At 46.8% G+C, this 71,448-nt stretch overlaps 1 protein-coding gene across 7 annotated transcripts; it reads left to right on the top strand.

Annotated features, from left to right (window-relative positions):
* Nucleotides 1–4,578: 4,578 nt before the first annotated feature.
* PMP22 (peripheral myelin protein 22) lies at nucleotides 4,579–33,015 on the top strand. Of its 7 annotated transcripts, none has more exons than XM_086358756.1 (5): nucleotides 4,579–4,750; nucleotides 8,932–9,048; nucleotides 10,258–10,357; nucleotides 24,646–24,786; nucleotides 31,699–33,015. In XM_086358756.1, exons 2-5 carry the CDS (start codon nucleotides 8,971–8,973, stop codon nucleotides 31,860–31,862), a joined length of 483 nt encoding a protein of 160 aa, XP_086214882.1. In that variant the 5' UTR covers nucleotides 4,579–4,750; nucleotides 8,932–8,970; the 3' UTR covers nucleotides 31,863–33,015. The 7 variants fall into 7 exon arrangements, with proteins under 7 accessions (XP_086214882.1, XP_086214880.1, XP_086214881.1 ...); XM_086358754.1 differs by lacking the exon at nucleotides 4,579–4,750 and adding an exon at nucleotides 6,432–7,001; XM_086358755.1 differs by lacking the exon at nucleotides 4,579–4,750 and adding an exon at nucleotides 7,244–8,669.
* Nucleotides 33,016–71,448: the final 38,433 nt, after the last annotated feature.

Consider the following 71,448-nt stretch of genomic DNA (forward strand, 5'->3'; position numbering starts at 1 on the left):
CAACAAACAGCTGCTTTTTTTTTTTTTTGCATATCCATATTTCTAGAATTTTCCTTTCTGGATCAAAACTGTAAGGTAATTGCCCCACGAGGTCCGGGATTTATCACTGAAGTCCCCCGGAGAGGTATTTCCTAGTCTTAAACAATGAAGAGTAAAAATACTTAAAGCTTTGCCCAGTCTTGCCTTGAACCTCTCCAAAGGTTTTGACCTTGATCTGTGAACTTCCTAGACTTTCCCTGAGGTTTCCCACTGGTTAAGTGGTTCAGGGGGTCACGAGGGAGAAAACATCTGTTCTCAAGTTCAACTGAAGTGCAGCCTCGTTCCTCCAGCTCAAAAGTGCTCAGGGAACAAAAGGAAGCATCAATGAGGCAGCTTGGGGAACACTCCCCCGGGTCCCTTGCTGAGATGCTTTGTGTGTGCCCGTCGTTTTGTTTTGCTTTGCTGGTAATGAATGCTTCGCTGCCTGGTGTGGTCCCACCTGCCTGAATCAAGCATTCCCTTGGCTTAGAGTGGACCTTCCCATCCACCTCTCTCAAAAACAACCGGCCTCTGCCAGCCAGCCCAGGTTGCCTTCTTGGCCTTGTCTTGCCGGGCCTGCAGGACTTGAAAAGTCCGTCCACGCCTCTCCAATTCCCTCACCTCAAGACTGTTACTTCCTCCATCCAAGGGAGCCTCTCTCCACCAGGAGAAGAAAAACGTTCCTTAGCAATAAGAGTTTTTAGAAAAGTTTCAGAGTCCTCAGTCCCAAGTGCAAAGCCACATGGGACCCTCTCTTTCTTAGGTTACTTCGGAATCCCCTCTCTCGCCTGCTCGTGAGATGCCAGAGAAGACCGCCTTGCCCCTCCACTTGCATCTATGGAATTCGGCCTTTCTCAGCAACAATGTGTTTGGGAACAAAGAGTTCTTTGTACTTCGTATCGTGCCAATGGCTCCGCACGACCATTCTGTGCTTTCTCTCTCCCATAAGTGTGGCAGCTAAAGATGCGATGTATCCCATGATAAACTGTCAATCTGTGTAACTGAGGGAATGGCCCTGTGCCAACCTGAGTTTGTGTGTCATAGGCTGCTTTTTACCTGCGTCTTCGTTGCTCATTGAGAATATCTTCTAGGGGCTTGGAGATGACATAACTTCAGACACATCCAGCTATAGCAGAATCTGCACACGGAAGTCAACACTGGCTTCATTCCTCCTCTTCCCCTTCTCCTCCTCTTCTTTCTCTCCTCCCTTCCTCTCTTCCTTCATCCCGCTCTTCAGCTCACTCTCTTAATAATAAACTGCTCAGAGAGTCTAAATGGGTCTGGATGGGGCAGTAACCAGCCTTCCGAGGCCCTTTCAGACCAGCTGTGTCCGAGCCCCGCCAGAAACTCCCACACGGGCTGCTGGCTGTAAGGAAACAGGAAAGGCCACCCTGCTGGAGTAAACACTCCCCAGATATTGACTGAGTGCTTGGTGGGGCTGATGTGCCAACGACATTCATCCCCTGGACAAATGCCCGATTGAGACTCATGTCTGTTTTTCCTTTGGGGAATTCTGCATAATGGAAAAACATCACAGGTTTGGAAACCAGAGGAGCTGGTTGCAAGTCCCAGCAGGTACTCGCTGGTGCACGGAGGAAAGACCCTCAATTTTCCAAGCCTCAGTTTCTAGCTAGAAAATAGTCCTGATTCCCTTCAAGTAAGATACTATATGAAATGGCATTTTGGCCACTCTAAGTGCAGAAGACAAGGGTTGCCTCTCACTTCCATGCATCTGATTCTCCTCCCTGTAGAGAGCAGTGATGGTCTCATGAAATCAAACTACCAGCCGTGCACTGGGTCCACCTTGTGCCAGCTGCACAGGTGAGTGATGCTGACAGCTTGGAGGCAGGATGAGTCAGGGCACGGGGAATGGGGGCCGCACAGGATGGGGCAATGGGTAGAGGTTGTAGGATGTTCTCCCTTTTTTTTTTTAATGAGAAAATAAACTGGGATGCATAAACAGATAAAATGTGTCAGTATCTTTGGTGAAAAAAGGGAATTAGATCACATAACATCTATGGAAGCACCATGAAAAAGTTTAGATGTACTATGAATCCAGACAGCTATGTGTGTTTGTCGCTCAGTGGTGTTTGACTTCTTTATTTTTTTGTGACTGCATGGACTGTAACCCACCAGGTTCCTCTGTCCATAAGATTCTCCATGGGAATCCTGGAGTGGGTTGTCATTCCCTTCTCCAGGGGATCTTTCCAACCCAGGGATCAAACCTGGGTCTCCTGTGTTATAGGCAGATTCTTTACTGTGTGAGCCACCAGGAAGGCCCCAGACACCAATAAGAGGCTCCAAAAAGCAGTGGGTACCAAGAGTGGATTCTGCAGCCAGGTACCCAGATTGAATCTGTCCTCAGCCGTTTCCTCATGGGGCATCTTGAGAAAGTCACTCCATGTCTTACTGTGCCTTGATTTCCCCCACACCCCATCTTGCCCCAGTCTCCTTCCTCTGAATTCTTAGGCCCTGAAGAAGGAATCTCCAGGCTGAGTCCTGGCCTGAGTGGCAGCAGCCTCTGCAATGCAGTCTTCAGAGTCAGATCCTGGGGGCATCCAGGAAGGGGGGGGGGTGTCTGGGTGGGGGGGCGGTTTGCTGAGACACCGTGCTCATCGGTCCCCATCACCACCGTGTCAGCAGAGGACTGTGGGAAACTCCTCTCTCTCTCTGTCTCTGTCTCTCTCTCTCACACACACATACACACACACCAGGTATACATACAAGCCCCTCTTATGCCTGCCAAGACTCTGACCACAGCTGTGTAACACTGCAGCCTGCACTGGGACTTACCTCAATTTGGGGCCCCCTGACACCATATGATGCGAAGAACCGACTCATTGGAAAAGACCCTGATGCTGGGAAAGACTGAAGGCAGGAGGAGAAGGAGGCTACAGAGGATGAGATGGTTGGATGGCATCATTGACTCTATGGACACGAGTTTGAGCAAACTCTGGGAGATGGTGAAGGACAGGGAAGCCTGCTGTGCTGCAGTCCATGGGATCACAAAGAGGCAGACATGACTGAGCAACTGAACTGAACTGACGCCATGTGACGATCTGACTGGATGCTGGAACATCCCGGTGAATGTTAGAAATGACCTACACCTGAGCCCCCTCCCAGACCACCGCGTCCATGTGTGGCTCTGGGTCTGGGCAAGGACGTTCCCAATCAAGGACTGATTCTGAGGAGCAGCCAAAGTTGAAATCTGAGATATGAAAACAGACTAAATTGTTTCCCTGTGACTGGGGAGATGCTGCCTGGGGGCAGAACTCCCTCCTGACTGTGGAGTCCAGCAGAACAGAACACAAAGTGTCTGTGGCAGAAGGGGACCTCCCTGCATGCATGGGTGCTCCAGATGGGGGACCCTTCACAGAAGAGGGAGAGAAACTGCCAGAATTTCAGGAAATTCATTCACTGAAACCAAGCCCCCTTGCCCGGAAGCTTCCACCTAGAGAACTTGGTAGAGATGGAGGACATTTTCTTTTTTTTTTTAATTAATTTTTATTGGAGTACAGTTGTATTTCAATGTTGTGTCAGTTTTTGCTGTACAATGAAGTGAATCAGCTATACATATACATATATCCCCTCATTTTTGGATTTGCTGCCCATTTAGGTCACCACAGGGCATTGAGGAGAATTCCCTGTGCTCTACAGTAGGTTCTCATTAGTCATCTATCTTAAACATAGTGGCAATCTGTTATACATGTCAATTCCAGTCTCCCAGTTCTCCCACCCCTTGGAGAATGTTTTCTGAGGGTTTGAAGGTGTCCAAGCTGCAAAGAGTCTGAGAAACACCCTCCTTTTTTGTGTGTGCCTCTCCGCAGCTTTTCCATCGTCCTGCCCGACAGGTTAGAATGTTCTCAACAGAGGCTTGTTTATTTGAATTATCTCATGAAGGTCAACATTTAATCCTGACTCGATTAAAACCCCATGGAAGACAGAGCTGTAGGAACCCATTTCCAGGAGCTGCGTTTCAATGCCTGCCTGTGTGACAGAGCGGAGAGAGGTCTAGACAGTCATGGCAGGTGTCGGGGGCCCTGATTTAGTTCCCTGCTGAGATCCTGTGAAGAGATGACCTGTGCAATGTTTGAGCGCCTTAAAATGATGTCGTTGATAAAGGATGAAACCTACCTGCACACACATTATACACATAGTGTACTGCATTGGCCTCAAAGTCCGTTTGAGCTTTTGTATACGCTGTAAAAGAAAAACCTGAATGAACCTTTTGGCCAACCCTATGTTTCATCTTCGCAGACTTCACTGGGGGTGGGGGGGGGCACTGAGGACTGGGTGATCTCTTTGCTCTGACACAGGCTGGCACTGGTGGTGAGAATGGCCTCGGCATCCCAGCTTTCAGGCACACCTGAAGCTCCTCTCCCTCCAGTCCAGGCTCCCCACACTCTAAGGGCCTCTTGGGATCACTGTGTTCTGGTGAGGACACAAAGCTGGGTGCTGTCTCTTTAAACAGTAGAGGCTGAGACGCTCTCAGGCCACCATGACATATCCCAGCATTGGACCAGCCCCTGAATAAACTGGATGGACGCCTGGTCTGGCTTCAGTTACTGGGGAGCATCACCAGGGCGCATTTCGGGGATCCTGGTGGGAAGCAGCAGGACTAGACCTGCCAGCTGCTGGTGTCTCGGCTGCCCTGTCCTGGGAGGGGCCTGCCTGACACGCGTCTGAGTGTGAAGACAGCCGCGTGGAGGAAAGGGTGACCCTGTTTGGCCCGGTGAGTTGTCTTGGCAGACTGTGCCTCTGGATGGTGTGTGCTCATGATTTACAGAGCACTTGCTGCCCAGCCCCACGCCCTGCAAACCACAAATGGAAAGGATCGCAGGGGAGACAGCGCGTGTGTGTTGGAAATGACCAGAGAATCCGAGGGTTTCTAAAATCCTTGGCTAAGAGCTGGATATACACACTGGCTGGGGAGGCCAGAAGGGCCCTTTGGGAGCACCTAGAAACCCTGGCACATCCAGAGTTAAAGGGAGGAAGGGGACCAGACACGCCAGCCCTGATGGAAAACAGCTCCACGCACACAGCTGGCAGGTGACCTCGGATTGTAAGCAGGTTGGGGAGAGGCTTCCACTTGTAACGGAGCCCTGGCTGGGACCTGGGTGTGGCCGAGCTGGTGACATCACCCTAGGCGGCGGCATTTGTCTTCCACAGCTGGGGGCTGAATGGGCAGGAGGCAGGCGAGGGGCACTGAAGTGACTGACAGGGACGGGTGGGTTCAGATGTCCTGCAGTGTGACTATTGTGCGACCTGGTTAATGACTAAAACCTTGGGTGCAAAGGAAAGGAAGAAATGAGCTATATCTTACCATGTGTGCACTTTTCTAGATGTCTACATTTCATTCAGAAGTTTAGCTGGGAAAAAAGACAAGAAAGGAAGAAAATCCTGAGTAGATATGCTAATATTTATAAAGTGCTTAGAACAATCCCGGGAACCTGGTGATCATGTCAATGTTGGTTTAATAAACAAAAAGTCTGGATGGCACAAATTCCCAGGCAATTGCCCTGGCAATAATTCCCAGGGCAAACCCAGCCTAGAATATGACCCAGGAGGAAAGTGATCACTCCCATTTGTTTAGTTAGTCCTTCTACCTACAAATGTGCTTTCAATCTAGGAGGCTGATAAGCGATTTTAGTTTAGGGGGTCAGGCTTTCCTTAAAAGGTTGTTGTGAGGATTAAATGTGAAATAATATTAATAGTGACAATTTCCTGGGTACCACTGATCCTTTATTTGGTTCCAGACATTATGCTAAGTATTTCACAACTATCTCTTTTAATCAACACCATAACTCTTTAAAAAAAATGGGCATTCTCAGTCCTGTTTGCAGATGAGAAAACTGAAGCACTCCGTACCTCAGCAAACTGACCAAATCCACAGCCCTGAGTAAGCAGGCTAATCAGGTTTGTTTGAGCCTCCACACCTAACCACTGGACCACACCCCTCTTACAGACCACCTCAGAGTCCTGCTAACCCACCTGCCATATCACTGGGCAGGGAACAAAAATTTCCCAAGGATTCGTCTTTTTAATCTAAGGATTTTTGAAAGACCATTGTTTGAAGAATTTTTCCAAATTATCTTTGCTTGAAGAATGTATAATTAGCTGCCAGAGGCAGCCACTTTCAGATAGTAAAATAAGTAGATGGGGGTATTTGAGTCATTCAGAGCGGTGATGTTCTGTGACACAGAGCTCTGGCAGGTGCTGGTGACTTGTGTGTGACCTGCTGCGTTGGCAGGCAGACCTGTAACGCCCACCTTCCCGCTCCGCGTTCCTGCATCAAGGCGGGCTCCCAGAGCGTCTTCCCCTCTTACTGGGGCGCACCCACCCTGCGCCCGGAAGGGCTATCCTCTCTCCCCGTGACGCTGGGCGGACCGCCTTCAGCCGACTATGAATCAGCTGATTTCCCTGGCTGCTCTTCCCCCACCTCAAATGGCCAACTCACCACCCTATGGCCGGGGACGCCAGCCCAGGCCGGGCACCAAGCCAGCAAACTCGTCTGGAGCGTACCCGGTTGTGGTCTGGATTTGCCCAGCGACCCCCGGGCGCGCTGTCCTGCAGTGGGCAGCCTTTTCCCCCTCCTCCTCCAACTCTCTCCCTAGCAGGCCCGCTAGATCCGTCCCGGGAATCCGAGGCACCTGGCGCACCGCCTGGGCGCAGACGGGATCGCGCGGGCGGGCTTGGTGCGGGTGAGCCCCGCTAGGACGCCGGGGCAGGCCAGGGGCGCCAGGACTCCAGGGGAGGGATGTCTGCCTGCGCTTAAGTGCCATCTCCCCCTATCCGTGGGAAGGGCATCCAGGCTGGACCTCCGCGTGGGCGCGGTCCGAATGCGTGCGTCCCAGACCCTGGCGCTGGGCACCCGCGGGGGCAACCTCTGGTCGACTTTCCCACTTGGGCGGAGGGGGAGGAGGGGCCAGTATGTCGGTCAACTCTTGGTCTCGGTAAAGTCAGCGAAACCACGGGAAACAGAGGTGAGAAAGCTGCGCGGTCTGCTAGTTTCCAGGATAAGTCACAGCGGTTTTGCCGTCATCGACTTTCTCCCGGGGCGCAGCGTAAGGCCCAGGCTGTCTCCTGCCCTCCCTCTCTCCCCGCTGCCCTCTCCCCTCCCCGAGTCCCGCCCCCCTGCACACGCTGACCCAGGGACACACCCTACTGCAGCGACGCAGACAGGGCGTTGTTCCCGTTAAAGGGGAACGCCGGGAGCCTCCCTCCTGCCCCTCGCTTGGCGCGCGTAGCCCCGCAGCGCAGCTGCCTTTGCGGACGCCAGCCGCTGAGCGGACGCACGGAGTGTGTGCCCGAGGCAGCTCTGAGGATCTCTGAGGATCGGGGACAGCTATCCTTTGGGCCGTAAGTGCTTTGGCCGGGAGAGTGGAGGAGACGAAGGAGGAATGTGGGCATCTTCCATCGACGGCGCCAGAACGCGCGGAGCGAGGGGGCTTCGGGCTCGCGCGTTCCCCGATCGCTGGCAGAACACCGCCTGTCCGGCGTCATTCCTGCGGGGCTTGTAAGGGTCTGGTATGGAGAACCTGCGGGTCTGTGAACCGCCGGGGGCACGGGTGCTGATGTCTGGATGTGGGGCAGGGGCGGAGGACTTTTCGTCTCGCTGGAGAGTCGCCTACTCGGAGACTCGCTGGCAAAGCAGTCCCTGCGGTGGACATCTTCAGGGTATAGGGTCCCCGGGGCCCCCCCAATTTCTAGCTACATACCCGTTTATCTTTCTCTTGTCTCCCCCCACTTCCCCCCGCCTCCTCGGCATGAGGAGTCACTGGATTTAATTTAAACCTTCTGGGAGACGTCAGAAAACCCTGCTTATTTCCTCTGCACGTTCCAGGGTTTTTTGTTTTTTTTTGTTTTTTTTTAAGTGTTGCTGAAGGAGAGGACGGAGGGGCCTGCGACTGGGTACTTTAAACACTGAAGTTATTGAATCGTTGTTTCTAGCCCAAGACTCTGTCCTTCAGCACTTTCTCAAACGCAGCTTCGTCTTAGCAAACGTGCGGATCCTTCCGCAGATCAGACTCGGGATGTGAGGTGTGGTGTGAGGACCGCACCGCGGCGGATAGAAGAGGTCCTGCCGGCTCCATGCTGCTGCACTTATTTCTGGCGGGGGGGAGCTCACCCCATTACCTCCGCCTCTCCTTCGCACGGACACTTGCTCCCCTCCAGCCTGGGCCCTGAGCGCATCGGCCCGACCAGCGCCCGGGGAGGGCAGGAGGCGCCGGCCCCAGCAATTCTCCCGGGCGGTTCTTTCCTCTTCCCTCGGCTCTGTGCCTTCTCTCCGGAGCCGCGGATGTCTTTGCCAAGCGGTGGTGGGGTCGGGGCGGCTCCCCCGCGCGGGCCAAACTTGAGTGGAAACTCGGAGCCTAACGAAACGCGGAGCGGTCTAAGGGACCCGGCTCTAAGCCGCGCGCTATCCTTCCCAGCACGCCGCTGGATCCCCGGGCCTCTCGCAGAGACCTAGGCCCCTGCCTGCCCCTCGCCCCCACCTCCACTCCACCGGGAGAGCGCTCGCTCTCCCTTTTTCTGCCCCCCTTCCGCAAGCTGGGCCGCCCCCGGAGCGCCCGGGTGGGTGGAGGCGCGCTGCAGCCTCTGCTTGGCACTCTGGAAAAACCTCCCCTCCCGGGAAGACTTCGACGTTTGTCGTGCGTACCGCTTGTTTTCTTCCAAAAGCAAAAGATATTCGGCCCGGCGGGCTGCGGGGCAGGGATGCTACGGTCGGCTGCTGCCCTCTCTCGGCGGCCGCGGGGCGGGGTGGGCGGGCGGCGGGCCAGCACCGGGCATTCCGAGCGCAGGACCCTCCCTCCTCCCCTCCCTCCTCTCTTCCCTCCTCTCCTCCCTCCCTCGCTCGCCTGCTCGGGCCAGTTAGCCCGACCTCACGTCCAATTCGGCTGTGTCTCCTGTCAGGCCAGACGGAAACTCCGCTGAGCAGAACCCGCCGCCAGAATGCTGCTCCTGCTGCTGGGTATCATCGTCCTCCACGTGGCCGTGCTGGTGCTGCTGTTCGTGTCCACCATCGTCAGCGTGAGTGTCCGGCCGGGTAGCGCGCGGTTGGGGCGCCCGGAGCTCGCCCAGAGCTTGGCCTCCGGACCACGATTCCCGCCACGCCCCCTCAAGTTTGCAGATCGCGAGTCTCAGACATCCTTGGGCCTTTTGCAGTTTCTGGCAATCCGCGCCTTTTCAGTAGTTTTTGAGAATATCAGAGTGGATTCAGGGGTGGGGAGAAAGCAAGCAAGCGCTGGGCTAGGTCAGCACACAGGCCTCTCTTTAAGCCAAAGAATGTGAATGCAGATCCAGGGTCCCCCCTACCCCCTTCATGTGATAAGCTTGTTTAGCATTTTTCTTGATGGGGCGGGGGAGGCGGGGAGGTGGGGGGGGGAGGGCTGTGGTGGTTGTCCTTGAGGAAGGAAGTGGAGAATTTAGGAAGGTCTGTTTTTTCTCCAAATGGCATCCATCAGATGGGTGACTTAGTTCATGAAACGGCCTTTAGGACTTAAAACTGGCAAGTTAAAATTAGATTTTCCTTAATGGTTCATAGTCCCAGGTCTGTTTTGTGCTGTGGACAGGGCACCTTCTTAGAAAAGCCTCCTCCAGTACAAACAGATCATTGGGATAACTTGCATTACAAAATCAGCAAACATCCAGCTCAGTAGGTTTTAAACTTATTTTCTTAAAGATGAGCCCAGACTTGGGCAGTCATGTGACTGTGGTCTTAACTTCTTAATATACGACAAGTCCCAGGTATGATGTTCTTGCTTGGTTCAAAGATTGAAAAATAATTATGTTGGGGACTGATGAGTTGATTCATCACTTACCAGCATCTTCCCAACATCTTAACAGTAGGTTGATGGGAATTACCAATAAGGAAATGAGTTCAGAGTGGCTGTGGCACGGGGTCTGGGAGTCAGGAGATCAGGGGAGGAGAGACGGCTTGGATGCAGGTGTCCTGGCTTAAGTCCATGGCTCCTTCTACTGCTGTACACACCTTGGCACAGAGAAACTCATATTTGTGAGGTTTTTTTCCACTTACAAAGTGCTTTTTACTTGCAAAGCCCTGGCCCTCCCCTAGAAAAAAGGTTTGGGCCAGAGCACCACCTCTTCCCTTTCTCTAGCACCGTGGGCTCTGGCTGGACAGTCGATGAGGCTGCTCTTTGCCTTGCCTTGGTCTTCTCCCTCCCCTTCTCTGTCACTCCTCACTGCCTCCTCTGACTTACTGCATCTGGTTCTTTCTAGCAATGGATGGTGGGCAATGGACACGCGACTGACCTCTGGCAAAACTGTAGCACCTCCTTGATGGGCAGTGTCCAGCACTGTTTTTCGTCATCAGCAAATGGTGAGGATGGTTTTTTGTTCCACAAACTCGTCCTGGTCTGTCTGCGATGTGCCTCTCTCTCCAGACCTAGAAGCACTTTGTTCTTGGAAGCTAGAGCGGTGTTGCTGGGCTGGGGTGAGATGTGGCCAGGGGCTGGGAAGCCAAGGTGAAAGGAGAGGGGTGGTAGCTTCACTGGCTAAGCTGAGATCTCAGGGAATTGTTGTGCATTCTCTCTACCTGGAGAGAAGCCCTAGACCTGCCCTCCTGTTCCTGCTCATCACTTAGTGTAATTCTTTTAGTGAGTGAAGAAATGTGGATGCAGATAAGCAATGATGATGCAAAATCTCAGGCAGATTCTGCTGGGAGTTTCGATCCAACAAGCAAGTTTGGTTTGGTGGTGGAATATCCAGGAGTGCCCTGGGTCTTCCTGGTGCAGTGATGGAGGGGCTGTCCCGGGAATCCACGGGCCCCTTTTGGTCTCCAGTTACAGGACTTCCTCTCTGGGTCTTGGGCCTCAAAGATCCCATATAGCCATCAGAGCTGTAGAGTGATTTCTTGTTGCAAGATGGGGCATTGACACTATTTGCATGTCCCCAAGCTGAGCCCGGGGGTATTTTTACTCTGTCCTCAGCATCTTTGTTTGTGAGATGTTGGAATCCAGGCTTTCTTGGGTTCAGGTTAAAGGGATTAATTGGCAGTGGAAGCACACTCTTAGACCCTTGCAGTATCCAGAGGGAGGGAGGGCTCAGCAGGGCCCTGGGGCCTATGAATGTAGAGAGGCAGTAATAAATACGATGCAGTCTTTTTGGTGGCTGAGAAGTATCTGGTGGCAGCATGGACCCTGGCAGGGGCCACAGTGCCTAGTGTTGAGAACACAGTGGGCCTGGCTCTTCACAGTCTCATGTTCCAAAGGATGTGTCCTCAGCCTGGACATGAGGTTTCAATGTGGCCGCAGCTGCCCCTTGGTCAAATATTTCTGTCGAAGATGCTATAGCCAGTGAGAGAAACCATTTCAGATGCAGCTGAACAAGGCAGGCAGGGCAGTGGCCATTGGTTCTGGCTTCTCACCATCCAATTTCACTGCTGGCCTTTCCTTCTCTGGGCTATGTACCAAAATTGTCCCTGAAGCATCACCAACCAAACATCTCTAACCTCAGCATAAAGAGAAACTGCTAGAACTACTCGAGGAGGATAGCCAAGCAGTAGAAAACACTGTCTTATGTGTCTGCTTTCCTGGGGGCAAGAAAAGAGACCCCAGTCCTTGTGGAAGGGAGCAGTCCTTAATTCTTTTCTCTGAGTCTGTGAAGAATATTGAATTAAAACCACCCTTGAGGCTGCGTGGTGAGTTGGTAGCCAAGTAACCGAAACCCTCAGGAGTGTCTGAGCGTGTGGCCGGAGCACTGCTTGGCCCCAAAGCCGCAGCATCCGGTGTCTCCTGGGCAAGGTCTGGCTGAAGTTCCCTGAAGGCTGAGAATGGGAGAAGGCTCTGCTCCCTACTGACACCTGGTGGCCATGCGTGGTGACTCCGCCCACAAGGGCTGGCTTTCCCTGAGACCCCGGGTACCCACTTGCACCTCCCCCAAGTGGTGTGTGGCCATGTGGAGTTGGCAGGAGATTCTACACTCACAGGCCCGGAAGGGGCAGTTTTGGCAGGCGTGTTCCAACCCGGCTGGGTTTCAAGAGGGATGAGTCGGCAGAGGAGCAGGGATCTAAATTGTCCTGCAGCAGGGCAGCGATGTTCGTATGCTGCTGGCCTGCCTTCTGCATTGACCGCGGTCAGTTAGGAATGGCTGCTCTACCGTCCTCCCAGCAGCTCCCAAAGAGGCACCAGTGTCGTTTCAGTTGGGAACTTCCCATCGCTCAGCTAGCTCTTTGTGTTCAACCTCATCTTCTTGGATTTGCTGACAGTGACCTTGGAGTGTTTCATCTTGGGTTTTTATCCAAATCCACATTGTTGCTTTCCTGGGGCGGGGGGTTCCAAGATCCTGCTCCTCCCCTACACATGCCTTCTCTTCTCTCCCAGGAAGGGCGTTTTTGAGGAGCTCTGGACAAGCTGTGTTTGTTTGCACTTGAACTTCTAAGTAAGATGTTCCCATTTCAGCTTCCCCAGTGGTCAGTATCTCTGCTCTCCTCTTCTGATGGGTCAGCTTGTGTTACAGCCTAAGCTCTGGTGGATTTGAAGCCACTGGGCCTTCTTTGCCTTCGGACTGGGTTTAACCATTTTTGTGCCAAACAAGAGGCGAAAAAAATACATAATTAAGAAAAAAATTAGACTGCCTTTACAGATGAACCCTGTTAGTCATAAACCAGTCACCATGGTTTATATTTGCTCTTAGGATGTTTCAAACATACCTTTTATTTAAGTCATTGAAAGTAATTTTTTATTGATACTTGTTTGTGAAGAATATGTCAACAAGTTTGTTATGTGAAAATGCGTTGGTTTACATGACTTGCTATTTTTTTGAAGGGGCCTGTCTTTGCCTGAGTGGTGCTGGAGCCCTGCACCTCTGCAGGGCTTCATTCTTTTTTTTTTTCCTTATATGAATGGTGCTTGTTACCACATTGACTGCATGGCAGTCAAACATCTATGTTACTTAGTTGGATGGAGACAGATTTTCCTTGAACTCCCTCTTTGTATTAGAGTTGGTTTTAGATTTCTTACTAAATGCCCTCAACTTTGTCTGCTTTTCCATTATCTAAATGCATTTACATACATTTAGAATATAAATCCCTGGCTCTATCCTGATCCTGGCTGCAGACAGAGGTGAAGGAGGCCAGTGAGGGAATATTTATCATGACCTTGTTTTGAATGCCTCTTGACCCAGGGCATACAAGGACTTGTAGACTCTGGACTTTGGTCCTGATCGTCCTGAGCTCTGTGAGGAGTCAAGAGATCACTTCGGGGAGATGAAGACAGCATAGGCCAGATGCCCGAGGAGTGGAGGCAGGCAGGCAGAGCCGGAGTTCAGGGGAGGAAGTGGAAGGCAGGTCTCCTGTGGGAGGTGGGATTTGAGCCATCCTCCAAAGGATGGGCAGGATTTAAATAAACACAGGCAAGGAGGAGGCAATTCCCTGTCGAGGCAATGACATGACCTAAAGCAAGGGGAAAGGTAATGGAGAGACGCGTTCTGGTTGAGATTAAGATTGACCCCACAAAACAAAACATCTTTAAATGGTAGTGACTTAAATAAGATAGTTTACTTCTCTTTCTTTCAAAAGAAGTATGGAAATAGGCAGCCTAACATAGATATGGCAATTCCAGGAAACTGTCAGAGCCATAGGCACTTTCTACCTCATTTCTTTGTCTAATCCTTATGGAGCAGACAGCTGCTACAGCGCCAGCCATTTCATCTCTGCTTCAAGCCGCAGAATAGAGAAAGGAGGAGGAGAAGAATGTGTCCCCCTCCCTTTTAATGAAACATCTTCAGATAGACCACACACCTCTGTTTTTGTCTTTTCCTGGAAGTCAGTCACAGAGCCACACCTACTGTCAAGGGAGGCTGAGCACGGAGTCATTTGACGTCATGGGAAGCATGACTTCTTGATTCACAGAAATTTAATAGCAAGCACCTCCCAGGAAGCCTGGCTTCTCTTCAAGGCTGTGACCACATCCATCCATACCCAGTCATACTCTGACAATAGCTCTGGTGCATCCTATGCTGTTTCAGACTGGAGCCCAGTTACTTTAGGATTCAGCAGACAGTCTATCTCTGCCGTGTCCTGGGACCCTTCAGCAGCACAGTGACCTGTGTCGGCAATCGGATGACCCTTCGACTTCCTTCTCTTTTTCTCCACTTCCCCAGTCATTAGCAGCTCTTACTGTTTCATGGTGTCTCTTGAATCCTTGTTTCCTCCCAGGCTAGCCCTCTCTTCTGACCTCCAGACCAGCCTGGCCAGCCACCCACTGGAAGGTTCTGCTGGGATGTCTCAGAGGCGTCCCCAGACCAGCCAGCCTTCGTCCTCCTCCACCCAGTCTCCCCCTTTGACAGTTTCCAGTATTTTAGTGGAGGCTGTCTCACCGTCCAGTGAGATTCACACTCAGAGTCTGCCTGGATGTGTCTTCTCTCCCTTCTCAGAATCATCCTGGTCCCACTGGTCACTCGTCATCCCCACCCACATCACACCAGGGCCACTGCAGCAGCCTCCTTACTCCTGATCTTTCTCTCTTCGTTGTTCCTCATTTTGTACATTGAATCCAGGATGATATTTAAAAATACAAACCTTGTCATATCACTCTCAATTTAAAACCTCTCAGAGGTCCCTTTGGTCTTCATCTTCAGATGAACATCTTTGCTAAGGTCCATACGTCTACATGAATGATCTGCTCCTATTAAACCTCACCCCATCTCTTCTCCCCTTCATCTTGGCATTTCAGCCTTCTCTCACTTCAGTGATCATGGACTGCCTGCCTGGACTGCCTGCCTCAGGATGCCCCCTCTCCTCCCTTCTCCCCTTTCTCCCTGGTCTCCTCCCTTCTCTCCTCTGCCCTTTCATGCAGGACTATTCACTGAACACCTGTCTTGCAGAAGATTCCACTGCAGACACTGAGGGTGCCAGTGGATGAGAGCTTCCATTTTACTGGGCAGATCAGTCAATAAATGTGGATAATCAGAAGGCAGTGATAGGAAGGATGAGGAGAATAAAGCAGGGTGATGTGTGGTGAGGGATTGGGATGGGGAAGAAATGATCTCTTGAGGATGACCAGGAAGAAGTCAGCCACAGGGACATCAGGGGCAGATTCCAGACAGTGGGACTTCCTGAGGACAAGGTCCCTGGGGTGGGAAGGAGCCTGGCAAAGCTGATGCACGGAGAACACAGGGGATGGAGAAGCAAGCCAGCCTGCAGGGTCTTCTAGATCCCAGGAAGGACTCTGGGGCATGTGGATGGGGTTCTAAGTTTCATGATTTGATTTAGACCTGCTCTGTCTTGTATGCATTTCTCAGCTGTTCTATTCCAAGTTGGAGTAACAATCCTGTGCATTTATAAGGCAGAATATGTCAGAAATCTTACAAAGTAGAAATCCTATCTGTTTCCAGCAGTAGCGACCTTATGGCCAGCAGTAGGTTGTAGGCAGCCTTAAACCAGTCCTTTGGATTGAAAGTCAGAAAACAATACGTCTGGCCAGTCTCAGGAGCCCCTCCCTGACTTGAGCACTCTGTGTCTCCTGGGACTGTGTCTCCTGTGATCGCCAGGTTTATCTTGTTTATCCGTTTGGTGGCATTGCCATTTCGGCAAGGACATCAGACCATTTCCTCATCTGTGGCTCAGCTTTTGGTCAACAATTTTAAAAACATAGGAGGCCCTCTGCACTTAGGGGCTCGTGTTTTGCAATTTAGCCTCTTTGTGGCTCCCTGGGCTAACCCACAAGCTCTGCCCCAGCAATGGCTCTGGATTCTACACGCCCTTGTGGGATGCGGAGGTCCCGGCGGGCAAGGGAGGTGCGGGGTGGGACGAGGCGTCCTGATGCTGATGTTTCAACCCTTGGAGTCTGTCATCAGATGCCATCACCTAGGAGTAAATTCAGAGGCTTGTGCAGACCTGTGTCCCACCATATGGTGCTAGATACTCAGTCTTTGCTTTTTAAAAAATGTAAATTGCTTTCCCAGGATTTTACCAGTGTTGAGAAAGCATCCTTTGTAGTTCAGAAGCTGGGATTGGCCATGGGGCAGCTTGAGGGCATAGATGCTGTCTTTTGGTGCCCAAGAAAAGGATGCCTGGCAGGAAGCCTTCTGAGTATGTGCTCATCAGCACACACATAGACTCTGATGCTGGCAGGGGCTCTGGAGGTCATCAGACCCATCCCCCTGCCCCAAGTCACTCACTTCAGACCCCTCTGCAATGTACCCATTATATGCTCATCCTATCAGTGACAGGGGACTCACTACCTTTCAAGAGACTCCCTTTCATTTCAAAGAGCTAACAGAGTGGTCCATTCATCCATTCTTTAACTAGACTGAGCGTGTGCTAGGTACTGGGCACTGTTCCAGAAACCGAGCCGATGGAGCTGAACAAGAAATACCAGTCCCTGCTCCAGTGGATGCAGCTCACAGTTACTCAGGGGAGATGGAGGAAAGACAATGAATGAGTCACTGTGGGCAGTGGACAGTGCTCTGCAGGAGACGGCCAGAGCGACGGATAGCAGGGCGCCACTAGGGAGGAAGCAGCTGGTCACAGAAGGCCTCTTCCTGCCAGAGTCACATGGACAGAGGCTTAAAAGATGGGAGGGGCCAGCTGTATGAAGAACCACAGGAGGAACATTCCAGGAGGTACTGGAAAGGGCCAGCTCCTTAGGCAGGGAGGAGTCTGGTGTGTCCACCAGTGCTGGGCCAGCATGACTGAGTGCCAGGCTGCAGGCAGGAGAGGACTCTGATGCTGAAAAAGCCACCCAGGACATACAGAAGGGTCTGGAGCAGAAGGGGGGTGTAATTTGATTTGTGTTTTGAAGACGCATTCTGGCTGATACATTGAGAAGGTACAGTGTCAGCAAAGCACTTGGATTTAGGAATCTGTGGCTCAGGGTAGACGTCTGGCATGGACATTCAGCTTTGGGGTCATCGGTGTCCTCAGGAGGGTATTTAATGTCTGCAGGGGAATTGATGAGAGGTGGAAGGAGCAAGGGGTCCAGTGTGAGTCTTGTGACATCTGGTGGCTGATGGGGGCAGGAAGGAGCTGGCAGAAAGGTTGGGGAGGAGGGGCCCATGATGTAGAAGGGGTGAACTGCTGTGGGATACTGTCATTAAGAACTTACTTAGCTGTGGGACTTCCCTCGTGGTTCAGTGGTTAGGCCTCTGAGCTCCCATTACAGGGAGCATGGGTTTGATCCCCGGTTAGGGAACTAAGATCCCACATGCTGTATGGTACAGCAAATAAAAAAATAAAGCAACTTAAAAAAAAGAAAGAAATCACTCAGCTGAGGCCACATCAGTCCCCTAAATTTTTCAGTGGTTTCTGGTTGTCTTCATTCATGCCTGGAGGCTTGGACCTCATCCTCAAGGTGTCTAAATCCCTGTTCTGTCCTTGGAAGCTGTGGTTTTTTCTTCCTGGGTCTCCCCTTCTCCAGGTGGTGCTTCCTCCTTGCAGTGACCTTTCTGTTGCTGGTGAGAGTTCTCTGCCCCCCATCCCCGCCTGTGTAACACGTTGTCTCTGGACCATGGGCATTGGCCTCCCGGTGCCGCTCAGCTGCTGGCTTGTGGTTGGCCTGGCAGGTAGACGCACAGAGAGAGGGGGTCTCTCTCCTGTGGCCACCCCATTCATTCTCCTCCCCACTAGGCTCTGTGGATGCCAAACCTAAAGAAAGGCTGAAGGATCATTTAACTCCTTAGATTTCAAACATGCTTTTGAACTTCTTGGGCTTCCCTGGTGGCTCAGACAGTTGAGAATCTGCCTGCAATGCAGGAGACCCACGTTCAATCCCTGGGTCAGGAAGATGCTCTGGAGAAGGGAATGGCTACCCACTCCAGTATTCTTGCCTGGGAAATCCCATGGACAGTGGAAGGGTGGGCTACAGTCCATGGGGTCGCAAAGAGTTGGACACGACTGAGTGACTAATAACACTTTGAACTTCTCAGCACCCCAGTGGATTGGCATCATGAGTGCCTGCTTTTCTGCACGGGGTATGCCTCTCAGAAGCTGGTTACCTGGGGCAAGTACCCTCATGGCCTAATAGGGTAACTGTGGAGGCAAGACCTGGGGTGGTCGCCCATCACGTCCCATGCACCCTGAGTCCTCTTCCCATTCAGGATATAATTGTGACATGGGGGGATCTTGAGTGGACACCGCCTTTGAGCTGGGCCTTGGAAATTGGGTAGAACTTCAGTAGGTGTGGGGAGAGGGGAGAGTGCTTGGTACTGAGCTTGGTGGGCTGGTGGCTCTTAATTTCCATGATGCTTGGACAGAAGGCCTCTGATTATTTGCATATGGAGAATGCTTTTTAAACCTAAAGATCCTGAACCCCTTCCTCCACCAGGCATCCCCTTTTCCTCTGTACATCCCTTACCTCCCCTGGGCAATTGAAATGTCTTTCTCTTCTCTTCCTTTCTGAAGTCACTGTCTGTGGCCAGACTCCACATATTCAAGTGTTCTTGACAACACCAACACAAAGTGTTCTCTGATCAATTTGGAAAAGACTATTTCAAATCTACTCAGGCTCTTCTTTTTAATCGTAAGACTTTTCAGAACCTTGAGTACCTTACTGTACGTTGCAGTGTCCAAGGAGGGATGTTAATATACTTGACCACGGAAGCCACTTACTTTATTTTTCTCTGTGTGTGTGTGTGTGTGTGCATATTAGATGGCTCAGTTGTGTCTGATTCTTTGTGACCCTATGGACTGTAGCCCACCAGGCTCCTCTGTCCTTGGGATTTCCCAGGCAATAATACTGGAGTGGGTTGCCATTTCCTTCTTCAGGGGACCTTCCTGACCCAAGGATCAAACTCACGTCTCCCGCATTGGCAGGTGGAGTCCTTAACCACTGCGCCACCTGGGAAGCCCTCCATTTTTCTGTTTAATCAACAATGTTTTGGGAAACAGCCTAACCTGACCCTCCTGTTACTAGAGTTTTCCAACCAGGGAATGGAGGAAGCCTGAAATAGCTGGACATTTTCAGTAACCTCGGAACCTCAATGACTGTATTATATTCCCTGTTCCAGTTTGAAGACTAGTAGGAATAAGACCGTTGGTGTCAAACCACACATATAAATTAGACTCTGGAACAAATTCCTCTGCCCACGAGGGAGCCTCTTGGTCAGGAGGGCAGTTAACCAAGTGACGGTGTCAGGTGCAGCCTGAGCGCCTGGAACATGAGTTCACTCATCGTCAGCCAGAGGTTTAGCTGGAGTTGAAATGCCCCCCAGGATTAGCGTGGAAAGAGCCTCCCTCATGGTCTCCCTCATCCTTGTGAGCTTCCGGCCAGGGTCTGTGGGCTGAAAGACCCCATTATGGCTTTTCCCTCTGGCTGCATCCTTGTGGGTCCCAGGGAAAGTGAACCCAGGGCCCAATTTCAGAGCTCCCAGCTGGGTGAGATGGGAAGAAGCTGGAACCCTGAGCAAGGACCACTCGGTCCCTGCTCAGGCTCCTGCCAGTGGGCAAAGCAAACATACAGCAAAGTCCTCGTGGATAGGATGGAGGCTGCTCGCAAGTCAGCAGCCTCTGGAATGACATCCATCCCAAGAAGGAAGGAAAGTGGCAATTTGTGGGATGTCAGTGGGGAGGGTGCCAGCTAGTTCAGTGGTAGAGAATCCATCTGCCAATGCAGGAGACGTGGGTTTGATCCCTGGCTCGGGCAGATCCCCTGGGGAAGGAAATTGCAACCGGCTCCAGTATTCTTGCCTGGATAATCCCATGGACAGAGGAGCCTGGAGGGCTACAGTCCACGGGGTCACAAAGATTCAGACACAACTGAGTGTCAGAACAACAACAGTGGGAAGGGAGGTTAGCGGGTGTGTCAGCTGCTTTGCAAGATGGCCCAGCATTCTGGACAGGGGCGGCTCTCACTCCCCCAGTGGTGATTCACCCCAGTGGCTCCTTCCTCCTGGCTTGGCCTCCCCAGTTCATGCTCTGACCCATCTGCCACTGCCCTTCCTTTCATTCTTGATGGAGTCAGAGAGCTTTTGTGAATTGCCAGAGTGGGACTCGAGGTTGAGGGGGGAGCAGGCGCTCGGGCGTTCCTCTAGGCTGGGAGGAAAGGAGGCAGAAGGACGCAGAGGGGCCGGTGCATTGAAGAGCGTTGTAGCCTCCCTGAGCCCTTCGCTAGCTGGCTCGTTGGCCCTGGGCTAAGAATACAGCTGAGGGGGCAGATGTATTTCCTTCATAGCTTAGCTGCTGCGGGGTAGGAATCTGACCTTTGGTCATTGGGCATCTGCAGCTTTCCCTTCTGTGGCAGGGAGGAGCAGGCTTCTGCTGGCCGCCACAGCCTAGCCCACGTCAGAAAGCTGTCAGCAACCCTATTACCTGACAGGCTCGTCAGAAGAGCAGGTCTGCAAGGAATTCGGGGGTTTTTAATTCCCGGGCTCAGCACCAACGTTGGAGGTTAAAACGCTGTCACTGGGCATTCCATAAATAGTTGCTGGGCACTGAGCAAGGCCTGGAGAATGACCGTGGGTGCTGGTCATGGGCTCTGCCAATGACCCTGAACTTGCAATTTGAGAGAAAAGAGTATCATTGGCCTGGGGCTTGGGTAGAAGTTCAGATTTGCCACCTGGCATGCTGGCCTCACATTAATTTGACTTTGTATAAAACAGGACTGCAGTGGACAGCATTTTCCTCTGCATCCAGGTCTTTCCACTCTAATCATTGTTTTCTGTACATTGGATGTATTTGGCTATAGTAGAGGTTGGCATCTGATGCAAAGAGCCGACTCATTGGAAAAGACCCTGATGCTGGGAAAGATTGAAGGCAGAAAGAGAAGAGGGTGGCAGAGCGTGAGATGGTTGGATGGCATCACTGACTCAATGGACATGAATTTGAGCGAACTCCAGGAGACAGTGAAGAATAGGGAAGCTTGGCATGCTGTAGTCTATGGGGGTCACAAAGTTGGATATGACTTAGTAGCTGAACAGCAGCAACAGAGGTTGGCAAGCAATGGCCTGCAGATCCAGTTGGGTCCACTGCCTGATTGTGTAGATAAGGTTTTGTTAAGGTGAACAGGCCACACCCACTCATTTACATATTGAATGAGGCTGATTTTGTGCTAAGATGGCAAACTTCAGCAGTTGCCGTGGAAACCATATGACCTGAGAAGCCTAAACTATTTATAGTTTGACCCTTCACAGATAATTTGCCAACCTCTGTGCTGAAGCTCTTGTAAGAACTGGTATCAGAATTGTATTGAAATGGGCTCTGCTCTCAAACAGCATTCTGGTTGGCACCCTCTAATGGCTTATGTGGACACAGTTGTCCATCTTATTCCTTGGTGTGGCCCAGATAAAGATACCCTAAGGACCCCCTCCCCACCCTCCACCATAGTCTATAGCTACTAATTTACTCTGCCCCTGAGCTCAGCCTTTTAATGGGGTTATTTGTATTGTACAGAGCTTTTATATCAACATTCTTATTTGAACATTACACAGTCCTCTGAGGTAGTTGGTCCCTCTTGTTAGCCAGTTAAGCAGGGGGTACCCAGGCCTGTTTTGATGGAGCACATGGCCTAGCCTGGCTGGGGCCACAGCCTGTAGGTTTAAGGTACATACTGTCAGTAGCATTCCTTGCTGAAGAAAGCTTTACTTCTCATCTTGATTTCTTTATCCAAGGGATTATCTGGAATAGTCTTTTAACATTTCCGAATTTATTTTGGCTGGTTTGTTTCTTTTGAGATTTATTGAGGTTTTTTTTGTTGTTGCCTACTGCATAATTGGTAAGACTATCCCATATGTGTTTGAAAATTTTATCGTCATCACTATAGAGACATAAAATAATGTACATCTTATCATATTTTTGATCTACTTGATTTACCTATTCTGAGAGAGGTATGCTGAAGTCTCCCACTGTGCTTGTAGGTGTATCCATTTCATCTTATACTTCAGTCATTTGTTGCTTTATATTTTTTCCAGGTCACACTGTGCACAGAGGTTTATGACTTTTGTTTCTTTATGATAAACTGGAAATACCATAAAATATCCTATGAAATATCCCTCTTTGGCCATCTTCATCTTTTTCAGTTTGAATTCCAATTGTCTGGTGCTATTATGACTATATCTTTTTATTAATATTTGCTTGGTGCCTCTTTAAAAAAGCGTTTTAACTTTTAACTGTTGTTGGTTTTAGGTATCTCTCTCGTATCAGACTCTAGATAGGAATTACATAATTCAAGATGGAATTCTACATCTTATAATGATTTCCATTACTGTGATTGATAATATAGTTGAATTTGTCCTACTTTCATCACGTATGTGTGTTATTTATTGTGCTTCAGGTTGAAAACTTTCTTCTTCAACTTTGTATTCCCAGAGCTCAAAACAGTAGATTTTTAGCCAAGGCCTGCTGAATAAAAACTTCCTTGATTTCTTAATTCTGGTTTGATTAGAGAGCTAACTTATGGAAAATTAACTCAGTTGTAATGAGGTTGGCATTAAAATTCAAGTTCCTGGTAAAAGAAGTTTTGAGAAGAATTTAGTGACATCACTAAATTTAAGAGACTTTTCCTATTGGTGTAGTTTTAACTTGTATGGTTTTGAGTTTTCTCTAAATGTGAGGCCTGGCAGAAGTTTCTGTTATTAATGAGTGGAGATAGAGACTAAGGAAAAGATCTCAGAATTGGAGAAAGAAATCTGGGATGTTGCCTGCACCAACCGTGCTCCTTCTAAGGGTGTGCCTTGAAGGACATTCCCCATGATCTCTGTTTTAGTTCTATACTTAGTTCTAGATTTATTTTTGTGGCTCAGATTTCTTTATGTTTCCAGCTTCACTTACCAGACTGCTGGATAATTGCTTTATTCAAAACGTAGAGTCTTCCCTGGTGGTCCAGTGGCTAAGACTCCATGCTCCCAATGCGGGATGCCTGGGTTTGATCCTTGGACAGGGAACGAGATCCCACATGCTGCAACTGAAGATCCCAGTGGAGCCAAATAAATAAATTAAAATAAATATTAAAAAGATAATATTATGGCGGCTGTAGCTTTGTTGCAGACTGCTCCTCCAGAAGAACCACTGCACTGGGTGTGAGTCAGTGAGTGAGTGATAGTCACTCAGAGTGAAGGTCACTCAGTCACGTCCAACTCTTTGCGACCCCATGGACTGTAGCCCATCAGGCTCCTCTGTCCATGGAATTCTCCAGGCAAGGATACTGGAGTCTGTTGCTATTTCCTTCTCTAACTACACTGGGTAGAATGGTTCAATGAGAGATATGAAAATGAAGTCAGGATGGCTCATAGCCCATTAGATATCTTTTTCTAACCTTAATTGACAAAGAAATTGCAAAGATTAAAAAAAGCATATGGTCCATCAAGGTAGAAAGATCACCAGACTAGAACAAGGGCCTCCCAACCTTGGCCATGCCAATGGTGCTCAGTCGAACATCTCTGGAAATCTCTCTCAGTACAAAGGGCCTGGGTTAGCTGATCCCACAGGCTTCTTCCAACTCTAAAATGCTTCCAGAAGATTCTTCCCATCTTCCATGAAACTCTAGTCACAGTTGACCTAATCAGCATCCTTAAAATTCTTCCCTGAACTACTTGCAACTCAAACCAGGGTCATCTTAGTGAGGTATTGATGTAAGCCATCCAGATTTCACAGTTTTTTTACTGTGATAAGCATAGGCATGTATTTTTCTAAGCCAATGCACATTAGTCTGTTCCTGACTGTGGAGGAGCAGACCTTGGGTCTTCTCTAACTGATCTTCCTTGTTTAGAGCAGCACCCACCCCCAGGATTCTCTGGCACTTGGAAGGAGGGATGCAGGAAGGAAGGATGACAAGGCCCTTGGAGGTCTCCAGGGGGAACCTGGCGGGTTCCTGTCTCTGATGCCAAACCCAGGTTTTTGCATCTTGTTGGTTCCTTCTGGAATTGACATTCATTTGTAGTAGGTGGTGAACTACAGAGTTCTCTTCCTTGCCTGAATTTCAGTTGGACGCTTGGAGATTTGATCTAAGGCTGGTGGTTCAGCTAAGATAAGGAATTGTCATCTGTGCTCCTATCTGATGACCAGACTGAGCGCTGACTGCTCTGAGATGAGCTGGGAACAGACACAGTGTGGCTGAGCAAGTGGTTTATAGCTAAATAAAGCATGCTCTTCCCATTAGCATCTTCTTCCAACTTTCTGCAAAATTAGTCTTGGCTCCAATATAATTTTCTTCGTCCCAGCCGTCCCCAGGATCTCTCTGACTCCTTGGGGGATGCTGACATTTTGAACGGTGGTTTGGAACTATTCTCAGAATCCAGGGGTTCCAAGAAGCCCTTCAAACCCCCTGAGGACAGAGAGAGAGAGGACGCAGAGGGCAGGGTTCAGAGCCTCTTGAACACACGCATATCTGTGTAAGTAACTCATTTGGCTAAAGGACTGGAAGGAAATTTAATATATTTTAACTTGATTTTAGCTCCTTGCGGTGGGACTGAGTATTTTCTTACAGCCTTTTCTTAAAATGTCTACAATTAAACATGTATTAATACCTCTTTTTTTTTTTCCTCCAAAAGAAAGCATGAAATAAAGAATGACTTTTAAGAGTGGGAAAGTGAATAGCCTGAGTTTCATTCAGAAGAGGGCTGCTGCTCCTGGGAGTGGGTGTGGCTTTCTGCTGCCCAGGCCACGCCCCCTGGAAGAGCCCCGCCCCTCTGGCTGGCCCGTGCCGCCTTTTCCTAACCCCGTGTCTCCTCCCCTAGAATGGCTGCAGTCTGTCCAGGCCACCATGATCCTGTCCATCATCTTCAGCGTTTTGTCTCTGTTCCTGTTCTTCTGCCAGCTCTTCACCCTCACCAAGGGCGGCCGGTTCTACATCACTGGGGTCTTCCAGATCCTCGCTGGTAAGTTGGAGAGGACCAAGTCCCCGTGGGGGCTAGGCTCCCCCAGACTGCATGCAGGATGGTCAGCCAGGTGGGCGTGGCTCCAGAATGACTGACATGCTTGAGTCCTCCCCCTGGATGGATTTCATACAGCACAGGGATGTGTGTGGGTGTGAATCTGGAAACTCTCCATGGAAAGGGGTACATGGGGAATAGGACTTAGGGGCTCTGGAAGGAGGGTCCCTAACCGTGGGACGGAGCTACAATCCAATGTAAATGTTGAAAGTGTCCATAGAGCAGAGGCCGGTCTCGAGGCTGGATTTCTGTAGCTCACATCGTGTGCCCTGGGAAGCACCCCTGCTCCAGTGTGGAAATGGCCCCTATGTACTGCCCAGATTGCTTTAGGGTACATGTCTCCCTCTCTAAGCAGTGGTGGAGCCATCTGCCAAATCTTTCTCTCCTTTACTCCAGCCCCTGGAGTCCACTGGGCTCCTGTTTACTGGCATTTCCTTTTATGTAACGTGTAGTGCATGGTCAGTTCCAGACATGGGGCCATGACACCAAGGTCTTCTCTGCCCCCTCCCTGAACTGCCTCGAGCAACCCCCTTCGCACAGGTTATTCATACGGTCTGTGTGCAGAGTCCTAGACGTGACGCCTTCCCGCTCTTGTCTCTGGATACTGGCCCTTATCTCACTTTGTTGCCTCTTATCCTTCTGTCCATCGATGACCAGCTGAGTGAGTCCTCAGGGCACCAGAGAGACATAGGAGGTGGATGTGGTGGATTCTGTAGTCCAGGCTCAGATCAGATCAGATCAGATCGGTTGCTCAGTCGTGTCCGACTCTTTGCGACCCCGTGAATCACAGCACGCCAGGCCTCCCTGTCCATCACCAACTCCCAGAATTCACTCCGACTCACATCCATCGAGTCAGTGATGCCATCCAGCCATCTCATCCTCTGTCGTCCCCTTCTCCTCCTGCCCCCAATCCCTCCCAGCATCAGAGTCTTTTCCAATGAGTCAACTCTCGCATGAGGTGGCCAAAGTACTGGAGTTTCAGCTTTAGCACCATTCCTTCCAAAGAAATCCCAGGTCTGATCGCCTTCAGAATGGACTGGTTGGATCTCCTTGCAGTAGTCCAGGCTAATAACCCACAAACCTCGTACGTGCTGGAGTACATCTGGGGACTGTAAAGTATTCTCAATTCTGACCCCTGATTGGGCAGTGGGTAGCATCTCTTGTTTAGTTGCTGGATCACAAGCAGTCATTGGAGGGTTGAAAACAGCCCACATGTCCTAGATGGATGGATGGACGGGCAGGCAGATCTCATGGCTTATGCAGGGCTGTATGACAAGACACAGCCTCAAGTTGGACGTCGATGACCCTTTTCCAGAAGACAGAGAGTTACCTTTCCCTGGAAAAAGGAAGTAAACTAGAAAACCGTGTCTCCTCAAATCCCTAAATACAGCAGGTCAATGTGCACAGTTTGGAATTTCAAAGTCAAATAGAGCTTGGCTAGTTGCCCAGGTTTCATTATACCAGCTAAGCTTCTCAGGTGTTTCCAGCTTTATTAAAGTACTAATTCTGTGGTGGGAAATCATTTCTGGGGATGTTAGGAGCAGAGATCATCAGTCACCCAGAAGGAACAGAGAACTAGGATGTATTCTGGGATTTCTTCTTTGGGTCCCTATTTACCATTTGATATCAGAGGTGATCATCTCCTCTGTATCAATGACTGTGTCCTCAAGAAAAAGGGACACAGACGTAGGAAGAAGTTTCATAAAATACTTATATTTGCTCTATACACTCTTGTTATGTTACTGATAAATAAGCTGAGACCAGGAGAGGCTACATGAAAGCACAGCTCATGCAAGCACACTGGGATGTCCCCACTTCCTCCCATCCCACGTGGAATGAATATATTTAGAAATTCAGAATCCACTCCAGTTTTTAATGAACACAAGATCCAAGGCAGAAACTACTTTTTATGTGATCTTTCATTGAACCCGATTGACCATGGAAGATTAATTCAAATCTACATCCTTTTTGATCCCCAAGGTCCCAAACATCTGTGATGAATGAGTCTATGTGTCAGAACTGATGAGTAGTCAGACTGAAAACATCAGAATGGAGTGAACTTATTACTGTTGAAGGGGCATCTCAAGGCAGGGAGTATGTTATCTTTTTTCCTCTGAGGTATTTTAGCTTAAAATTCTCTAACAATGTCTTTTTAGCAAGGTCATTTTCAGTCAAAACTAGAGTCCAGAGATGAGTACTTCCTTGCAGCCTGAACACTCTTAGGCATTGAGTTTTTCTAATCTAAAGTTTATTTACTCATTGCTACTTGTTTCACCATTTGGATTCTTCTCCGAACTCAGTCCAAGCCGTTCGGTACTCTGCCACAAAAACCTCTGAATTTAGAAGCACTTGATTTGTTCTTGCATTATCCCTTCCAGATCTAGCTTCTTATCTCTCATGAGACTTCATTTTCGGTTATTGGTTTGTCAGCTTAGCAGTCCCTCTGTGAATAGGAAGTTACTGAATTAGAAATGTTGATCCAGAATAGCAGTTGTACTCTATACGTCTAAGAGTGTTCCATGCTTGTTCCCTCTGGGCAAAAGAACCCGAGAGCTGGTCTAAGAAACTTCAGCTCTCTAGAATGTTGCATTTGAACTTGCTGAAGCATCTTTCCACTCTAGTTGGGAATCTAAGAGAGTGGGGACTTCCCTTAGAGATTTCATAACTTTTAGCATCTGACAACCCTGCTCTTGTGTGTTTCTCCTCTCATGATCTAAAGGATCCAGTAACTAGGGAGATTGCAGACAGTGACTACAGTCATGCAATTAAAGGATGCTTGCTCATTGGAAGGAAAGCTATGACAAACCTAGACAGCATATTAAAAGGCAAAGACATCACTTTGCTAACAAAGGTCCATCTAGTCAAAGCTATGGCTTTTCCAGTAGTCATGTATGGATGTGAGAGTTGGACCATAAAGAAGGCTGAGTGCCAAAGAATTGATGCTCCTGAACTATGATGCTGGTGAAGAATCTTGAGAGTCCCTTGGACTACAAGGAGACCAAACCAGTCAATCCTAAAGGAAATCAACCCTGAATATTCATTGGAAGGACTGATGCTGAAGCTGAAGCCCCAGTACTTTGGCCACCTGATACAAAGAGCCAACTCATTGGAAAAGACCCTGATGCTGGGAAAGATTGAAAGCAAAAGAAGACGGTGGCAGAAAATGAGATGGTTGGATGATATCACCAACTGAACGGATATGAATTTGAGCAAACTCCAGGAGACAGTGAAGAACAGAGGAGCCTGGCATGCGGCAGTCCATGGGATTGCGAAGAATTGGACATGACTGGGTGACTGAACAACAGCAGCAACAAACTAGGGAGACAGTTCAGGGAGGGTTGTTGGTGACAAAGGCTGGTGATAGCCCAAGAAATTACCCCTAAATATCAAGGAGCAAATCAGAAAGCAAAAACAGCCACGCAGTAAACAAAAAGAAGAGTAGAACGGAGTAAGGAAGGGAGGAAAGAAGGAAGTAGGTCCACAGTTGCGGGGTGTGGTCCACAGGCAGGTTGGCCACCGCAGGCAAGGTCCACTCAGGGCAGGGCAGATGCTTCTTTAAACACTGCACCTTGTTGGGTGGAAGCCCCAGAATCCATTGAGCATCCCCGGGGCTGTTGCAGCTGAAGGGCCTGGCTATGTGGACTCCAGACACGCATGTGAGCGTGCAGGGAAGGCAGGTGAAAGGTTGTGTGGAGCTCTTCCGCTGACTACAGACCTGGGAGCCGTCCCTGCCTGGCGCTGCCTGTCTTGCTGCATCATCCCTTCTCCACTTATAATAAGCTGAGAGTCTCACCTGTAAGAACTATCTTTCCTTGATTACATAGTTCTCAGTTTGGCTGTTTCCTGAAAATGTTTCGAGAGGCACCCCGTCATCCTCTTTGGTGCTTCTCAATCTTAGCTGCACATCAGAATCCCATTTTTTTTTTTTTAAAGGGGATGCTTTTAAAAAGGGCTTTCCAGGGGGCTCAATGATAAAGAATCCGCCTGCCAACGCAGGAGACGTGGATTTGATCCCTAGGTTGGGAAGATCCCCTGGAGGAGGAAATGGCAGCCCATTCCAGTATTCTTGCCTGGAGAATCCCATGGGCAGGGGTGCCTGGCAGACTACAGTCCAAGGGGTCACAAAGAGTCGGACACAACTTAGCTACTGAACAGCAACAAAAGGGCGTTTAGAATAAAAACCTGGGGGAGGAATAAGAACCCAGTGCCCTTTCTGTTCTGAGTGGTTCGAAGTCGATTTAAGTCGGAGACCACGTTTAGAAACGCTGGTTCTGGGTGACTCGTCCCAGCTGTCGCCCTGGCCAGGCCAGGATGAGCATCTTGTAAGGCTGGGGGGTGATGTGTGAGGCTACAGGGGTCACTTGGAGGCTGAGAGTGGAAGGAGGGACAGCGGCTTACCTATTCCACGGGAACCTTCATAAAGGTTCCCCACCTACTGGTGGCTGAGAACGCGAGCCACAGTCCTCTTACGGGGGGAGGTGTTTGACTTTTCGGGATTCCTGTATGACACTGCCTGCTCTGTATTCCAGGGCACGACTGTTGCTTTGCACACAGACAGCCTCGTAATGATATATTCCCTAAAACATCAGTCTCCCGACAACAATAATTATCAAGTAGTGTGTCTTCTCGTTGGTTTGTAAGTGTATAAGCTTATGGCTTCTTGAAGCTAAGCACAAATTCCTTTACTTCTGAGATTCTCCCAGGGCGGATGTCACATAATTAAGCCATCGACTCAGTCACTGCACTTGTGCGTGCTGTTTCTCTTGCTCCCTCAGGTCACAGATGGAGTGTTTTGTCTTTGCTGTTTTTTGTTTGCTGGGGAATTCTGGGCCCAGCTGGTCCGCACAGGTGTCATGGCATTTCTCCATGCTGGGTGGACATGGGTCCCATCTGGAAGCCCTGCCAAGAGGGTGGGCACCATCCTACCCTTCGGACGCTCTGTTTAAACCTCCCTCTCCCTTGGTCAGGCCTCCCCTTTGAGAGCTCTGCCCTCATTAGGTAGGTCAGACAATGAATTAGCACACTTGAGGTGATCCATGGACCTCGAGGCAAATACAGTGTGTTTCCAGCAGGTCAACACTGCACTTCCCCTCCATGACAGTTCACCACCTATGACACCCCTGTGGACACAGATGTCTTCGCGTCTCCCGGGCTTTCAGGAGGTGGAAGGTCCTGGAGCTGACCCCCTGGGGGTCTCAGGCCTGCTGTGTGGCTCCCTCAAGGTGGGGGGGGCAATGCAGTGGGAGTCTCCTCTCTCGGACTTGCAGAAGGACGGTCGTATCGGGGCGTTGAACGTGACACATTCCCACCTCTGCACTTTGTTCAGACAGAGCCACAGTGTCCAGTGAAATAGCCCAAATAGCAGTGAGGTTAGATGTAGGTGGTCCAGCCTGGGGGGCCCTGGACCCACAGGCATCCCACATGCTTGCTGGACTCATAATAGAGTCACTTAGAGCCTGTCAAAGCCCCTGTGTTCAGGAGGGGACAGAGTGGCCTTTGTGCTGCTGGAGCTGGGGTGCTGACCTCACTGGACCCCTCCCCGCAGGGATGCTGACTGTCCCCGTGGGCAGGGACCGTCACGCTGGAACTTGCCTGCTGTGTGAGGTCCCAGGTGGAGGTTTTTCTTGTCCCTCCCACCCCAAAGGCTGCATGGTCAATGAAGCAGGGGTGGGCCGACAGGCCTGCCCATCTGAGACCTTCTCACCTTCGTCTGGGCTGCAGACCAACCTTGGGGGACTACGGGTAGCTGAAAGGGACCAAGCGCCATGAAGCTTGTCCGTGACTGCCTCCTCTCTTGGCTGTGTCCTTCCTCCTGCATTCTTCCCCCACCACCCTGTTCCCCTCCACGTGTTCCTCTGTCTGCCTAGCAGTGCCCACGGGCGTTGTTGCTCTGTCTCTGATGTATTGATCCTGCCACGGGGGTCAGCACAGCCTTCTGCCCTGTGCTTGGCGTGAGTGCCACTCAGATAATGATAAAGTGTCGCTTTCCGTGGTTTCAGAGACCGCTACCACCTGTCTATGGAACGCTTCACAGCTTCCAGGGGCTCCACAGCCAGCCATCCTTGCAAAGAGATGGATGGGCTTCTCTTGATACCTGAATTCTCGCTGGTGTCCTCGTGTTGACTGGCCATGGGTGACAGTTAAGGGAGATGAGGCAGGAGAGAGGCTGAGGGGCCCGTGACCTGGGTCAGGTGGACTGGACACAGAGAGAGACTGTTTGCTGGTTCCTGTACCTTCCCCTTCCTCCTCACAGTTCTGGGTCTGTTGGCAGATTCCTGCTTGAGATGGACTTGCCTTCTCTCCCTGCAGCCTACATCCTTCTTCCTAAGAAAGAGAGAAGCGTGCCCTGGTGTGTGTGTGTGTGTGTGTGTGTGGGGTGTGGTGTGTGTGTGTGGGGTGTGTGTGTGTATGTGTGGTGTGTGTTTGTGTGTGTGTGTGTGTGTGGTGTATGTGTCTGTGTGTGTGGTGTGTGTCTGTGTGTGTGGTGTGTCGGTGTGTGGTGTGTGTGTGTGTGTGTGGTGTGTGTGTGTGTGTGTGGTGTGTGTGTGGTGTGTGTGGTGTATGTGTGTGGTGTGTGTCTATGTGTGTGGTGTGTGTCTGTGGTGTGTGTGGTTTGTATGTGTGTGTGTGGTGTGTGTGTGTGTGTGTGGTGTATGTGTGTGTGTGGTGTGTGTCTGTGTGTGTGTGTGGTGTGTATATATGTGTGTGTGTGCAAGTATGAGGTGAGCTGGAGTTTGGGGAAGAGAGGAGTGGGTGGGGGAGGTGCCCAGGGTCTTGGGGAGTCTGGGTTGGGGGTGGTGCAGCGTCCCTGCCCCGTGGTGACCCCTCCCACTCCCAACTGATCCCTCTCCTTCCCAGGTCTGTGCGTGATGAGCGCGGCGTCCATCTACACGGTCCGGCACCCGGAATGGCATTTCAACTCGGACGGCTCCTATGGCTTCGCCTACATCCTGGCCTGGGTGGCCTTCCCCCTGGCACTTCTCAGCGGTGTCATCTATGTGATCTTGCGGAAGCGTGAATGAGGCCCGGGGATGGGACGGCCGAGGCTCTGAGCTCACGTGGGGAGGGAGGAAGCAAACCAGAAGCCAGGAAAACAAACAAAAAAAACCAAGCTAGCCAAAAAACCCAAACTCAAACCAAACCAAACAGAAAGCAGTGCGGGGGGTGGGGGGGTGGTTAGTGTTGATTGAAGATGTATATAATATCGACGGTTTATAAAACCTATTTATAACACTTTTTACATATATGTACATAGTATTGTTTGCTTTACGTGTTGACCATCAGCCTTGGGTTGAACCTTAAAGTAGCTAAGGAACTTGACATCCTAACCATATAATCAATCTCAGTTTTTTTTTTTTTGTTTTTCTTTGTTTGTTTTGCCCAGAAAGAAAGTAAGCCCATCACGCCCCTTCCCCTTCATCTGAAAGAAGTTACCTCCCTCCCACTCCACCTCATTTAGAAAACCAAAGTGTGGGTAGAAACCCTCAACGGCCCAAAGCCTTTAACTGTGGGTGACCCGCCGCGTGTCACAGACACGCGCTGCCCACGCCTCTGTGTGCAGCCTTACCTGCACTCAACAAAGCCCCCAAACTGGAGCCCTCGGAGAGTCGCGGCTTGTGGCTTTGGAACCCTTGCCCTGGAGAGGACGCGGTGTCCCAGTCACGCGTCTAGGTTAGGAATCGGTGACAACCAACCTACGAAGTGGTGCTATCCGTTTACCATTCCTTACGGTCACTAATCGTCTAAACGCCTCACTGGAAATTCAATTAACAGTCTTACAACATAAAGTTGAATGGAGACCTGAATAATTCTGTGTAATATACATGGTTTATAACTGCTTTTGTACCTGGCTAGGCTGCTGTTATTACTATAATACATAACAATGCACCGCCTTTATCACACCCACATTTCCTTATGGTCGGAGCATCCGGACAAGCTTCTAGACCCGCTGGGACGGTGGGATCCCAGGATATGGCGGAGTCTAGATTGTCCTCTGCCTCCAAGGACTGTCTGGCAATGACTCGTACTGGCCACCAACGGTAGATGTATATACGGGGCCCTTCTGATGCCAAGACTCCAGACCTTGTTTTTTCCCTCTTTTTTTGCTTTGCTTTTTCTGATTTTATACCAACTGTGTGGACTAAGATGCATTAAAATAAACATCAGAGTAACTCACTGAGTTCTCATGGGTTTTTGTGGGTGAGGGTGTGAGGTGTATGTTGGAGCAGATGGAAGAGGGTTGTGAAGCTGCTGTTGGGTAGATGATCTGGGTTGTAGTTTGGTGCTAAGGAACCAGAATCTTCACCTTTGTCCAGGCTCCCAGGGGCATCTTACACCTTCTAGAAACCTGTGCAAACATCTGCTAGCTGGAAAGGCTAGCCCTTGTGGCTGAAACAGACCCTACAAGTGGGCTGGAGGGACTCAAGTGTTATTTAGCCAAACCATCTTTCTTCTGTTCTGGCCTCTGATGACCCACATGGGGTCTGGAGCACCACACACACTCACGTAATGTATGAGATGTTGGCATGAGCAGTGCCGGTCCCTAACCTTTGGGGGGGCAGGTGTGATCTGGTGGATTGTCAGTGGATCATCTGCATGATGATGATCTGAGGCCAGACTTTCAGGTCAGACGTTTGTCAGAACCAACTCCTCCCCATGCTGTCCCCAGGGAGCTGGGGTCACTGTGCTGTCAGCTCCAGGGTCCCAAGCTGTATCTCACTTTCACATTTTCTTTTACTCAATACTTTGAGCTAATGATGACCTTGCTATTCTTCAGCATTATCCAGCACATATATTGATGGACATACTTCTTGATCTCCAAGGTGACATTTTAGTGAGAGGCACAGCAGAGAATTAACTATGTTACAATGTTGTTGTTCAGTGGCTCAGATGTGTCTGACTCTTTGTGACCCCGTGGACTGCAGCATGCCAGGCTTCCCTGTCCTTCAGTATCTCCCAGTTTGCTCAAATTCATGTCCATTGAGTCAATGATGCCATCCAACCATCTCATCCTCTGCCACCCTCTTCCCCTCTTGCCTTCTATCTTTTCCAGCATCAGGGTCTTTTCCAATAGTCGGCTCTTTGTATCAGGTGGCCAAAGTATTGGAGCTTCAGCTTCAGCATCAGTCTTCCCAATGAATATTCAGGGTACACATAAATTAGAGACCTTGGCTTTGAACCTGCCCTCTGCCCCTTGCCAGCTATGTGAGGCCGGACAGTTTCCTTAAACTCTTAAGGTTCTATTTCCTTATCTGTGAGATGAAGATGCTGATTCCAAGCTTACAAGATTGTGGAGATTAAAAGGAGGTGATCAACGTGTATAAAACATTTAGCCTAGGGACCAGCGGGTAGACAATACTCTATAAATGAGTGCTTATCCCCAAAGTCATGTTAGAGGTGTATTGGAAGATGTTGGCTGTTCTGGGGAATCAATACCTACATATTAGAATCGCCTGTGCAGGGCTCACCCAGAGATGCAGCTTCCTTGTGCTGGTGGTGGGACCCATCTTGTCTGGATAGTCTTAAAGAACCTCGCCAGTGACTGCAGCATTCAGCTCGGGGTGACAAGCTCTGAGCTCGTCCAGGGCTTTTAGACTTGAATCTGCTAGTGAATTTCCTGGGAGTCCTGTAGTCCTGTAAAATCTGAGTGGGTACTGAGGTGCTGTATTTCCAACTTAGAGCGTGAGAGATGCCGGTGCCACCAGCCCAGATCACACTCTGAGTAGCAAAGATGTCAAATGAGGCCACCTTCAGGCACCTCATGCTCCAACGTCTTTGAATATCTGTGATGGAAGGCCTTCTCCCTTCCAAGGTTTCTGATAGTAACCCGCACGCTCTGCTTTGACTTGGATAGATGGGGTAAGTTGGCACAGATGGCCGTGAGGTGACTGAAAACTGGGAATTTCACTTCATGAGCTCGAACACTGAAGATACACACTTTCATTTCATAAGCTTTCTTTATAACATTTAACTAGAAATTTAAAATGAATACAGTTAAGAACAAAGAAGAAAACCAGAAATGGCCCAAATCTCACCATCCATGTAAGTGTGTTGGTCGCTCAGTCGTGTCCGACTCTTTGCGATCCTATGGACTGTAGCCCACCAGGCTCCTGTCCATGGAATTCTCCAGGCAAGAATATGGGAGTGGTTGCCATTTACTTCTCCATCCAGATAAACCTTTTGGAATTAAAAAAAAACTAAGTCTAGGATCATGACATCCTAAAATTATCCAGAGGGAAAGATAAGATGCGAAAGCCTCTTTTCCTCTTTTTTTTTCCTGTAGTCTCTTGCCAAAGGTAACTAGAAGACATGGCTTATGATTTCCTCCAGGATAAAAGGGGATACCCACATAGATATCTATTCAAATATTTGTAAGATTTCCACAAAATGGAGCAAAGTACTCATATTATTCTACACCATGCTGTTCTTTCCCTGTAGTAAGGATATCAATTGGAGATCTTTCTATAGCAACATATACCTTATTCTATTTTTAGTGAGCTCTGCTTCATTCTTTCAGAATCCACATAGTATTTCACTGCAGAGCTACACAGACATTGATTTCCCAACTCCTCAATGATAAGCACTTTGATTGTGTCCTGGTTTTTATTATTACCCAAAATACATCAGTGAACATCCTTATACATGAGTATTGGTGCATTTTAAGAGTACATCCAAGTGCTAAATTCCTGGTAAGGATATTGCCAAGAAAAGGACATGAATATTTTAAAAAATGTACCAGCTGTGGCCAGCTTTAGTCTCCAAAAAAATTACACCAACTCTGACAGTGAGCTTTATTTTCTAATCATACCTCATGAGGACTGCCAAATACAGACGCATGTTAAAATAAAAACACTTGAGTAGAATCAGGTATTTGCTACCAGTTCCTTTGTATGTGACTGTGATGGATCTTTCATCCACAAGCCAGTCTTTCTGATCTGGGAACCTGTCTGCTATAGATTATTTTCTAAGTGTGAGAATACTTGTAAATCGTTTATCTGGAAATTGACTTGTATTCAGAATATATATAAGGAACTCTTATCAGTCAGTTCAGTTCAGTTGTTCAGTTGTATCTGACTCTTTTGCCACCCCATGGACTGCAGCACGCCAGGCTTCCCTGTCCATCACCAACTCCCTGAGCTTGCTCAGACTCATGTCCATAGAGTGGGTGATGCCATCCAGCCATCTCATCCTCTGTCGTCCCCTTCTCCTGCTTCCAGCAAGTATAAGAACTCTTATACTCAATAATAAAAAGACAAACCATCCAATTAAGGGATCTTCTTGGTGGTTCAGATGGTAAAGAATCCGCCTGCAACACAGCTGACATGGGTTCAGTCCCTGAATCGGGGAGATCCCTTGGAGGAGGAAATGGCAACCCACTCCAGTGTTCTTGCCTGGAGAATTCTATAAACAGAGGAGTTTGGTGGGCTACAGTCCACGGGGTCACAAAAAGTTGGACATGACTTAGTGATTGAACAACCACATATATACAAATGGCTAATAAGCAACTGAAAAGAATGTTCAGCATCATGGGTCATCAGGGAAATGCAAATCCAACCACGGTTCGGTGCTGTTAGTCCACACCCACTAGGTGAGCTTGGGTTGAAAAGAGTGATGATAGCACAGGGTGATGAGGAGGTGCAGAAATTGGAGCTTTCCATCCTTGAGCAACCTGGTATGCTGCTGGTGGGAATGGAAATGGTACAACCACTTTGGAGAACCTTGATAGTTCCTTAAAGGGTTAAACATAGCATTGCCCTAGGACCCAGCAATTCTAGATACTCATGTAAGAGACATGAGCAAATATGTCTGAGCAGGAACTTGTATGTTCCTTGGATGTTTATGGTAGCATTATTAAAGATGGAAACAACCCAAATGTCTATCAGCTGATGAATGAATTAACAAAAGTGTCCATGTGCCGGGCTACTACTTGGCCACAAAAAGAAATGAGATACTGCTATGTGCTACAACATGGACGAGCCTAGGATATTTTATGATAAATGAAAGAATGTAGTCATAAAAGACTGCATTTTTATGTAATTGAATTTCCATGAAATTCCCAACTGGAAAGTCTTTAGAGACAGAAAGTCCCCTATGGTTTGTTTAGAGCTGGGAAAAGGTGGGTGAGGATGTAGGGTTGTAAAAACTAACATGTGTGATGTTTCCTTTCGAGTTGATGAAATGTTCTAAAATGGACTGCGATGATTGTTGCATCCCTTTTCACAGATGTGAATATACTAATATCCAATGAATCGTATGCTTAAAATGGGTCAATTGTATAGGAGGAGAAATACATCTCAATAAAGTTTCTAAAAAAGAAAAGGGACAGCTGTCTGCTGTAGCTGTTCCTAATTTTCTCATTCAGTCTGTTCTCTCTGGAAAGCAATACCTCTTTTTTTTTTTTTTTTTTTTCCCCTGTGGTTTTGGATCTATATTTTAAAGGGAAGAGATTCTTACTCCTTCTGAGCAATTTAAAGCACAACAGGATATTGGAGACGAACAGTTAACATAGTTCTTCACTCAGAATCTTGAGTTTTCCCAGAGGATTTTTTTAATGACATTTATTTTCCATCCTTGAGCTCTTCTGAGAAATAATGCAATCTTAAGAATTTGTAGCAATGGAAACTTGATTCAAAACCACCCTCCTGACAGTTTTTTTGTGCTTTGCACTCAGGGAGGGTACCGTTTAGGAAATGGTGAGTGCAGACAGGGGTGAGGCTGGCTTCTTTGCAATTGTCTTCTCTCCAGGACCTTGAACCCTTCATGTCTTAGCAACCCTGAACTCCAATTTTGTCTCCCAGCTCTTTGAGCTCCTGAGAACGATGTTAGCCTTCCTGCCCTCAGCAAGTGGTTTCAGGGCCGCTTTTCAGTTTCTTGGTCTGTTGCTTATTAATTGGCAAATTCTTTCAGCAGGAATTCAGAAGATGTTGGACTGGTCCAAATGAGGGGGGTGGGTTTCTTCTCACACCTGCGAGCTCCTGAATCCTGGAGGCCTTGGTATCTCTTGATGCTGTCAAACAGAAGGAAAAATCTAATCCAGATTTTCTAATAATTCTTGGCCAGAAGAATCTGTCTTTCTATAAGATGCTACAAGCTATTCTACAAGAAAGCCCTTTTGTTCTGAAAACAAAAGTTCAGTATTTATTTTGAAAGAGGTCATTTAATTTTTTATATTTATTTATTTATTTGAACGCAGGATCTTTGATGTGGCATGTGGGATCTAGTTCCTTGACCAGGGATTGAACCCAGGCCCCCTGCATTGGGAGAGCAGAGTCTTAACCACTGGGCTGCCAGGGAAGTTCCAAAAGAGTTAATTTAAATGTATAAATGAATGTCAACAGGGAGATATTGATATCGTTTCAGGCATGTTCCCAGTCTGAACAAACTCTAATGAGTCTGATCTTTGTTTACACCTTCATAACATTTTTTTGTTTCCATTATATAGGTCCTATACTTTTATATTAACTCTATTTCTAGGCATTTACATGCTTTATGAATTTCTTTTATTCTGTGGTGTTTTATTGTTAGCTCCTGTGTGTGTGTTGGAAACATGGATTTTTCTTAGCCAGTTTTATAATTGTTTCTTTGACTGAATTGTCTTACTGTTTTCCATATTTATCCAGTTGATTATCTTGGCTTTTTACATAGATAATCACAGCAGTGCAAAGACAGAAAAAAAAGAGGTAATATGCTTTTATTTCCTTTTCCATATTTACAGTTCTTCATTTTTAAAATTATCTGATTGATTTTCTAGATCTTCCAGCACATGCCAAGTAATAGTTGGGATGGTAAACACTGTTTCACTTTTTTCCCCTTGAATTTAATGGAAATGCTGATGCTTATAGTTAACTTGTTTAAACATAATTTATTTTGGTAAGTGCGTATTTCTGATTCTCAGCTTAATAGGAATTTTATCTAAGAATTATATTACACATTATGCAATGTTTTCAGTCTTTATCTGCTGCTGCTGCTAAGTTGCTTCAGTCATGTCCGACTCTTTGCAACCCCATGGACAGCAGCCCACCAAGCTCCTCTGTCCATGGGATTCTCCGTTCAAGAATATGGGAGTGGGTTGCCATTTCCTTCTCCACAATCTTTATCAAGAAGACTTAATTTTGTTATACCTTTAACCAGTTACTCTGGCGAATCCTATCAATAGTTTTCTTAATATTGACTCATTCATTTTGTAAATGAAATAAAGGCCAGTTTTGGGAAAGTGGCATTCTTTTGATGTTGATGGGTTATTTATTTACGTATTTTTGACTGTTCGGGGTCTTTGTTGCTTTGAGGGCTTTTCCCTGGTTGCCGTGAGTGTGACGACTCTCTAGTCGTGGTTTAGGGGCTTCTCCTGTTGTGGAGCGTGGGCTCCAGGGCATCAGGGCTTCCCTAGTTGAGGCCCACGTGCTTAGTTGCTCCCCTGCATATGGGCTCTTCCCGGACCAGGGATTGAACCCGTGTCTCCTGCAGTGGCAGGTGCGTTCTCCACCCCTGAGCCACCAGGGAGGCCCCTTCTTGGCTTATTTTTGCTTACATTTTATTAAGGCTTTTTATATTTTATTAAGGTATTTACATTTGTAAATAAGATTGATTTTTCGGGATGTGTGTGTGTGGAGGATGGAAAAGTGACATGAATTCCATCCGTATTAGTACAGAGAAAACATTAACTTGTTTCTCTGGGGTACTGTGTGGGGGTTCTCATTTTCTGTACAGTTGGCAGTTTTCACGTAAGGCACACTGCTGGGCAAGTGACTGCTGGAAATTGTAAGACAGTTCACAATCGATTGACTTATCGACCTGACATAATTGGTAGTGACGTTTAGACGCTGTCATTCACAGTCTGATCAGTGGACTACAAAATTTAACTCCACATGTTTAGAATTTCAAGTGGATCTTGTCTGGAATTTAAATTGGTCCTTTTCTTTTTGGAATTCCAAATGGAGCCAAGAAGAAAGCGAAAACAAAACTTTAAAATGCCCAGGCTTTATTACTGCATTCAGATTTACAACGTAAAATCTTCAACCCACTGATCCATAGCGGGCAGGCATGTAGGTTTAAGAGCTGGAGACGCATGGAATCATCTTGAGGCTCCTACACTATTTATCAGGACCTGGATCTCTGAGAAATATACGGTGAGTCCCCATCTCCAATGGACTGCAGCCAAGACACATTTCCTAACTGAATGAAAAATCATTCCCTTTATTCTTTGTGCTCCTTTGGTTTCCATTAGGTATATCCCAGGATAACTTTATTGCCTGCCAAATTAAGACTAACAACAAGAAAACCATTCTCCAAGAGTGCCTCCCTAAGACTTATAGCATCTTTCTATACTCACCCTATTCATCTTAGAGCAAGTGAACATTCACTTTACTAAATCAGCAACTCGGCTTCATAACTACCAGAAAGGCTTTCATTACCCACATAGACAGGGGATGTCAGTCTTGCAAGGTTAAATTATGGGTGCTTTTCTCATTCCATTCCCAAGGAGGTAATTCAAGGAGTCAATTACAATGTATGGGTTTCAAAGTAGATTTCCAGCAGGGGGAGCCCCTGCTTGGGTAATAGAGTGTTCCTTTTATCTTCGTTAAAATGCACAAAGTGAAGATTTTGAATAGAATTCATCAGCATAATTTTTCCACCTCCAGCTCCGTTTGTAGTCAAATGCTCTATCACTGAGCTCCACTCCCCACCATTCCAGCTCTATGTGTAGACTAAGCACATAGTTTTTTTTTTTTTTGGCAAAAACGAACCAAATGACTGTTTCTATATCTAGACCCCAGGGCAGGAATTGCCCAGGGTTCAGGACCCTGGCTTTGGTGCCTGGTAATTGGCCATCCCTGTGGCTCAGTTGGTAAAGAATCCGCTTGCCAGTGTAAGAGACCATCTGGAATACAGGAGACCCGGGTTTGATCCCTGGGTCAAGAAGATCCCCTGGAGAAGGAAATGGCAACCTGCTCCGGTATTCTTTCCTTGGGAATCCCATGGACAGAGGAGCCTAGCTCAGTCTAGGCCTCATTAGTCCCCTCCAGAGGGGCATTCTGAGCCCTGTGGTGGGAATGAATTGAAGGTGGTGGAGTAAGAGCCTGAGGTTCAGAATCAGGTGCCTAACGTTCAAATCCCAGCTTTTCCATTCACGGACTGTCCCTTGGATGCGTTGTGCAACCTTTCCAAGAGAATGTCAGTATTTACCATACAGGGTTGGATACTGAATATCAGGTGACATAATGCTGGCAAATAATAAGAGCCTTATAATATGTTAGGCATTATTGCTGTTGTTGCTTTTATTAAACCCAACTTGCCTTTGGGGTCCTAAATTCTTGCCCTGAGATCCTCTAATTCTGCTTCACCCTTGCAGCTTGCTGACAACCGTAGGAAGAATAATTAGGCAATTGTCATGTGTAACACACTATATAATTTTTCCCCCACTTTACATTATGTGCATAATTTTATCATTTGGTATCAAAGGGAGTTGAAGAGTTCTCATACCATTCTCCTGTTCCCAAAACACTGGGGCAGAGGGTGTGGGAGGGACAAGGTGGACAGAGGGTGGACACAAGATCTCATTTTAGTTGTTGAGGAAAATGTCTTAGAAAGCAAAACCCACAAAGACAGATCCAATGCTGCCTTTTTAGGGGGAAAAATCTCCTGTAAATATATGTACACCAATGTAATCTTATAAATTCTTGTCTGATACAAACTAAAATCATTAGCATAACCCTCAATATCCAGTTTCAGATTTTAATCCTATGTTCTGGGCTGAACGGGTTATCTTCAATTGGTCTTTATTGATTGGACTTCTCCTGAGAGTCACTCTCATTTCTGGTTTGACAAAAGAAACATTTGCTGTTGTTAAACCTCCTTTTTTTTTTTTTCTATTGATTTTGCCCTTTTTCTTTAATCTCTTATGTGATCTGCCTTTTGGGTGAAGGACGTTCCAGAGGTCTGGAGGGAATGAAATAGGGTTTGCAAGAGGAGGGGTTGTTGAGTTGGGGGTTATTTTTGCAGACACCTGTCCTAGAAAGAGGTGTGGAAAGCCCCCTCTCCTTGTAATTCTTCACTTTGAACTGATGGAGGTGTATGTGGAGGGGGAACCTGAGGTTGTAAAAGTAAATGACTGTTTTCTGGGAGCTCTAGCAGCTTCCAGTGGGGAGGGACAGCCAGTTCAAAGGATCAGGACCACTTGGACACACCCAGCTGTTCCCAAACGCCACTGGCCACCACTTTCTAAAAATGAAGTGTTAAGACACCGGGAGGAGAAAAGAGATGTCTGCCTTTTAGCTGCTAAATGTGGACTCACCGTCACTCATTGTAGGCGGGTAGCAAGCACTGGGAAGATTAAACTGACCTTTGTTTTTGCGTAAATACAGAACCAGGGAAAGTGTGGAGTATTCTCAAGTGGTTTCAATCTGCATTCTCCTGCCCAGGAACCAGCAGCCACATGTATCCACTGGGCGCTTGCAATGTGGTTGGTATGTTGAACTGAATTTTTAACTTCAGTAATAATTTACATTGAATTCATGTGCAGTGTTTTTGTATATTTATTATATATTGAAAAAAATTTCCCTGGTGGCTCAGACGGTAAAAAATCTTCCTGCCATTCAGCAGATCCAGGTTTGATCCCTGGGTTGGGAAGATCCCCTGGGGGAGGGAATGGCTACCCACCTCAGTATTCTTGCCTGGAGAACTCCATGGACAGAGGAGCCTGATGGGATACAGTCCATGGGGTCACAAAGAGTTGGGCATGACTGAACGACTATCACACACATTATAAATTGAAATGATAATATTTTAGATACACTGGGTTAAATATATTTTTGAAATTAACTTCATTGTTTCATTATACATTTTAAAAAATATGTGAAAATATATTTAAAAAATGTGTCAGTGGTTCATTCCTTTTAGTTATGGACAAGTGTTCCATTGTTTGGCTACCACACTTCGTCCATTCACTTGTTAATGGATATTAAGATTGTTCCTGTTTAGAGACCATTATATATCAAGCTGCTATGAACATTCATGTTTGAGTCTGAATGAGTACATATTGATATTTCCTTTTTGTTGTTGTTCGGTTGCTTAGTCGTGTCCAACTCTTTGCAACCCCATGGGCTGCAGCATGGGGTGTAGGAATAAAGTGACTGACTTCCAGGTCAGGGTTAGTCTACCTTTATAAGAAGGAGCGATACTGTTTTGCAAAGTGGCTGCATCATTTTATACATTCACCTGCAAGGCAAGAGTGATTTGGTTCCTCTACATCCTTGCCATCATCAGATCAGTCTTTGATTTTAGCAGTTTTGGAGGATAATAGAAAATATATGTTGGTCTCTCCCCCCTGGTTCCTGGCACAGAGCTCCTAAAGCCCTCGTAATTTCCTAAGTGATAAGAACACTAGGAGCACCTCATTCTAATGCTAGTCCTTGACCTCTGTTCCTGACACAGAGCTCCCAAACTCTTGGAATTTCCTGGGTGATAAGAGTGTCTTTTGTTTTAATGAGGCCACTCTGGATGAGGGCTGGCCACCAGAGAGACCAAATCATGATTAGAAGCTTGGAATTTTCAGCTCCCCCATTCTACTACAATTCTCTTGAGAAGGAAGAGGGACTAAAATGGAGTTAATGATGGATCATGCCTATGTGAGGAAGGCCCTGTAATATCCCCAAATTACAGGGCTCAGAGAGCTTCCGGGTTGGGGTTGATGTACACATGGAGATGCAGGCGGAGTCGGTGTGGAGCTCAGCCCCGTTTCCTCCGTGCCCTGCCCCAACCCCTCTTCTCCATGCGTGTTCACCTGTTGTTGTTCACTCCCTAAATCATGTCTGACTCTTGCAACCCCATGGACCACAGCACACCAGGCTCCTCTGTCCTTCAGTGTCTCTCGGAGTTTGCTCAAATTCATGTCTATTGAGTCAGTGATGCCATCCGACCATCTCATCTTCTGTTGCCCCCTTCTCCTGCCCTCAATCTTTCCCAGCAACAGAGTCTTTTCCGATGAGCAGGCTCTTCGCCTCAGGTGGCCAAAGTATTGAAGCTTCAGTTTCAGGATCAGTCCTTCCAATGAATATTCAGGGTTGATTTCCTTTAAGATTGACTGGTTTGATCTCTCTGCCTGTCCAAGGGACTCTCAAGAGTCTTCTCCAATTCGAAAGCATTAATTCTTTGGTGCTTGGTCTTCTTTATGATCCAAGTCTCACATCTGTACATGACTACTGAAAAAGCCATAGTTTTGACCATACAGACTCTGGCGGCAAAGTGATGTCTCTGCTTTTATCATATTCTTCGTAATAAACCTATAAGCCTAAGCCTATTGTTTTCTCGAGCTCTGTGAGCCACTTTAGCAAATTAATTGAATTCATTAAAATCTCCCATCTCTAGCTGGTTGGTCAGAAGTCCAGGTTATCACTGGTCTTTCCAGGGATCTGAGGGGGAGTGTGTGTGTGTGTGTGTGTGTGTATGTGTGAGTCTTGTGGGACTGAGCCCTTAACCCATGTGATCTGACACTATCTCTGGGTAACTAGTGTCAGAATTGAGTTAAATTATGGGACCCTCAGCTGATGTCATCGAGAATTGCTGGGGGTGGTGGAACCTTCACTCATTTGGTGACCAGAAGCGTCAGGATTGATAGTGTCAGCTATCTGTGTACATTGTACAGAGAAGAAATAGAACTTGGTTTTTCCCTACACAGGAGGTGGATAACTGAGTTCTTCCTTTACACATTCTGATCAGTTTGTAGTTGTAGCTCATTGTGGTTTTAACTCACACCCTCAAATGACTTACAAGGTTGAACATTTTTTAATGTGTTTATTTTCAAGCTGCATATATTTGCTTAACTCACTGCTCACATGTTTTTGTGATTTTTGAATGGGGTTGTTTGCTTTCTTCTTATTGGCTTTGGATATATTTTTATTTATTCTGGTTACAAGCCCTTTGTTGGGTGTAGGATTCATAAATACTTTCTCCTGATTTGTGACTCATTTTTCCATTCTCCTAACAGTGTGTTTCAAAGAGCAGAAGTTTTTGATTTTGGCAAAGCCCAGTTTACAGATTTTTTAATTGTATGGATTATGTTTTTGGTGTTTGTGGCTGTGAAACCTTTGCCAAACCTAAAGTTGTAATCATTTTCTCCTGTATTTTCTTTTGGAGTTTTATAGTTTTGGGGTTTTACATCTAGGTCTCTCATCTGTTTTGAGTTAATTTTTGCATATAGTGTGAGGTGTGGGTCAAAGTTCCTTTCATCTTTCTATTTTTTTTTTTTTTTTTGCATGTGGCTATCTGATTGTCCTGCCATTGTGTGTTGAAAACCATCTTTTCTCCACTAAATTTCCTTAGTGTGGAAAATCAGTTTTTCGGCATGTATAGGTCTATTTTTGGACTTGATTTCTTTGATCTATTTGTATATCTTGATGCTAAAACATACTATCTTGATTTCTGAGGCTTTATAATAAGTCTGGAAACTAGATAGCTTACTGTTAATGCAAGTTTGCATGCCTGGCACACGGTGAGGCCAAACACACCAAAACATTGGAGTTTGGAGCAGAGAAAGGTTTACTGCAGAGTCATGAAAGGAGATAGGTGTGGCTCACGTTCCCAAAAGTCCCTAACTCTCTGAAGGGTTTCAGCAAAGTGTTTTAAAAAGCCAAGTGAGGGAAGGGATGGTATGTGATCAGCTGGTACAGTTCTCTGATTGGCTGACGGGTGAGAGAAGAGGGTGATGTCACAGGGGTTAGCCTTCTCAGTCCTGAGGCTCCAGGTGGCCTGGGGCCGTGTGCTCATGGTCCTCAAGTAGTCTAGCATCTTCCATGTGGTGGGAGGTTTTCACATTTGAATATTCATTGGAAGGACTGATGCTGATGCTGAAACTCCAATACTTTGGCCACCTGCTGTGAAGAACTGACTCATTGGAAAAGACCCTGATACTGGGAATGATTGAAGGCGAGAGGAGAAGGGGACGACAGATGAGATGGTTGGATGGCATCACTGACTCAATGGACATGAATTTGAGTAGGCTCCGGGAATTGGTGATGGACAGGGAAGCCTGGCATACTGCAGTCCATGGGGTCGCAAAGAGTCGGACATGACAGCGACTGAACTGAACTGAAACAACTCAGGAAATCTGCATCAAATGGTATTATCTAGGTACTTCTGAGAAGAGCTAAAGCAGAGGCTAAGGGGAAAGACCTATCCTGGGAAGGAGGGCCTCAGTGGGTCCTGCTCTGTTACACAACTACTCTACTCTGATCTGTTTCAAGTTCTTGTGGCCCTTCTGTGTCTTTTGCATTTTGTGCTACTGTTTTTATATATTTAATTTTTACATGTATTACCAATCTCACATTACTTTGTTATAGTGTTTGTCTAAACAATGATCTTTGAGAGTGTTTTTCCCCATTTTTTTTTTTTTTTGGTAAATTATGCATAGTGCAAGGAGATCCAACCAGTCCATTCTGAAGGAGATCAGCCCTGGGATTTCTTTGGAAGGAATGATGCTGAAGCTGAAACTCCAGTACTTTGGCCACCTCATGCGAAGAGTTGACTCATTGGAAAAGACTCTGATGCTGGGAGGGATTGGGGGCAGGAGGAGAAGGGGACGACAGAGGATGAGATGGTTGGATGGCATCACTGACTCAATGGACGTGAGTCTGAGTGAACTCCGGGAGTTGGTGAAGGACAGGGAGGCCTGGCGTGCTGCTATTCATGGGGTCGCAAAGAGTCGGACACGACTGAGCGACTGATCTGATCTGATGTGATCTGATGCATAACATTTGCCATCTTAATCATTTTTAAGTATTCGGTTCATTGGTGTTAAATATTTCATAAGGTGGTGCAGCCATCTCTGCCATCCATCCCCATAGCTCTTTCCATCTCCGAAAAGTGGAAACACTAAACTAGTAAACACTAACTCCCTATTCCTCCTCTTGTGAACCCCTGGAAACCACCAGTTTTCTTTGTCTCTGTGAACCTGACCACAGTAGGTACAAATGAGGCCATGTCCATTTGTGATGGCTTATTTCACTCAGCACAATGTCCTCAACGTTCATCCTTATTGCAGTAGGTGTCAGAATCTCCTCCCTTTTGAAGGCTGAACGATATTCCACTGTGTGTTTAGACCACACTTTGCTTCTCCATTCATCCACTGACAGATATTCGAGCTGCTTCCACATGTCAGCTATTGTGAATTATGCTGCAGTGAACATGGTGTACAGATATCTCTTTGAGATCCTGCTTTCAATTCTTTTAGGTATCTTGTGTACTGTTTTTGAGTATGTATCCATGTATAGTTTTTTTTTTTAGCATTTTAAATACTAAAAGATACATGTATGATTTTTATTGATATCAACATTTTACCAATTGGGGTACAGAACTAAGGACGAAACAGCTCAATGAGAAACAAAATGAATTAAATCTAAGCATCTAGGTTCTTAGAGAGACTACAGACCAACAGGGTGGGGTAGACAGATGTACACTCAGAATCTCTGTGGCATCCTTGCAATTTGACCTAAGCTCAAAACAATATGGGCACATCCCAAAGTGAGAAATAATGGTGTCACCCACCACTTATTAAGTGCTTTACTGGGCACGCACTGGAGTGTTTCCATGCATTGTTTCTTTGACACCACGTGGGAAATGGATATGAAAATCTGAACTTACAAAATAGATCAATTAAAGGGTGACTATTTGCATTATAAAAGAATTCTTTGTGGTACAAGGGGATTAGCATGGGGTTCCTTTAAATGGCATCTCCCCTGGGTATTAATGTGTTTATTTATAGATCATTAACTACTTGACAAAGATGCCTCGGGGCAGAGCAGCTCAGAGACAACTGGTCAGGGGGCCCTGGGTGGAAGATCAATTAAATTGGAAGACAAAGTGTCTTTGAAAGAATACACAAAGTTAATAGAGAAAGGGGATTCATTTGCCCACATTTGTTTTATCTCAGTGGGGAGCACATGTATTGGGTGAACAGCACACCTACGTGCTCTCAATTATGGCTTGTCCAGGCAGATGCATGCTCTCTTCTGTGTGGCTGAGGTCTGACATGTCCAGGGTCATAGCTATGTTTGGCCCCCTTGTGGTTGTGCTTTAATTAAGAGGTAAAATGATTAAAGTGGCAGATGTTTCTAGCCTGAGGACCCGGGCCCTGTTACATCAAGCAGATGGTCCCAAGCAGGAGAGCATCCTTTAACGAAGAAGCATTTGCAATTCATGAGCGTTCAGGACGTCCGTTTCTCTCAGTGCCCAGTGTTCTGCTTGTCAGGGCTCCCATTGTGTGGCCAGGGAGCATGATGAATTAGGCAAACCCCTTCTGGTTTGGGATGGCATCTCACGCTGATGAAAATTAAAAGTATTATCGCCCAGAAGATCAAGGGACCCTGATCAACGGAGTGGGGGTTCTCCTGCCCTCTCTCTCATGTGCCTGGTGATCTGGCCAAGAGCCATCACCCACATCACAGGCTCTACCCAAGGTATGACTTGGCTTTAAGGACCCAGAACTGTGAAAGAACTTCCTTCTTCAGTCGATTCCTGAAATTTTCACCTTGGAGGGGACCCTGGTTGGATCTGAGGCTCATTTTGATTCTTTCCCAGGATGACTGGCAGGCAGAGACTTTGGAAAGACTGCCATTTACAGGGAAAATATTTTGGTTCGATATCCATGTGACCTGGGGCAGATAACACACACACACATACAAAATCACACACAAACTGGGTAAATGTAACCAAAATGCTTGCTCAGTTGCTTCTGACTCTGCAACCCCATGGACTGTAGCCCGCCAGGCTCCTCTGTCCAAAGATTTTCCAGGCAAGAATACTGGAGTGGGTTGCCATTTCCTTCTCAGGGATCTTCCTGACCCAGGGATCAAACCCACACCTCTTGAGTCTCCTGTATTGGCAGGTGGATTCTTTACTGCTGCACTACAAAATATTTCATCCTGATACCCATGTGACCCTGGGGCAGATCACACACACACACACACACACACACACACACAATAAACTTAATCAAAATAAGAGACAACAAATACACAACATTAGAAACGGGGAAGGTGACCATAGATTCTGAGTGGGTTAAAGGAGCAAAGAGAGGATTCTGTAAACAATTCCATGCAAATCTACTTCAAATTCTTATAAACAGATGCTTTCCTTGGAAATTCAGATGTTGACGCAAGAAGCAGAGACCTAAATAAAGCAATCACCATGAGAAAATTTTTAAGCATTTGTCAAAGGACTGTCCCATCCCGAAAATACTAGGCCAAGGGGGCACTAAAGACTAGCTCTTTGACCTTCCAAGACTAGAAGATTCTTGCATTGTTTCATGTGTTCCAGAGCATAGATAAAAATAGAAGGCTTTCCAACTCATTTTACTAAGTTAGCCTAACCACAGGCGTCCATCAGGTTCCCAGCAGGAAAGAGATGTCACTCTTACAGTGGCTAATTTGAAGAGAGCTCAGTTAAGGAGTGGGGAAGATTCAGAAGCGCTAGGTGGCAATGCAGTCCTGCTCCCCACCTTGGCTTGAAGGGACCGGGAAGCAGGCCTTATCAGAGTTTCTCAGAAGGGCCTGGTAGGAGCTATGATCTTTGCTCCTGGGATCCAGTCAGCTTACTGACACCTTGCAGGGCAGGCCTGGGAGAAGAGATGCCCTCACCCGCTTCTTCTCCCACCCTCCAATTTCCTTCCTGGTTCCCCATTGGCCAAACACAACTGGAAGCCACAGGTCAGTGGAGTCCGTTGATGTGGTCCTTATGAGTCAGCCTCCCAGGGCATAGAGCGGGTGGAGGTAGGTGGAGGTGGCCCTGGAGGGGCTGATGGAAGTCCTGTCACACCCCTGGTACTGCAATCTGATAAGCATTACACAAAGAACACAGGTGGAGGACAACCTGACCTCTAAAGAGAGATGCAAAAACACTGAAATGAAATACTAGCAAATTGAATTCAGAACTTGATAAGGATACTATTAGCAAATAATGCTATGGAGTTGGGCTGGCTGTTATTTCAATTCTATATATGTATTTGGACTTCCCTGATGGCTCAGGGGCTAAAGAATCACCAACAGTACAGGGGACACAGGAGACCTGGGTTCCATTCCTGGGTCTGGAAGATCCCTGGAGGAGGAGATGACCACCCACCCCAGTGGCCTAGGGAATCCCATGGACAGAAGATCCTGGTGGGCTACAGTCCAAAGGGTCACAAAGAGGTGGAAACGACTGAGTGCAAAGTGCATATATATTTTTAGGACACTGTGTTTTTGGTTCTTCATTTTTCTAGGAAAATTCCCATTCTTTCCCTCCTTATTCTGTTCTTCCCAAGGGAGGAGAAATGACTGGCTTCACGGATGTGTTGAAGAGGACACTAAAGCTGCTGGGTTGGTTTCGGAATGAGTTTCTCTGTGGAAGGTAAGCCTCCCCCACTTCTCCAGCATCACAATGGGGGCCTCTGGGCTCCACGCTGGACCAGTGACTGGGGGGCAAGTTATTGAATTCAGCAGCAAAGAATTAGCAAAACCATTTAGCTGTGCATCTAGGCCGTGTCATCCAATCAGTTTTTTATCAGTAATCAAGCTAATATGTATCTCCATCTAATTCCTCTTATCTTTTATTCATTCATTTTATTATTCATTGGAGGAAGATAAACTGTTAATTGATTAGCCTTTAAAAATGCCAACATCAAGGATATGGAGAAAAGGGAAAGCTTATACACTGTTGATGGGAATGGAAATTGGTGCAGCCATGATAGAATACAGTATGGTGATTCCTTAAAAACTGAACTACCATGCAATCCAGCATTCCCATTCCTGAGTGCATTATCTGAAGGAATAAACCATTGTCTTGAAGAGATATCTGCAGATCCATGTTCACTGCATTAGCCAAAATAGTCAAGGCACAGAAATAACCGAAGTGTCTGTCAGCTGATGACTGGATAGAGATGATGTGGTCTGTAGATAGAAAATGGAATAGTATTCGGTTATAAAAAAGAAGGAAATCCTGCCATTTGCAACGGCATGGAAGGAACTTGAGGGTGTTAGGCTAAGTGCGATAAGTCAGACTGAGAAACACAAATAGTATGTGATCTCACTTACAAGTGGAAAGTGAAAAAACAACTGAGTTGTGGACTGGTCGTCCACCAGAGTGGACTGGTGGTCACCAGGGGTTGGGGACGGAGGATTTGGGGAGACGATGTTTAAGGATACAAATGGCAACTGGTTGATAATAAGTTGAGAGATCTCATGCACAGCATACCGAAGATAGTCAAAAACACTGTAACTTCAAAGTTACTAAGAGACTAGATCTTAACTGTTCTTAACACAAAGAAGAAATGACAATTATGTGCCCTGATAAATGTGTTGGCTAACATTGCTGTGGGGCTTCCTTGGTGGCTCAGTGGGAAAGAGTCTGCCTGCAATGTGGGAAACTCGGGTTCGATTCCTGGGTCGGGAAGATCCTCTGGAGAGGGAAATAGCAACCCACTCCAGGCTTCTTGCTTGGGAAATCCCCTGGACCTAGGAGCTGGGGATTCACATATGATGAATTATGACTCATATATGATGTGTATATGTATATATAATATGTACATATATGAATCACCTTGTAGTTCACCTGAAACTAACACAACATAGTAAATCAACTTTATTTTACTAAAAATTGAAAAAAAAATAAGGTGGCTTTGCAAGATTCCTGGGCTCCTTGGGGGAAAGCAGCCAGAATTCCCTGCCCCAGCCCCATGGTGGAAGGCTAGACGTCTGTTAGAACCAGTGGTCCCTAGAGGACACTTTGCAATTTCCTGTTGTCCTTAGATCCTGGATCTGAGGCCAGGAGCTTGAATTTGGGCAGAAGGGCACAGCTGACACCTTCGGGCAGAGATGCTAAACTCTGCCTGCACTTTCTCTCTCCTGGGGGCCCGGGTAGGTCCCGTCAGCACCTGCCAGAGGCCAGAGGCCAGAGGCCAGAGGCTCTTGTTTCCCCCATATTTCCCGGTAGTATTCCTCAGAGGTCCTGGTGTTTTAGGAAGCTTCGTGGTGTTGTGATGCAAGAAATGTGTGTCTTGGCTGTTCTTAAAGGGCCTGCCATGAGCAGATGATGGGGTAATGCTAAGACCATGATCAGATGAAGACAGGAAGCAGGTGATGCTAAGAGTAAAGATGCACAAAAGGACCAAACCTTTCAAAGAATTTGCTCCCAGCAGCGTTGAATCGGAGTCACCCAGAATGGATCAAAACACTTACCCAGGAACGCTGTGAGGTGGCAGAAAGAGCGTTCAGACCCAGGGTTCAAGCTTCTGGCTGGTCTGGTCCTCACTTGTTCCTTCTCACTGGGCTGCTGGGATGCCTCCAGGTCGTGATGAATGTCAATGAACTTTTAATGAGGTCTTAATCAACTGCTTCGTTACTGGGACTCTCTTCGGGGAGCCCAGCCATGGCCCTTTGGAGACAAAGGCGGGTATTCAAGCCAGAGGGACCTGGGATCGCTCACAGGTCCCGCTCCTTTTCAAGGCCAGCCTTTTCACCCGGCTACTCCCACTGCTGGGAGGACCTTGAAGCAAACAAAAGGAAACCCTCAGACCTGCTTTGCGTGAGCTCTGGACTGCCCTTGGCCTTGGTGCTAATAAGGAACTCAACAAATGCCCTCTGAAAAGTTGCATTTTATTAGCATATGTTTAGCTGGCCCCAGTATCCCTACTTCCTAAGACTGCTGTGACCCTCAGAAAACCACAGGAAGCCACATTTTTCTTCCCTCTCTCTCCCGCCTGGCCTCTTCCCTAGCCCAGCTAACCTGTCTTGCTTGTTGAGGTCCATCTAACAACAAGGTTTAGCCCCTGGCAGATTTTTCACAGGACAGAGAGACAGACATTCCTACACTTTCATTCCAAGGCGCTAACTCAGCTTGAAAAATCCCAGCTTGATCTCATTTCTTACTGTCTTTTCTCCTTCAAAGGCCCAAATGTGGACTCGCTAGTGAATCAGGAGAGCTGCTGCTGGGTGAAGGGTCCCTCTCGATAAGCTCTCAGTTTTCAGGCGTTTCACCAGGTAATGTGGATCTGTCACGGGTCTTACGTCTGGGTGCCGAGATCAGACTCAAGGAAAACTGGCAGAGGCGTTTTGTGTATTTCACAGTCATTCTCATCAGATGCCTTGAACATGGAGCTCTGGAAACAGCCAGCTTTTAAAATTCAGATACTGGCATCTACCAATGTACTTTCTGACTGTATGAATTTGACTATTCTAGGTACTTCATATAAGCGGAATCAAACAGTATTTGTCTGCATCTACTATATATTGGAATACATTTTAAGGCTTAACCCTATTATATAGTTGTGTATTATGCAGTCTTCTAAAGCTGTAATATATTATATAATTCATTCATCAAAAAACTAGGGAGCCCTCTATGTTAGTGGGTATTATACATATATGCACACACAGTAGAATTCATTCATCAGAAAAGTTAGGGAGACTTCTCACAGAGAGGAAAGTTGGTGATGTCTATTTTGAAAGACATTCTATCTACAGGTACGCTCAGAGCAGTGCAGGCCATGGGGCTGCAACCTCAGCTGCTCGAGCAGCCCCAGGAGGATGGGGGGCAGAGGGGCTGTGGTCCCTGGGAGTGATGGCAGCGGACAGGCACAAGCTGCCAGTTCGGGGATTCCCTTGAGGTCCAATCTGTCCCTTTACATGTCCAGGTGAATTTTAAAACCAATTTCCTCCTTAAGAAAGAGGAGCAACAGCTCAGTGAGGTGTGGACAACACTGATAAGCATGAGGCTAGTAACTGCAGGGAATCATAAAGACAGGTTAGGGTCATCCTTAATGGACTGAGAGACTTCAAACCCAGGAGAAATCTCTGAAAGGGCCAGAGCTGAAGACAAAAGCAAAAAAGGAGAGGTATTAAGGCTAAGAAAGTCCGATATCTCTCAGAGCGACAGTGACCACAACCCACCACCCCCAACCTTGTACCTGCAAGGGTTCGTTCACCACACACACTTGTGTAACCCAGCAGGGACTCAGCGCTTACATACACCATCTCACGAGGTGAATATCTGTAGCCCCATTTTATTTTATGTTTAAATTTTATATTGAAGTACAGCTGATTTTGGGCTTCCCAGGTGGCTTAGTGGTAAAGAATCCGGCTGTCAATGCAGAAGACATGGGTTCGATTCATAGAGTTGTAAATTCCATAGGGCTGCAAAGAGTTGGACATGACTGAAGAGACTTAGCATGCAGGCAGGCAAACATGGCCAGGTTCAGGACATGCAAGCCCCAAACATGGCCCCTGGGCACACGAAATGTTTTTGACCAAAAGCATTTGAGAAGCAGTGGGTACAGGAAGGAAGTATCTTGCTGGTGGATCACTACAACCATTCACATAACAAATGGCCATTTCTGATGAACACAAGGAGAATCGTAGGTGTGGGTAGACATAGGCTAACTTGCACGATTTGGGGGAGAATTTTAAACTTATCCATAGAGGTTCTGCACCTGACTTATGGTTCATTTTTCAAAATTTTTAGCTTACAATTTGAGAAGGGGTGAGGACAGTCATTTAAGGTGTATTTTGACTTTCTAGACTTTTTTTTTTTGCCACATGGCTTGCAGGATCTTAGCTTCTTGTTGTTGCTGTTCAGTTACTAAGTCATGTCCAACTCTTTGTGACCCCATGGACTGCAGCACACTAGGCTTCCTTGTCCTTCACTATCTCCCAGAGTTTGCTCAAACTCATGTCCATTGAGTCTGTGATGTCATCCAACGACCTCATCCTCTGTTGCATCCTTCTCCTCCTGCCCTCAATCTTTTCCAGCATTGAGATCTTTTCCAGTGAGTCGGCTCTTTGCATCAGGTGGCCAAAGTAGTGGAGCTTCAGCTTCGGCATCAGTCCTTCCAATGAATATTCAAGTTGATTTCCTTTAGGATGGACTGGTTTGGTCTCCTTGCTGTCCAAGTGACTCTCAGAAGACTCTCAGGTTTGTCACAGCTCTCCTTCCAAGGAGCAAGCATCTAGGGATCAAACCTGTGCTCCCCGCAGTGGAAGCTGAGTCCTAACCACTGGACCTCCAGGGAACTCCTCATTTTTTGTACTTTCACATCTACAAATAGATTTCTTGAATTTCTAGATGATGCTACAACCACTGTAGATCATTAGGTGGACCTGTGTACATCCCTGTACACCTGTGAGATTGGGAGGCAGGGAGGGACTTCTTTAAATGTTTTTTTTTTGGCTCTGCTTTTTCCTACTGAGAATTAGGAATGCTGAATGTATTGTAAAAACCTGGCTCCGAGAAACAGTGAAACCTGTATGAAGGACTTGGGGTTTGGGACTTGGAGGTGGATGTGAGGAGGTAATCACTACATAAGAGGTTCTAAATACCACGAGTTAATAATAAGCAACTTCTCAATTGCCTTTTCTAAACACTGCTCCACATTTTAAAGAGAAATGAACAGTCATGAATGTTGAAATTCCCTCCTATCCCAGCAGTAATACCGCTCCAGTCTAGCTGATCTGCTCAGCTCACGGACACAGAGAAGGGGGGCGGGAGGCCATTGGTGGAAATATCCTTAAGGAAATTCCAGGCGGATGTTGGCCTGGGTTCTTGTACCTCGTGGGTGCAGTACCAGGCTGTGTCCACTGGGTGGTGCGCGTGGCCACCGACTCTGGCCCCGCGGATACCCGTCTGGCTGGACTGAGTGGAAACATTTGTAGGACTTGGAAGCGCTTAGCTCCACACAGCTCTTGGTCAACCTGATGTTTTAAAAATGTGCAGTTTCCTCTGTTCTTGATTGAGCCTAATTCTGCTTATTAGCATGGCAAAGAGACAGGCTGTAAAGGGATCTTAAGAGATGAGAGAGCGAGATTGAGAACAAAAGGCCTGAAGGACTCAGGGGGCCTAGGGTCAGCTTGAGGCTCTGGCGTCCCCCAGGTCACTTTACAAATCTAGCCTCAGAGGAAGTCAGGAGAGGGGGGTGTGTATCGACCCGTTTCCCAGCTCCCTTTCTGTGGGAGATGCTCTGATGTGTGGTTAGGGGGTTTTGCACCTGAGGCAGGGTCTGAACAAGGATCGTGGTGGGAGGAAAGAGAAGAACACTGTGAAGGATGCTTGCTTTGGGATATTGGAGGATACATACGTGTCACATGTCTTTATTCGCTGAAGTCGAATCAGGCCAGACCTCCAGGAGCAAGGCCCCCACCCCCAGGAGGAGAGGACTTGATGGAGGCTCCCTTTCTTCCTGGAGGACCCACTCCCTGTGAAAACAAGGGCTTCCCTGGTGGCTCAGCTGGTAAAGAATCCACCTGCAATGCAGGAAATCTGGGTTCTATCTATCCTTGGGTTGGGAAGATCCCATGGAGAAGGGAAAGGCTACCCATTCCAGTATTCTGGCCTGGAGTCACAAAGAAGGGTCACAAAGAGCTGGACACGACTGAGCGACTTTCACTTCACTTTCCTCAAGGGTGCTGTCGAGCTTCCCCACAGGAAGGAGACACAGCACAGTGGGAAGAGGAAATTGGATGGTGTTTGGTGAAGGGATGATGTCCAGCCAGACTGATGGAGAAGGCTTTTGGCATCATTGCTGTCGTTCAGTTGCTCAGTCGTGTCCGACTCTGTGACCCCATGGATGGCAGCGCACCAGGCTTCCCTGTCCTTCACCATCTTCTGGAGTTTGCTCAGACTCACGTCCGCTGATTTTGTGATGCCATCCAACTATCTCATCCTCTGTCATCCATTTTCCCGCCTTCAATCTTTCCCAGCATCATCATTTGTTTAAAAAATATAGAGAAGTGAGGAGGAGCAGCATTTGAAAGAAACTGCTGCTGCTGCTAAGTCGCTTCAGTCGTGTCCGACTCTGTGCGACCCCATAGATGGCAGCCCACCAGGCTCCCCGTCCCTGGGATTCTCCAGGCAAGAACACTGGAGTGGGTTGCCATTTCCTTCTCCAATGCATGAAACTGGATGCATTTTATTCATTCAGTCCCTCATTTTTTATTGGATGAGAGAGGACATGCCAGGCACCAGGGGTGCAGGTCTTCTTGAGGACTTCGTAGTCAAGACGGGGAGGCAGACAGTTGAAGGAATGAGAACACAGATACATTTGTGATTTCTCTGTGTAGTAGGTACTCTAGGGGCTGCTGTGTAAGCCAAGAGGCAGAGGGTGGTCAGATCCAGTGTTCATAGCAGCACTATTCACAACAGCACAGACACGGAAGCAATCCAAATCTCCATCAACAGATGACTGGGTTAAGATGTGGTACAGGGAGATATTTATGTTATTTGCAGCAACATGGATGCACCTGGAGATTGTCCTACTAAGCAAAGTAAGTTAGACAAAGACAAATGTCATATGATATCAACAATATGTGAAATCTAGAATAGGACACAGATGAACTTATCTATGAAATAAAGAGAGACTCACAGACACAGAAAACAGATTTGTGGTTGCCAAGGGGGAGGGTAGCAAATTTGGAAAACTCAGCAGTGGCCATAGGACTGGAAAAGGTCAGTTTTTATTCCAGTCCCAAAGAAAGGCAATGCCAAAGAATGCTCAAACTACCGCACAATTGCACTCATCTCATGTGCTAGTAAAGTAATGCTTAAAATTTTCCAGCCCAGGCTTCAGCAATACGTGAACTGTGAACTTCAGATGTTCAAGCTGGTTTTAGAAAAGGCAGAGGAACCAAAGATCAAATTGCCAACATCAACTGGATCATGGGAAAAGCAAGAGAGTTCTAGAAAAACATCTATTTCTGCTTTATTGATTATGCCAAAGCCTTTGACTGTGTAGATCACAATAAACTGTGGAAAATTCTAAAAGAGATGGAAATACCAGACCACCTGACCTGCCTCTTGAGAAAGCTGTATGCAGGTCAGGAAGCAACAGTTAAAACTGGACATGGAACAACAGACTGGTTCCAAATAGGAAAAGGAGTATGTCAAGGCTGTATATTGTCACCCTGCTTATTTAACTTATATGCAGAGTACGTCATGAGAAATGCTGGGCTGGAGGAAGCACAAGCTGGAATCAAGATTGCCGGGAGAAATATCAATAACCTCAGATATGCAGATGACACCACCCTTATGGCAGAAAGCGAATAAGAACTAAAAAGCCTCTTGATGATAGTAAAAGAGGAGAGTGAAAAAGTTGGCTTAAAGCTCAACATTCAGAAAACTAAGATCACGGCATCTGGTCCCATCACTTCATAGCAAATAAATGGGGAAGCAGTGGAAACAGTGGCTGACTTTATTTTTCTGGGCTCCAAGATTGCTGCAGATGGTGACCGCAGCCATGAAATTAAAAGACACTTATTCCTTGGAAGGAAAGTTATGACCAGCCTAGACAGCATATTCAAAAGCAGAGACATTACTTTGCCAACAAAGGTCTGTCTAGTCAAGGCTATGGTTTTTCCAGTGGTCATGTATGGATGTGAGAGTTGGACTATAAAGAAAGCTGAGCACCGAAGAATTGATGCTTTTGAACTGTGGTGTTGGAGAAGACTCTTGAGAGTCCCTTGGACTGCAAGGAGATCCAGTCAGTCCATCCTAAAGGAGATCAATCCTGGGTGTTTATTGGAAGGACTGATATTGAAGCTGAAACTCCAGACTTTGGCCACCTGATGAGAAGAGCTGACTCATTTGAAAAGAGCTGGGAAAAATTGAGGGCAGGAGGAGAAGGGGACGACAGAGGATGAGATGGTTGGATGGCATCACCGACTCGATGGACATGGGTTGAGTAGACTCTGGGAGTTGGTGATGGACAGGGAGGCCTGGCGTGCTGCGGTTCATGGGATCGCAAAGAGTCGGACACAACTGAGTGACTGAACTGAACTGAGCTGAACTGAAGGGGGAGGGATGGATTGGGAATTTGGGATTAGCAAACTATTTTTTACAGGATGGATAAACAACAAGGTCCTACTGTAGAGCACAGGGGACTATATTCAGTATCCTGTGATAAACCATAATGGAAAAGAATATGAAAAAGAATGTATATATATGTGTGCGTGTGGATAACTGAACCACTTTGTTGTACAATATAAATTAGCACAACATTGTAAATAGACTATACTTCAATAAAATAAATGAAAAAAAAGAAGAGGGTGGTCAGAGAAGTAAACAGGGTGTAACATTGACCCTGAAGTTTCCTGAAGCTTTTCTGCTTCCTCACCTAGAAGACCTTTGGTTTTGCTGCTGTTATAAATGTGTCAGGTATGCAGTCCATCATTATATCCTGGGGATCTCTCTCTCTGTCTTAGGCATTCTACGAGGTCCGTGTGAGTGAGTCCATGAATTCCTACTACTCTTAGCAACCAGCTGAGGCCGTGCTTGGGCTGTGCAGTCTACTGCTTGCCACAGTAGCTAGGCTCCTTGGGCAAGTTAATTCATTTGCTTAAACCTCAGTGTACACGTCTGTGTGATGGCAACGGTGATAGAATGTAGATTACTGTAGATAACCTGCAGATTATTGCAAGAAATGATACTTGTGTTTTAAGTATACTGAAGCGACTTAGCAGCAGCAGCATCATGTATAATGATATATTAAGTCTATCTGTTAGTCACTCTGCTGCTGCTACTGCTGCTAAGTCGCTTCGGTCATGTCCGACTCCGTGCGACCCCATAGACGGCAGCCCACCAGGCCCCGCCGTCCATGGGATTCTCCAGGCAAGAACACTGGAGTGGGTTGCCATTTCCTTCTCCAATGCATGAAAGTGAAAAGTGAAAGTGAAGTCGCTCAGTCGTGTCCGACTCTGAGCGACCCCATGGACTGCGGCCTACCAGGCTCCTCCGTCCATGGGATTTTCCAGGCAAGAGTACTGGAGTGGGGTGCCATTGCCTTCTCTGCCCAAACTCCCTAACTATCCTTTATTCCCATTTACCCGCCCTGGAAATCATAAGTTTGTTCTCTGAGTCTGTATATGCTTCCTAAGTAAGTTCATTTGTATGATTTCTTTTTACGTGCCACATATAACAGGATGTCATACAACACTCCTGCTTCTCTGTCTGTACTTCACTCAGCGCGACAGATTCTGGGTCCATCCGTGTTGCCGCACATATCTGGTCTCACGTTTAGATCTTTGATCCAACGTGGAAATGACTCTTGAATTGAGTTAAGGAGATTGTCAGACACCTCTTCTGCCATTAAATTCTTTTTTTTTTTTAATAAAAAAGAAGAAAGAAAAAAAGAAAAGAGAAAGAAAATGACAGGCAAAGAACATTGTTCCCTGCACAGAAGGCTGCAATGGCCGGGGGTGTTGGGAAGATGGGCGGGTCTTACCTGTTTTTCCCGGCATTAAGATCACTCAGCGCCGGAGCATCACTCGGTCCAGATGTGCCATTCACAGGAAAGCAGAGGTGGGCTGAGCGGGAGGATGTGTGTAATGGACAAGTGCTCCCGGGCACCTCTGCTCCCGGGATGATATTTACCTCTGTGTCCATGGGAAGCCACGCAGCTGGTTTGACTGAATTTGTCTCTGGGTTAATGATGTTTGGGTATCAGGGAGAAACAACCTGATGGAGACAGATGAGCAGTTCCTCTCTGCGTCCTCTCGGGAGCGAGGGCTGCTGTCTCTGCAGGGCTGGCAGGGGTAGGAGGCAGGGGTGTGTCCCTGCCGTAACTGGGCTGTGACGCTCCGTGATGATGTGTCCAGAGAAGGCAGAGGGACTCCTTGGCCAGATGGCGCACAAAACTAATATGCGTGCGTAGCTGGACTAAATGAAATTCCAGGGTGAAGAAATGTGCTCTCTACCTCTTTGAAAAATCCGATATTTCACTTCTGCATCTGAGGACTGCCACCATACGATCCACATCACGGTTCGGCTGGAGTGCAACAGTGAGGCAGCGTCTTTTATATTGCTGACTTTTTCTTAGAAATGCCTGCAAAATGAGTTCATCAGAGATGCTGGAGCCCTTCACTGGCTGGTGACCGCCCTCAGGGCACCTGGGCTGACCCTTTTCTTCCCATGACTGCCCAGAATTCCCCAGATACATTCACCCTTTGCTCCTCCTCTCCTTTTAAATTTCCTGTTGGGTGAAGTTAATGGATGGACAGAAATGGCATGGTTGAAACTTTCTGTACAAGACTTGATCACCCTGCAGTAGGTGCTGGTTTCTGAGACAATGAACACGATCATGTCCTCAGCTCTTAGTTTCAGGGGATCAGCGCCTTTAACAAATCATTGATTTATTTATAGCTGCAAACATGTTATGTGTGAATGGTGGAAAGAGTGGCAGAATACAGCCCAACTCAAAGGAAAAAACAAATAGGTCATTCTGTCATCAGAAATGACCTCTGTTAACCTTGTTATATTTCTTTCCAGCTTGTTTCAATGCAAGTGTTTATAATGACTTGGGATTATTCCACACAGACCATTCCGACAACCCACTTTTCATTCCATTTATCATCCCATTTCATCTTGTCGCAAAGAGTCGGCCACAACTGAGACACTGAACTGAACTGAGGCATTCTTCAATATATTTTTATAATAAAGTATCCATTCTATTCGATTACAAAAAATAATCTACAATGTTCATTGTAAAATGTTTGGACAATACTGAGACACAAGGCCTGGATTGTTCAAACATTCACATGCATTTTCTGTTCTTCAAGGATATATTGAAAGTTTAAGTGAAAGTGAAGTCTCTAAGTCGTGTCTGATTCTGCGGCCCCATGGACTGGAGCCCACCAGGCTCAGGGATTGAACCTGGGTCTCCAGCATTGCAGGCAGACGCTTTTACCATCTGAGCCACCAGGGAAGCCCAAAGGATATATTGAACTGAGATGTGAATCATCTGAAACCAGTTCCTTTCTTCTAGTCGTTCCTCTGTGGTGGCTGGTCCAGTTTGTTCTCTGGTACAGGGTCTGTTCTGGTTTTCTCAGTCTTCTCATAAATTTTTACTTCAGTGGGAAAATCTATTTTCTCTAGTTTTTAAACAATGTTACAGGTTGAATGACTTCCCAGGTGGTGCTATCGATAAAATAATCTGCCTGCCAGTGCAGGAGTCGCAGGAGATGCCAGTTTAATCCCTGGGTCAGGAAGATCCCCTGGAGGAGGGAATGGCAACCCACTCCAGTATTCTTGCCTGGAGAATCCCATGGACAGAGGAGCCTGGCGGGCTGCAGTCCATGGGGTCTCGGGGTCAGACATGACCTAGCACACATACAGTTGAACACACTTTGTTGTTGCTGATCAGTTGTTCAGCCGTGTTCATCTCCCGGAGCTTGCTCAATCACGTCGGTGATGAGTCGACGTGATGCCATCCAACCATCTCATCCTCTGTCACTCCCTTCTGCCCTCAATGTTTCCCAGCATCAGGGTCTTTCCCAGTGAGTCATCTCTTCCCATCAGGTGGCCAAAGTATTGGAGTTTGTTTCAGCATCAGTCTTTCCATGAATAATCAGGGTTGATGTCCTTAGGATTGACTGGTTGGATCTCTTTGCAGTCCGAGTGACTCTCAAGAGTCTTTTCCATCACCACAGTTTGAAGGCATCAATTCTCAGCCTTCTTTATGGTCCAACTCTCACATCCATATATGACTACTGGAAAAACTATAGCTTTGACTATACGGACTTTTGTAGGTAAAGTGATGTCTCTGCTTTTTAATATGCTGTCTAGCTTTGTCATTGCTTTCCTTCCAAGTAGCAACATCTTTTAATTTCATGGCTACAGTCACCAAACAGACTCATCTATCCTTTAAAAGTTCATCAAAGAGGAATTATGGTGTCGGTTTTTAAACACTGAAACACATGATGAGGGGGAACAGCAGAAAATTTTGCCCGTTAAAAAAGAATTTTTTTTTTTTTTTCGCCACATCATGCAGCAAGTGGGATCTTAGTTTCCTGACCAGGGTTTGAACCCATGCCCCCTGCATTGGAAGGTGGAGTCTCGCCCTCTGGGTGGAGATCAGGTTATGTAAGCAGCACTTATTAAACATTATAATATCTGAAGAAGTGAAGATTCAGGGAGAGATTTATAAAAGTGTAATTATAGTAGGAAATGAAAAATTTGGCAAATCAAATAGCAAGCTATCAGGAGGTATTCATGATATTTGAATACCACAATTTGTAAACTAAGGTACAATTGAAACCTGGATATTTGGTACCTACACTTACACCACATACATACACACTGATAGAGGGAGAACATGCTTTCTTTGAGGAAATGTGATTTTTAAAAAAAATGTCTGTGGAACACATAAAAATTCAGTGATATACTTGACCAAAAAAACTTTAATAATTTACCAATGTAGAAAGTTAACAAACCACATTCTTTCATCCTAATCCAATAAAACTAAGAATCAACAATGAAAAACAGACCCCGAATGATTTTTTCATAAATATAGGAACACTTGTAAGTAATCCCTTTACTAAATAAGAATTTATAACCAAAAATTTTTTCCCTCAAATGTAATAACCAAGAATATATTTCATTCCCGAAACCTAAGGGATCAGACTTATTTCTAGAAAAGTGTATCACTGTCTACGATATTATCTTTAATTTTGAGAAAAGACCAAAAACAAATGAACAAAGCATATAACCTCAGACATGAGAAAAAGAAAAACAAAGTAAACCATATGAAAGCAGGAGGTGGGTATTAAGATAAAAGCTTATGCTGATTCACTAGAAAACAGAGGAAGAATTGAAAAGATAAATGAAACCAAAAGTTGGTATCCGAAAAGGCTAACAGAATAGATATTTCCCTGCTGATTCTGATTAAATAAAAAGAAATAAGGCAACATTATAATATGTTAGTAACAAGAACGCAGATACAAAGGTGGAAGAGATTAAAAATATTAGAGATGATAATGTACAACAATCTGGCAGTTTATTATAAAAAATCTGGAGAACACAGAAAGTCTCCTCTTAAAATATACAGTTCTGAAATGCACCCAAGAGGAGTTAGGAAGACTGGAACAATCACAGAATAGACAGAAATAGGTATTATGAAGCTACCGTGGAAAAGAAACGAGGTCCAAATGATCTTGTAACTGAGATCAATACAGTGGAACCAATAATATGTGTATTTATCTGAATGATTCCAGACGGTAGAAAAGATAGAAAACTCCTCATTTATGTAGACAACCTACTCCAGTAAGGCAATTATACTCCATGCGTGTGCGCTAAGTTGCTTCAGTCATGTCCAACTCTGTGTGACCCTATGGGCTGCAGCCCACCAGGCTCCATGGGATTCTTCAGGCAAGAACACAGGGGTGGGTTGCCATGCCCTCCTCCAGGGGATCTTCCTGACCCAGGGATCAAACCCACATCTCCCGCATTGCAGGTGGATTCTTTACCTGGGAGCCCCTGGGGAAGCTCAGGATTGACTGACTAATGGACAGCAAATACTAGCTGGAAAGATAAGTAATGAAACAAGGATTCTTTCATCTTGGATCGCTAATTGCTTCCTTGGTTTATCGCAAGTCACTCATTGCATGACTACATTAATGTTAGGTCAATGTCATCATTTCTCCATACTTAACACTATAATTATTGGGAATTAGTTTTCTTAGTGACTTAACTGTTGTAGTAGAGAGGCAGGACAATTGAAGTCTTTGCTTTGCTTCTCTATCTCCAGATGTGGCTTAGCTCCGACAGGTTAGGCAAGGTTCCTGAGTCTCAGTTTTTCCATCTGAAAATTAGAGATTATGGGGGACCTTAAGTTAGATATCATTGATATTTGAAAAATGGCATGATATGTTGCATTCTTTCTTTTCCATTTCTCATTTTTCGTCAAACTCTCATATCCTGAGCTCTGTTACAGAAATCATCTGGAAATAAAATATGCCATTTAACCACAAGAGGGTGTATTTGACCTTTGCAGGCAAGGAAGCTTAATATTTAAAGCCTCTCTTCATAGACAAGGACTTTTCAGAGGGTTTAATATGTATGAGATCAATTCCAAATGTCATCATCAAATTATTTAGGAAAGTTATTCGTGTGTGTGTGTGTGCAACATGCAGGAAGTCTTTCTATCCCGCCCATGTGTTTTCTGATGGCTGTGGAATGGGAACCATATTTTGACAACATTTCCTCCATCAAACAGTAAAGCTTTGGCTTTAAAACAAGAGACTGTCCCACAAAGAGGACAGTATTCTCATTTGGAATCCATTAAAAAAATCCCAGCTTGAAATATGGCTGCAGAACATGTCTCATCTTTTGAGGCACATTGAACAGCTCAGGATGGAGAGCCCAAGACCCAGGGCACCAGGTCCAAGGCACCATCTTTTCCAAGTGTCCCCACTTGATAACTCATGTTTGTTGTTTGGGCTCCTCAGACTTCTTTCTACCCTCCTTTTCTGTGCACCAGGGAAATTCCGGTGCAGACACAGCATGCCTGTCTGTCCATCTCACAATGGGCTCACTTCTCCTGCCACGGAGTCCTGATGGCTTCCTCTCCAGAGTCCCTCATTTTCCCAAAGCCATTACAGAAGAAAGCACGCAGGCTTGAGGTCGGGCAGATTTTGAACTTGAATCTTTTCTTGGCCACCTACCAGATGACTTAACTTGGGTAAGTTACACAGGGCTTCTTAGTTTTCATCTGAAAATCAGACACAACCTTAATTGTCACAAATCTGTTGTGGAGTTTAATGAAATAATCTGAGTCTGGAAGTATATATATATATTTTAGACTTTTGATTGTATATTGGAGTATAGTTGATTAACAATGTTGTGATAGTTTCAGGCAGACAGCAAAGGGACTCAGAGGTACTTATATATGTATACATTCTTGCCCCAGCTCCCCTCCCATTTGGGTGTTGGCGGTATATTTTTTTGAGAAATACTTGGTTTTGGTTTTCCTCCTGTGTCCCCCTGCCTCCACATCCATTCTGCCAAAGGAAACCCGTCTTTCATGCTTCTTGGCTTTGGAAACGGATTTCAATGACAGCAGAAGTTGCCCACTGGTCTTCTCCCTTCCCAGCTTCTGTGTGACTAAAGCCTGAGCTCAGTGATGAAAGCCACTTAAGGAATCTTCTTTGAGGGATCTCAGGAGACGGAGTTTGTTTCTACAGGAAAAGGAGAGGACAGAGCCAGGATGGGGTAAAAGCACCGGGTCACAAGCTTCCTTCCGAAGTGTCAAGTCACAGAGAATGTCAGGAGGCTCTCCTCAGGATGCTTAGGGAGACCGCCTGCAGCCCAGGTGTGCGTGCGTACTCAGTTGCTCAGTTGTGTCCCACTCTTTGCGACCCCCTGGACTGTAGCCCACCAGGCTCCTCTGGTCTGGGATTTCCCAGGCAGGAATACTGGAGTGGGTGGCCATTTCCTGCTCCAGGGGATCTTCCCGACCCAGGGATCGAACCCACGTCTCCTGTGTCTTCTGCATTGCAGATGGATTCTTTACCTCTGAGGCATGAGGGAAGCCCCTAGCCCAGGCACTGATTCTTAAACCCCCTGCAGGTGGCACGGAAGCAGAGAGCCTCCAAATCTTAATAAACCACTAGGGACTCAGACAGTGAGGGTTCCAGCAGGGCTAGGATGGAATGGAAGCCCTTCCTTTCTGAAACCAGTATTTCACAGACCTTCCTGGTTCTGTTGCAATTCTTGGAAGAAGGATCCCCAGAGAACTGAATTTTCCACCAGCCTAGTGGTCTCAGGCCTCAAACTTGGGCTTTATTGGACTTAAAGACAATAGGGAAATGGGTATTTTCTGCATGTCAGTGCTTGCGCATGCAGAGTTACTCCTGTTACACTTGTAAAACCCTTAGACAGGACCTAACACTTAGAAATTCAGGATAGAGTCATCGTTTTTGTTGACTTTGAATTTTTGGACCATTTGCTTAGCATCTCTGTATTCTAGTTCCCCTTGATAATAGAACATGACTACATAATCTATGTAGTCTTTGCAAACTCTGAAATGTATTCTATTCATTCAACAAATATTATTCAATACCTACTCCATGACAGGGTCTGGAAAAAACTTATTTTTTTTTTTTTTTGGAGTTGGAGAGATAAATGAGATAGTTTATAAAATGTCTAGGGATCTGAGACAGGAAATTTAATACCCACCATCCGGAATTTCTCTGTTGACTTTAGAACTTTGGCTTGGAGATGAGAGTTTAGAACTTTGCATTCCTAAATATTAACATTGTCTATTTGCCGAATGACTATTTTGTACTTGAAATGGCTTAAGATGGCAACTTAAAGCAGTTCCTTATGAATTTCTTTGAGCTTCCCACCCAAGCTGTTTGTTTTTTTCTTTTCCAAAATTTCAACTGTGTTTATTTCTTTTTGGTAGTTGTTGGTAGGTTTATTATTATTATTTTATTGAAGGATAATTGCTTTACAGAATTTTGTTGTTTTCTGTCAAACATCAACATAAATCAGCCATAGGTATACATATATCCATTCCCATTTGAATCTCCCTCCCACCTCCCTCCCCATCCCACCCCTCTAGATTGATACAGAGCCCCTGTTTGAGTTTCCAGAGCCATACAGCAAATTCCCATTGGCTATCTATATATGATAATATAAGTTTCTATGTTACTCTTTCCATACATATCACCCTCTCCTCCCCTCTCCCCATGTCTATAAATCTATTCTCTATGTCTGTTTCTCCATTGCTGCCCCGTAAATAAATTCTTCAGTACCATTTTTCTAAATTCAGTATATATGCGTTAGAAGACATTCTTTGTTTTGCAGACAGAGTGAGATTAAAAATAAGCATCATTAACAACCCAAGATTAGAAGGCAGAGCAAGCTAGATGGGCCCTGAATGGGGGCAAACCAGCTGAGTTCTCCCTTCTGTCTTACTCAGACTTCACCTCACTCAGACTTCACCTCATCATGCATAACACTCTCACTGAAGCCAACATAGGGAACATTTCATATCTCACCCCATACTCTGTGCCTCAGAGGCATCTACTTACTCTACAGGCTTAGCTTTTGGCATTTCTTTCTTTCTTTACCTTTTGGCCATGCCACACAGCATGTAGGATCTTAGTTCCCTGACCAGGGATTGAACCTACATACCCTGAATTGGCAATGCAGAGTCTTAACCACTGGACTCCCAGAGAAGGCCCAAGCCTTTGGAAATCCTTAAAGAAATAATTTCCGGGGGTGGGGAGCAAGCAGTGGGGAAGCGGGTCAGGAGGATTTGGATGTAGTGGGCAACAGTCCTCCACGTGGGCTGGGAGGAAGGGCCCCAGCAGCATGTACTAGACTGTGGATGCTAAACTCTTGGTTACTCTGAAGTATCAGAGTCTCCGGCTGGGGGCATAAGATGCAAATCCTATCTTGGTAATTAGACCTATGATAACTGAGTGCCTGCTTGGTTGGGCTTAGAGTCATGTGGCTAAGTCGGCCCTCCAGCTGTGGGTGGGAGAAAGGGGTCAGTAGCCTGTGAACCAGGCAGCCGATGGTACCATGCCTTCCTTATACACACAGTGTCCTTTTTGTAATTAAAAATTTTTTTTAATTTAAATTTTTTTGGGCGTCCTGTGCCACATGGCATATGGAATCTTAGTTCCCAGACCAGGGATTGAACCCATGCCCCCTGCATTGGAAGAGTGGAGTCTTAATCACTGGACCAACAAGGGAGTCTCCATATGTCCCAGTGCCTTGAAAAAAAAAGATCTGTTGTTACTCAAATACGTGTGTGCTCGGTTGCTCAGTTGTGTCCGACTCTTTGTGACACCATGGACTGTAGCCCATCAGTCTCCTCTGTCCATGGGATTTCCCAGGCAAGAATACTAGAGCGGGTTGCCATTACCAGGGGATCTTCCAGATCCAGGTTTTGCACCTGCATCCCCTGCATCTCCTGCGTTGGCAGGCGGTTTCTTTACCACTGAGCCACCTGGGAAGAAGCAGTGTAACCCCCTATTGGAGTCTACTTAGGCTCATAGCCTTAAACACCATCTAGATGCTGACGATTCCCAAATATGGATCTCCAGCGCAGGTCTTTCCCCCAAACTCTGAAAATCACAAGGGGCCCGAGCCACAGAGGCTTGAGACAAAGACGTTTTCATCTATGTCACATGACAAGAATGCTGGAGGAAGTGGGTCGAAGGCTAGTTAAGGGGCCCAACAGGTTATCAGGCTCTATCCATCCTCATCAGATTGGCTTTTTGGGTTCAGTCACATCTTCTCATGGAAGCAATGTGGCTACCATAGTACGAGGCATCATTTTTTAGGCAGAATTGCTTCTAAAAATGAGAAGGAAGGAAGCAGCAAGGATGATGGGAGGCACCTCCCTGGGGAAGCTTTCTTCCTTGTTATCACAGAGGAACTCTCTCCCCCAAACCCAGAACAGTCTCCATTTCTTCTCATTGGTTAAGGCTGGGTCCCGTGACCACTCTCAAAACAATGGAAGTAGGGAAAGTGAGAATCTAGCCTTTTCAGTTTCTGCAGAGAAAGATTAGCTGTAGGGATTAAGTGACAGAGGAATGGCTATTTCTCTATGTAAATGGTGAATTTAAAAAAAATTCACTGCCATAAAAAATTTCAGTACCACTGTGAATTTTTTCAAAATGAGAAAGAAATGTCTTTGTAAGCATACAATAAGAAACTTTAAAAATGCAGATCTGATTCCAAAAATATTAAACACTTTATCCTCTTAAAAAAAACTATAAAGAGAAAACTTCTATTAAAAAAATGCACCACAAACAAAAATGCAGCATCATACACACAGACCACCCAATAAACTGGTAAAATATATTTGAAACACACAACATCAAATGAGTCTGACTGTATTGAGACACTCTGAAGGTTTTAATCTTTTGGTATTTCTTTCCCTCATTCTCTTGTAAGCGTCTTGTTCTCTAATCAATCATGTACATCAACATCACCTTGCATAGAACTGGAGTTGTTATGATGGGAATGTAAACAGAAGACCAAATGTTCATTTTTTCAAAAAAACTTTCAAATTGAGAAACAGAAGGGCAGACCTGAGAAAAGCACAGCATGAAGTTTAAGCTTTAACAACAGGCCAGGAAAACACTCTGAAAGGAGTGGGCTGCCTTGGGAGGGCAAAGGAAGGTGGCCCTGGGCAAGGACAGGGCAGGATGTGGTAGGGGGAGTAGGGAACTTAGCCCTGGAAGAACCTGGGGAAGTTTGGACCACAGGGCCTACTGGGGTCATCATGGCTGGAGGGGCATCTACAACTGGATGTACATCTGTGAGCAGGGCTTGGAGCCCAGAGGAAGATGAGCTACCTCTCACGGACCACTCCTCAGCAGTACCACTTTGTACGAAGTTCCTGTGGAGGAGTCACGGTTCTGTTAGTTTTCATTGCTGGGGATGAGGGCCTTCCTTCAACAGATGCCTGAATATCTATTCTGCATTACCCCAAGGAGGATGCTGGCCTGGACCTCTGGGTTTTGTCAAGTCCATTCTAAATGCCCTACGAGGCCAGCTCCTCTCCTGCTGTCCCTTTCAATGGCCCAGGACTGTTCACATCCCCGAAATGGGGCTGGGTGTCCTTAGCACTCAGCTGAACAGTGGTGGTTCAGAAGGCAAAGCCCAGCACCTGAATTTAGGTGGAAGTGAACAGCGGTGAAAATAGTGAAATATTCCCCAAAGAGATTGGATGTTAAGTGAAACCTTCTCATCATCCCACAGAAGTTCACTGAGCACTGTCTCCATAGCCAGGAACAAGACAAGCAGACACTAGAATTTAGTCTACTGGCCAGAGTCCAATAGCAGACAAGAAAGATCTGAACAAACAACATGATTACAAGCTGAGACGGTGGTTTTTAATGCTGGTACCCTTGTTGTTGCAGTTCAGCCGCAAAGTTGTGTCTGACTCTTTACAACCCCATGGACTGCAGCACACCAGGCTCCTCTTTCCTTCAGTATCTCCTGGTGTTTCCTCAAATTCATGTCCACTGAGTTGGTGATGCTCTCTAACCAGCTCATCCTGTCTCCCCCTTCTCCTCCTGCCCTCAGTCTTCCCCAGCATCAGAGTCTTTTCCATTGAGTTGACTCTTCAAAACAGGTGGCCAAAGTATTGGAGCTTCAGCTTCAGCATCTGTCCTTCCAATGAATATTCAGTGTTGATTTCCTTTAGGATGGACAGGTTGGATCTCCTTGCAGTCTAAAAGACTCTCAAGAGTCTTCTCCAGCACCACAATTTGAAAGTCTAGGCAGCATGTAAAGTCTCTGAGGAGGGACATTCCTCCTGGAACAGAGAAGGGGCTCTCAGATCCCCTGCTGCTGCTGCTAAGTCGCTTCAGTCGTGTCCAACTCTGTGCGACCCCATAGATGGCAGCCCACTAGGCTCCTCTGTCCCTGGGATTCTCCAGGCAAGAATACTGGAGTGGGTTGCCATTTCCTTCTCCAATGCATGAAAGTGAAAAGTGAAAGTGAAGTCGCTCAGTCGTGCCCGACTCTTAGCGACACCAGGGACTGGAACCTACCAGGCTCCTCTGTCCATGGGATTTTCCAGGTAAGAGTACTGGAGTAGAGTGTCATTGCCTTCTCCGCTCAGAGCCCCTAATCTGACCTAAATAAAGAAAATAATTCTTTCACCTCTGGCTCCGGGGCTCCAGCAGCACTGCACACGTGTATGTGCTTCAGTTCTGGTGAGTGATTTTATGGAAGTCCATTCATTATTTTTTAAGCTCTAGTATTTGTTTTGGCTTTAATTACCTCCTCTCCCACCGGCTCCCTGATCTTTGCCTGGGTTATACCTAGGCAACCCCATGGACTGTAGCCCACCAGGCTCCT

This window comes from Bos grunniens, chromosome 19 (genome assembly GCF_055505025.1).
Source record: "Bos grunniens cultivar Pamir isolate PY7600 chromosome 19, Bosgru_T2T1.0, whole genome shotgun sequence".
In the NCBI taxonomy this organism is placed as follows: domain Eukaryota; kingdom Metazoa; phylum Chordata; class Mammalia; order Artiodactyla; family Bovidae; genus Bos; species Bos grunniens.

Bases quoted from the DNA above. Each gene is read 5' to 3' on its own strand.
- PMP22 (XM_086358756.1), top strand. From the start codon at position 8,971: ATGCTGCTCCTGCTGCTGGGTATCATCGTCCTCCACGTGGCCGTGCTG. The intron at 10,358-24,645 runs GTGAGGATGGTT...CTCCTCCCCTAG, and splicing joins TTTTTCGTCATCAGCAAATG to AATGGCTGCAGTCTGTCCAG. The intron at 24,787-31,698 runs GTAAGTTGGAGA...TCTCCTTCCCAG, and splicing joins GGTCTTCCAGATCCTCGCTG to GTCTGTGCGTGATGAGCGCG.